This window comes from Magnolia sinica, chromosome 16 (assembly GCF_029962835.1).
Source record: "Magnolia sinica isolate HGM2019 chromosome 16, MsV1, whole genome shotgun sequence".
Lineage (NCBI taxonomy): Eukaryota > Viridiplantae > Streptophyta > Magnoliopsida > Magnoliales > Magnoliaceae > Magnolia > Magnolia sinica.
In genome coordinates this window covers 64973656-65030510 of record NC_080588.1, presented here as the reverse complement: position 1 = coordinate 65030510, position 56855 = coordinate 64973656, and the positions used below count along the sequence as shown (strand labels likewise).

General features: G+C 38.9%; 2 protein-coding genes and 1 long non-coding RNA gene across 3 annotated transcripts; 1 reads left to right on the top strand and 2 right to left on the bottom strand.

Moving 5' to 3' along the window:
- Window positions 1-4002: 4002 nt before the first annotated feature.
- LOC131229413 (protein DETOXIFICATION 48) lies at window positions 4003-6059 on the bottom strand. Its single transcript, XM_058225371.1, has 2 exons — window positions 5823-6059; window positions 4003-5669 (listed from the first exon to the last, which is right to left on the bottom strand). The coding sequence occupies exons 1-2, from the start codon at window positions 5943-5945 to the stop codon at window positions 4191-4193; spliced, it is 1602 nt and encodes a 533-aa protein (XP_058081354.1). The 5' UTR covers window positions 5946-6059; the 3' UTR covers window positions 4003-4190.
- A 6600-nt stretch (window positions 6060-12659) lies between these two features.
- Window positions 12660-21284, bottom strand: LOC131229374 (uncharacterized). Its single transcript, XR_009163298.1, has 2 exons — window positions 18165-21284; window positions 12660-17076 (listed from the first exon to the last, which is right to left on the bottom strand). It is a non-coding gene; the product is annotated as an uncharacterized LOC131229374 (long non-coding RNA).
- Window positions 21285-41038: 19754 nt separating this feature from the next.
- LOC131228704 (COMPASS-like H3K4 histone methylase component WDR5A) lies at window positions 41039-55853 on the top strand. Its single transcript, XM_058224551.1, has 2 exons — window positions 41039-41788; window positions 55175-55853. Exons 1-2 carry the CDS (start codon window positions 41129-41131, stop codon window positions 55466-55468), a joined length of 954 nt encoding a protein of 317 aa, XP_058080534.1. The 5' UTR covers window positions 41039-41128; the 3' UTR covers window positions 55469-55853.
- Window positions 55854-56855: the final 1002 nt, after the last annotated feature.

Below are 56855 nucleotides of genomic sequence, written 5' to 3'. Positions count from 1 at the left end.
CCTCACTAGTCATCTATTAATTGAAAGATACTAAATAAGACCAGTACTATAATGCTTTTAAAGTATATATTAAATCATCCATCCAAGGTTTAATAGATTTTAAAACCTTCATATTCCTATTTAAACACCAATGCCGCAATTCTGACAGCATCTACCCAGGTCTCTCTAGATAAGTTAATATTTTATTTCATTCAGATGACAAATATATAAGCAATGTGAAAATATTTCACCTGATAAACAAAAATGAATAAATGTATCTAGAGAAATGGAAAGGTAGAGCGCATAACAGGCATGGAGATTTAATAAGTTATATAAAAGTATACTATCTATCTAACAATAAATTGTTCAAAATGGGACAATTTAAGTGATTTTTATGCCACCAAAAATACACTATATCTATGCGTATCTACATATAAATCTTCAAATGGACAACTAATTGTTTAATTCACAAAAATAAACCACATTAGGCCAACTGTGTCTAATGCACGATAATAAGCTAAGTAATATTAAGCAATGTAATCCATAATTCAAAAAAATAAACTACTAATTGTATAATTTACAAAAATAAATTATATTAGGCTAATTATCTAATGTATAATAATAAGCTAAGCAATAAGGAATGTAATTCATAATTCACAAAAATAAACCATTAATTGTCTAATGCACAATAAGTTAAGCAATGTAAACTATAATAGTCTAATTGTCAAAGCTATGCAATGTAATCCATAATAGGCTAACTGTCTAAGCAATGTAATCCATAATAGGGTTTAGGGTTAGGGTTAGGGTTTAGGGTTTAAATTTAGGTTTAGCTGTATAGGGTTTATGGTTTAGGGTTAGGTTTAGGGTTTAGGGTTTAGGTTTAAGGTTTAGGGTTTAGGGTAAGGATTTAGTGTCTAGAAATGGTTCAGCCCAAGCCATCCCAGCTGCACCCGAGTCAGCTTAGATCAAATACAAGCACCCAATTCACTCCAATTTGTCCATTCAACCCTACCTGACCCCAATTTCACAAAACTCTGAGATTATAATACCTTAGCATGATGTATTTCACAAGAATAGATGACAATGATAAAATAGAAGTCTTCTCAAACAACAAAGTACCTTAATTAGTTGATTTGAAAAACTAGGTGGCTATTGAGAGTTGGCGACGAGCGGGTGAGCCAAGTGGGTGCAAAACAAGTTGCTCAGTCAAGACGAGCAACCGAGCTGGTAGCCGTCAGGTCAAGACCATCTGGTGCGGGAGATGAGGGAGGGAATGAAGGAGAGAGAGAGAGGGTGGTTGTCGGGCATGAGAGAGGAGGAGGGAGGGAGAGAGGTCGGGTCGGGTGTGGCAGGTAGGTTAGATTAGATTTAGGTTCCACACACACACACACACACACTACTTGAACCCGAGTTAAGTTGGGTTTCGAAACAAGCTGAGTCAATATTGAGTCGAATTTTGGGTCGAGTTAAGTCGAGTTACTAGGTGACCTAGACTTAACTCAGTTAGAGTTCAAATTGGGCGAAGTCTACTCAGTTCGGGTCAAGTCGGACGAGTTAAGTTTGTTGAGTTGAGTTTGCCGAGTCGATTCATCCCGTGCCCATCTCTTACTTTGAGTGACCCTTGGTTTCCTAACTTCATGAATTGAGGAATTTTAACTCTTTTTTAATTGAGTAGATGATGATTGATGCCATTTTCTTAATTTAATAAATAATAGACTTAAAGCTAAGAAAATGAACTAGTTATATAATTCGTTAATTTGGAACACATTGGATCTTGGTCTGTGTGAAAATAACTGATTCTAAAGTTGGCCTCCTTTGCATCCCCAACCCTTCGACCGTTATGGGATATAGTCTCAAACACTGGAAGGATTGGACCTCTAGATAAATGCCTTTAATCCCTATTTCAAGGTATCTCTAAACTTTTCTCTGCTAATCTTATAGGTACTAGCATCTATGTCCACAATAAAGAGAGCCTCGGGGCCTTATTGGATCCTCCTTGTCTTTTCCCCATGGAGCTCATGCCTTCTTTACTCATTCTAGTAGCCATGCTAGTGTTATTTTTAACCATCTTAAGCAGTCTAGCTATGTCTAAGCTGGTTGTGGCTCCTCTCAACTCTACCCACCCTATTATATTAGGTCTTGAGCTAGCTACCTTGTTGTGATGCCTGGTATGAGTTGTGGGTTCCCCCTACCTCTCATAGGGATGATCTTTTTTTTTTCTTTTGTTTTGTTCTCTTTTTCCTTCCCTCCCCTTGATCTTGAGGTGTGGGCTCTCTCTCTCTCTCTCTCTCTCTCTCTCTCTCTCTCTCTCTCTCTCTCTCTCTTTTGGGGCTTGCCCCCTTTTGTTGTACTTTTTCAGACTTCTACCCTAGGTTAGTGAATAAGACAGTCGTGCCTCCCTTGCTTTTAAAAAAAAAAAAATCATTAATTTGGAAATTACGAAATTTGCTAAGGGCGTGTTTGGAGGGCTAGATTCCACCATAATATTATGTAAACGGGTAATTATTATCACTATCACAGTAGTCTGAAGTAAAGTTGTATGTAATTCAATACTACTCTCGCAACTTCAAATTTTTTTTTATATGCATGTAATGTACTCCCGTGATTACATACATATGGATGTAACTTGCCTAATGTGTATTACATCCACACCATCCATTCATTTTGCAATTTCATTTTAGGGCATGACCCTAAATATTAGCTTCATCCAACACTTTTGTGGGCCACATGAAGTTTTTAATGGCAAGCATTAATCCCAACTGCTTTTTGTGGTGTGGTTAATTTTCGTTCTGGATGTGCCTCATTTTTTGTCTTTTTCCATAAAATGATCTCATAGGATGAACTATGCCACCTCAACGCACATCCGCCAGTCCAAGTCTGTGTCCGACGGATGACTATGATTTGACAGCTTAATTTATCCAATCGACTACAAGGAATAATGATGAGTTTTACATCATATTACCATGGAATTCAACCATCCAAACACGTCCCAAATTTATGAATTTGATGGGTATCTAAATACACCCTTAAGGGTTTGTTTGTTTCACCAATTACCATTATAATATAAAAGAAATGTGTAATAATTATAAATTATTTATCCCAAAACAATATCTACATTACACTATTAATTCCTGTGTTAGTTTATCAATAGTAAAATCGTAATAATGACATTTTTACAAAACTTTGATGCCAAAGTACCACCAAAATATACTTATGTTTTTATAGTAATTATATGAAAAAATGCAATGATTAGAAAAGTCTTTACTTCATTTAATATATCGTCATTTAATGGATGATTCTTATGTTGGTTTAGCTATGCTGACATAATAATAATGATTTATTTCTCTAACATTACTATAAATTTTGTGAAACAAAAAAGCCCTTGGCATTTTGTGGATAGAAAATATTAAAATGGAGGCATACAACTCGATTGACGACTTGGGGTTGTGGGACCCAACGAAGACTTGGGATGGAGTCTCACTCTTTAGGTTTCAAGTAGAAATATCACGGAATAGAGACCTCCTTCCGTGACCGACCGAGTTCAAATATCCTTTGACGGTTCCGATGGTGGGAACCTGAACAAAAAAGTGGAAGGAGAATAATAATAATAATTATTATTATTATTATTATTTGATGTGAAAGTTTCATGAATAATGTGCGCTCCCATATTTTAAAGTGATAGGTATTATGTTAATTTTCCCTTTGTAGGCACTGTAGTGCAATGGGCTAAAAAAGAAAAGAACAAGAATACGAGCACACATGGAAGATCCCCTCTCCACCCATTAAACAATCCAGAATTGCAATTTCTTTCATATTCTTCTGTTTCTCTATCTCTCCCTCGTTAAAAAAGAAAAGAATACCAAACAACCAACATAAAGTGAACGGAATTAGATAATTACCTATAGTGCGTACACTATCTTTTAATATCATGAAACAAGAAAAAGAAGAACAAGAATATAAGCGACCTCTCTCTCTCTCTCTCTCTCACACACACACACAATTAGAAAAGAAAACCAAAAAAGCAATACAAAGAGAACTAAATAGATATATTGTTACTATCTTTTTAATATCATGAAACAAAGCAAAAGAAGAAGGAAAAAACAAAGTAAGACAACTCCCGTCAATACAACTCATGGAGTCCAATTAATAGTATATTAACATCAGCTCTTTTAAATAGAAGAAAGGAAGAAAGAAAGAAAGAGAAAATAATGTCATTCATTTACAATAGGAGATGGAATTAAGGGATCTGTTTCTAGTGAAATTGGCTTCACTGATCCATCATTAATGCACAAAATCTCCTCCAAATTAGCTACCTTGTTAGCTTCCTTAGGTGTAGAAGAACCATTTGAAGTTTGTGTAAGTTCTTTAGCTCTCTCTACCTGGGCCATCCAATCTGTCTGGCCTAGCACATACAACATGAGGATGGCGCACGATGCCTGGGCTGCAAGTAGACCCAACCACAGCCCAGCAAAGCCCATTCTAGCGATGAAGCCTGTGAGAATCGCCACAGGCATTCCCACCAAGTAAAATGATCCCAAATTGATGTTGGCTCCTATGGTGGGCCGCGCGCTGCCACGCAGCACTCCGCAGCCTGTTGTCTGTGGGCAGTTCCCTAGCTCGCAGAGCCCCACGATGGGCAGCGCCACAGCCGTGAGCTCCAGTATCTCAGAGTCCATCGTGAAAAACCGTCCCCACCTGTGCCGCATCAGCACAGCGAACAACATTGCGACCAGGCCCAGCGCAATGGCACACGCCATGGATACAATCGTAGCAATGCGGGCCTTAGCAGGGCGGTTCGCACCCAGCTCATTGCCAACCCTTGTTGACACGCCCAAGCTCAAGGCCGATGGGAAGACGTAGACGAGTGAAGTTGTTTGGATCAAGATTCCCATCGAAGCGATTGTGGCCTTTGGATTCGCAAGTAGGCCACACAACATTATCATGAATTCATACCACCACCATTCTAAGCACACAGACACACATGTTGGCACAGCAAGCCCAAGCAAAGACGACCACCCTCTGAGGCATTCCATGCTCGGCGACACCCATGATTGCTTGTACACGCCAGAGAAGTACACGAAGATGAACAAGCATAGGACCAGATTGAGGTTAGTCCACACCATTGCGATGGCCACACCAGCAATTCCCATCTTGAAATGCACCACCAGGAGGAAATTCAGTGGGACATGGAAGACCACCGAGACCGCCGAGCAGTATGTCACTGGCAATGTTATGTTTTGGGTCCTTAGATAGATCCGTAGCGGATGGAGGATCGATAAGAATAACAAGTCGGGGATGGAAAACATGATGAACACGTGGGCCACCGACAAGATCTGCTCATCTTGGCCACACCATGTGAGAATTCTCTTCATGTTGAGCCACATGATTGATATAGGCACTGAAGCAGACAGTAGAAGAAGCACTGTTCTTTGTAGTGTTAGGCCAAGGAGCTTCCACTGCTTTGCGCCGAATGCCTGACCGCATATGGGTTCCATCCCCATCGCCAGGCCGGAGATGACGGAATATCCGGTAATGTTGGCGAAGCCGATTGAGAGCGACCCACCTGCAAGCTCGAGCTCGCCAAGGTACCCGAGGAAGAGCATGGAGATCATGGCCCTTGAATATATAAGTAGGCCAGTTAGAGCTGTGGGGCCAGAGATCTTACCAATGGCTCTTATTTCCTCAATGACCTGAATGCAAAGACGATATACCAATGAGATATGAAACTAAATAAAAAGCTAAAGCAAAGGCAATTGAGTGACTACACATATCCACAGTGTATGTTCTTGGATAATGGCTATTTGGGTGATGTATGCGTGCATGCATTCATGCATGGTATTTACCTCAGAGGGAGTGGGCCATCTATGGAGCTCATGGGGGTCATGATCCATGGTCTTGTTAGAATTTAGGATGTGAGTTTTCTTCGGAGGGAGGAAAGGGGAGGAAGATGGTGTTGGGTTGCACATGTCTGCTACAACTAACTAAACTTGAATTTTCATAAGCTTGAAGGTGTCCTTGTTTTGGAGATGTGTTTGGGTGTTTTTACCTTGCTTTTCTTTCAATGTAGGAAGGGTAGGGAAGGAGCCTCTATATATATACAAGGAGGGATAGGGTCCCTTTTGTTGGAACAGGTGTCAAAAACCCAAGGAGTGCATGTATACAAAAGTGGGCTAATGGGTTGCTCCCCTTGTAGGCCCCACTCTCTCTCTCTCTCGTATGTTTAGCTTGCCCATCTTTGATTCTCCTTCTTTGTTCAACCCGACTGTCAGAGACATGGATAGATTTGGACAGGTTTTTGGCATTGATGACCCTAAAAAGAAAGGGCATCAGCTGTGCTAGTGAAGCTCTCAGATCCTTATCTGATAAGGCATGTGAAAAAAACTCCTCGCATGATTGGTGGGCTTAATGTTTTTAGCTGCCAAAAACCATTTTTGTCTTGGAAGGATCATGTTGGTCTTTTGGGGCACTTCTCTTGAGCGACCCTTGTCTTCCGAGCTTGTTTGGATGCACCCCAATTTGAGAATGATATGGAATGAAATCGCGTCGGACGCGTTTGGCATGTCCCGTGCAGGAATATGGACGGTGGAATGGGCCCAAAATGGGAATGGGATAGTAATAGGGCAGCCCGGAAATCGTTTCTAGCCGTTGATGATCAGTTTGGCCCACATTCCTATAGTGATCCAAAAATCAAATCCATGGTCATGACCACCCAGCTCGCCGCCTGGATTTTGATAGCGCATACGGCAATTCGACCTTGTGGAATGAACCTGTCACAGTGAGCTTGTCAATGTGGGTGTCTACCATGCTAGTCCGCCCACGCCCACGCCCACGCCCACGCGCAAGCATGTTCTCATGCCTAAAAGTATGTAGCTTGCAATTCATGATGTCAGGCCCATTTGTGTATAGATCCGTAAGGGATCCAAAGACGGCTTCAGCGGGCATTGTAGGGTGGGTCCCACAGGTAGATAATCTTGTTTTAGGCCCCATCTAGCCCTCTTTTGTTTTTTCCTGGATTGCCACAAAATGGTCTCATGGGGCTCTCTATGGTGGGCCATTTCTTTTTATTTTTTATTTTTATTTTTTAAGACAAAAGGAGGCTTGATTTGTGCTCCATCAATGGGGTTGTGTTATCATGTCTAAATGGCTACAAAACCCACGTTTTCATAGCTTCTCTTTGGTGGGGTTTTTGCTAGGTTTGGTGGGACTACTCTTCCTTTAGAGTCCACCTTGTCATTTCCTCTTCATTTTCAAAAGCTTGGCTTTTCAGTCCTTCCATAATGCAATCTGATTTGGAAAGAGTTTTAGGCGTCAAGCTACATCTTTGCTCATGTGGGTTTTTGACCCCATGTCATCAGTGTTTATCGTGTCACAAAAGTCATGTATTTCTCTATGGGCCCGCCTCACGTGAATTGGGTAGTTTTGTAAGGGTTTAAGGTGTCAAAAACAAGCAATTTTTCCTGCTGTTGAAAGTGTCAAGATTGGATATTTTTATGCAGGGTTTAAAGTGTCCAGATTGGGTTTTCCTCTACTACTTCCCTTCATGAATTGGGTATTTTTGGAAGGGTTTTGAAGTATCAAAAAACAAGCTTTTTTTGTGTAGGATTTAAAGTGTCAATGATGTTGGATTTTTCTCTACAAGCCCCTCTCATATGAACTGAGCATTTTAGCAATTGTTTTAAGTGTCATAAACAAGCATTCTTTATGTAGGGTTTAAAGCGTCAAAATTAGTTTTCCTCCGCAACCTCTTCTCTTATGAAATGGGTGTGTTTTTGCAAGGGTTTAACAAAACAAGCATTTTTAAAATATATATATATATATATTGTGTAGGGTTTAAAGTGTCAAGACTGGATACTTTTCTGTATTGTCTAGAGTATCAAGCTTGCATACTTTTATCTAGGGTTTAAAGTGTCAAGATTGGATTTTTTTATCCCCCCTCAAAACCACCCCCAATATGAATTGGGTATTTTCACATGGGCTTAAAGTGCCAAAAACAAACATTTTATTTTCTGCAGGGTTTAAAGTGTCAAGACTAGATATTGTATAGGGTTTAAAGTGTCAAAATTGAATTTTTCTTGACAAACCCCCTCCCACTTGAATTGGGTATTTTTTCAATAGTATGAACCGTAAAAAATATGAATGTTTTGTGTAGGGTTTAAAGTGTCAAGACTGGATATTGTGTAAGGCTTAAAGTGTCAAAATTGGATTTTTCTTGACAAACCCCCTCCTACATGAATTGGGTATTTTTGCAAGGGTATGAACTGTCAAAAATAGGAATGTTTTGTCTAAGGGTTTAAAGTGTCGAGATTGGATTTTGTGGAGTGGGTGGTTGTACGGTACCATATCTTAAATAAGGTGGAGTTAGTGGTAGTGTGTAGAGCCGGCAGTTGGACGAGAGGGAACACTAAAAGACATACGTGCATCAATTGCAGCCATTGGATTTTTGTAACCCTTTCCACACAACATTGTAAAAAAAGGAGGTCAGTGGCTGTGAACAGAAGCCCCACCAAGAAGTTGCCAGACTCTTTTGCCTTTCCAATTCCTAATCTCCCCACCTCTGCACTGTCCATCACAGTCTAGTGGGCCATCTTTACAAAAATCCATTCCCCCTTTTGTTTCTATGCGTATGGGAAAATTATCATTCTGGAAATCCACCAACATGTCAGAATGCACGTGTCCCAGCAGGATGGATAGATCATGTGATCCTCTCTGAGATATGTTTACACTATCCTCCGCCCTTGAGTTCTCACTAGCGAGGGCGTGGATCAGTGATCTGGGCCGTCAGTTTGAGATATTGTGGTGTGGATGTGGGGTTCCTTGAGAAATTTCCTAATTGGTAGATCAGAACCGTTCAATTTTTAGCCTTTTTCTGCTGAGTAGAAGGGACCGTTATTCTATTTTCTTATTAACAATATTTGCAGTACGCTGGTTGAAGGGTTATGATTGCTCCATACAGCAAATTCTTGGGGGATTTTATTAGATCAATGGTTTGATCATGAAGACATGGACCCCACCTGTACAAACTCAAGGGTCGAGGATACTGTGCAGATCCTCCGGTCCAGTGTCCTTATCAATCCCAATGGGAAATGAGAGATTTACAAGAAATACTCTTTTTTATTCCTCTTCTGGGGCAAAGCAAAATCATTACTGTGTATAGGCTACACACCAGAGTTCGGTGTATACAACTCCCATCTTTCCATTTTCTAATTGGTGGGCCACCTTCTAAACGAGGAAACAAACCGCACCGATGTTCCTATGCAACCAATTAAAAGGCTATTTTCAGAAATGGGGCCCACAATCATCATCATCCTCGTCATCTAAGCCTTATCCCAACTAATTGGGGTCCGCCACATGAATCATTTCCCACCATTCCACTCTATCAAGGCTCACAAAAAGAAATCAATCAATCTGATGGTTGGGATTGCCCAATTAGTGTGAATAAGATGACCCATCAATTGGACGGTGCAGATCAATGGGAATGTACACCAATGGAACGGCACCACCAGTATATACGGGCTTTGTAAAACTCGTACGCATCGGCATTTTTTCTTTTACCTTCTAGAAAAAGAATCATCAATTTTTATTTTTATTTTTATTCGTTGTGAGTTTTCTACACAGTAAAAGCCAGTAATTTGTGAAAATTAAAGAAGCTTCCCAGGAGGTCAAGCGTGTGGCCCCACCGTGATATGTGATAGACATATCCACTCCATCAATCAGATACATCCTTTAATGGTGGATCAGAGGCCTAAAAATCAAGCATCCACGACTTAGGTAGGCCATACCATATAGACAACAATTGAGAGTGGATATTCACCCAATGAAATTTTCTTGATAACTTATAAGGCCCACTAATATGTCTCCCACTTGAATGAGGGGTCGTACCAAGTTTCAGATGTATCCAAAACTCAAGTGGGATTCAATAGGTGCCTTTATGATTTCTCATCAGTTTCAGATGGTGTGGCCCACTTGAGGCCCAGATATGGCTGATTTTTTGAATATCTTGTAATCTAGAGGGACCACCAAATCCACGTGTGAATTTCATATATATATATATAACACGTGTGGGAAATGGTACCATGAGTCGACCTCATGGGAGATTCCCATGAGGTGGAGCTGTGTGGGCCCCACCGTGATGTGTGTTAAATATCAACAGTGTGCATTTGATGGGTCCCCTTTAGGTTAGGGTGTGAACAACTTCTCATTGGGCTCAATAATTTTATTTTATTTTATTTTATTTTATTTTTATGTTTCTTTTTACACACACACCCACGCTGGTGGAATTTCACCACCTATGGGTACTCGAACCCTTGACCGTGAGTTGAAACTCCTGAGAGTCTACCACCCAAGCAAGAGTAAGGTCCCCTCTCAATCATTGGCCCAATAAATGATTAGGGATGTTCTGATGGGAGGATAACCCCTCTCAACCGTTATATGTGATGTGGCCCATAGCTCGATTGGGAAGTTCACATGAGGTCATATGTATATATATGGAAAAGGTACTATGTGCTCGACCTCACGATAAGCTCCCGTGAGGTCGAGCTATGTGGGCCCCATCGTGATGCGTGTCGACCATCAATATCGTGCATTTGATGGGTCCCCTCTAAATTATGGGATATCCCAAAAATCAGCCGTATACGGAACTCAGGTGGGTCATACCATCTAAAATCATGTGAAGACACTGTTAAAACATATAAAAGCACTTGGTGGGGCCCACTTGAGTTTTGAATGCTGCTGAGACTTGGTCTGAACCCTCCTCCAAGTGGGACACACATAATGGATGGGCTGGATTTGCAAACCACATGTCGGTGGGCCCAAAAAATGATTATGAATGTTTTAATGGTGTACGGCCCCTCCCCACTTCCGTATGTGGTGTGGCCTACACAAGTCACGAATTGACTTAATTTTTGAGACCTAGGCCCACGATGGAATGGTACATCTGACTGATGGGGTAGATGTTCGAAACACATCACGGTGGGGCCCACATAGCTCGACCTCATGAGACCTACTCATGAGGTCGAGCGCATAGTACCTCCCCCCCCCCCCCCCCCCACCCCACACACACACATATATATGTATATGGAAAAGGTTCTATGCCGTCGGGCTCATGGGAACTTCCCATGAGGTTGAGTTGTGTGGGCTCCACCGTGATGTGTGTCGAACATCTACCCTATCAGCTAGATGCAACATTCCTTAGTGGGCCTAGGTCTTAAAAATCAAGTCAATTCGTGACTTGTGTGGGCCACACCACATATAAAAGTTGAGAGGGTTACCCTCCATTAAAACACTCATAATCATTTTGTTGGGCCCACCGAGATATGGTTCACGAATCTAGCCCATCCATTATGTATGTCCTAATTGGATGAGGGGTTAGACCAAGTTTCAGATGCATCCAAATTTCAGGTGGGCCCCACCAAGTGTTTTTATATGTTTTAGGCATGTCTTCACATTATTTTAAGTGGTATGGCCCACCTGAGTTCCGTATACGGCTGTTTTTTGGGGTATCCCATAATTTAAAGGGGACCCATCAAATGCACAGTGTTGATGTTCGACATGCCTCACGGTGGGGCCCACACAGCTCGATCGCATGGAACCTTTTATATATATATATATATATATATATATATATATATATATATATGTTAATGACATTCAAATGTTTTAAAAAGTAGTGGCCTCATACGTGCATGCGCCCATGAATACGCGCATTGTAGTCCAACTCACAGTATTCAAAACAAATATAATAATTATACACTGCGTAATCACGAGATCTTCATCTGCTGCGGATCGGTTGGTGGGACCAAATACCTTGTACGGAAGCGGTGGGCCCACCTACACATCATGATCTCATGTGATCGAGCGCAGCTTCAATGGATCCCCGGATCCATTTAAGTGCGTGGACCCCTGACTGTGGGGCCTACCTTGATGTATGTGACGACATCCACACCATCCATCCGTATTGAAAACTCATTTTAGGGTATGATCAAAAAAATGAAGCTGATCCAAATTTGAAATGGACCATAGTCCATGAAATGAAACAGTAGTAATTGACCATTAAAATTTTCTCGTGGGCCACAAAAGCTTTGGATCAAGATGATATTCGTGTGGCCTCTTCATATAGGTCTTTGTGACCTTATCAACATGTGGACGGACTCCATGAAGTTTTTAATGGTGGGGATTCAATCAGACTGTTTCCTGTGGTGTGGTCCACCTAAGATTTGGGCATGGTTCATTTTTGGGATGATGCCCTAAAATTAGCTCTGAAAATGGTTGGACAGTGTGGATTTAAGGCACATACATCACTGTGAGCCCCACAGTCAGGGGTCCCACCCACGATCCGGGGTCTCACCTAATACACTGTAGATGGTGTTCATGTTTAAAAAATAAAAAATTAAAAAATTAAAATAAAATTTAGAAGATTGTAAATGTGCATTTCAAAGCATGAAAAATATTTACCAAAAGTATCCTCTTTAACTATTTAATTTTGAATAATAACAAATTATTATGAGGAGATTTCCTATTCATGATGTGGGCCATCATATCAATGGCTTGGATGGACCAACCATGGCCCCAAAATCTACAAACTGAGACAAATACAAAAATCCGCTGCCTCCTATTATTATTATTAGAAGTACTAGTAGTAATAGTAGTTGCAGCAGCAGCAGCATTAGTATAAAGGCAGAGTATAGTTAAAAAGGTAGAGAAAGGGAGCTTTAGTAGCAAGAGGTTAAGGTGCCATGCATGGGCAGTGGAAGAAATCAGACATTCTCAGATACTGATGGTGGCCATAAATACAGGAATTTATTCCAATATTCTGATGCAAGAAGAACAATAAAGGGAAGCCCATAAACATCAATCTCAGCAACCAAAGCATTATAAGACATGTCCCCATCAAGGCATCCATCTACATAATCCATTTATATGTTGGCCACCCACCACTCAATCCATCCACCCACAAGATGCACCATCACAGTTGATATTCTGCACGTAACCATCGAACCCGCAACTGGAATCAACGAAGAAAGAACGGTGTGTAAATCACGCCTACCTGATAATCCTTACAAGAGAATAAAACTGTAGAAAAGATATTGATTAGACGCGAGTGTTCTCAGAAAAAAGAAGAAAGAAAAAACATTGATAAGATGCAAATATGATATGGGTTATCTTTGTCGGTATTGGTTGTCACATGTCATTCCAAAGTTCATACACTTGGGTGCTGATTTATGCGAGAAAATTCTATTTGGGCGGTCATCATCGTCGAATCATTACAGGTTGCACCTGCTATTCCATATGATTAGCCATAAAGTGGCCTTTGTGGGGGATTGGAATGTTCCATCTTCTATAAATTCCATGTTCCAATGTCTAACGTAACTTCCAACAGCTTTCCATAATAGTCATGGAACCTTAGAATCATGACACTGTTGTGTATATATAGAGACTGTTCTGGTGGAAGTTGTGAGCCAAAGAGTCTAAACCGTTTGAGTCTTCTACCTCACATAGACTTCATTGGCTTATGATTTACTGGGAGAGTTGTTTTAGTGTAGAATTCAACAGTTCTGACATTGACTGATGCAGATAACTATCTACTCTTTATCTCCCTCAATGTCGATTAATGTCTGTGGTTGTCTGAGATATGATACTGTTCTTCTTGATTTCTCATTTTCAACCAATGGATATATATCATTTCATTTTCTTCCCGTGTTTGACGTGGTTTTGAAAATAGAACCCAAACATATACTTAGGCTGCCGTTTGGATGCACAAGTGAATTGAATTGCGATCATAATGTTTAATTGAAAAGGAAATGATCAAATATACAGATGTTTCCTGGCATCTGTAAGGTAGCAGTTATGTTTCTTTAGGTATGACTTGAAAGTTGAAACTAACATGGTTGCAATTTGGAATTCAGGCAGTTGACATGTACATTGCCAGGGAAGTTATGATTTGGTCATTTCCACTTTATTCAAATCATGATTGCAATTCAATTTTTGATAGTGCATCCAAATGCAACCCTTGCCACCTAGAAGAAAATTTGGGGCTGTTTGGATTGGAGGAATTTGAAAAAATAAAATAAAATAAAATAAAAATTACCAAGGAAATGCAATTTCCAACAGTTTCCCTCATTCATGTAAAGAGAGGATTGAGGAAATTGATTTCCTTTCTTCAAATTTCCTCTGCAACGAGCAATTTCCTTTTCTCTCATACCTAAAGCAAGGGAAACATTTTTCATTTCCATAGTTTTCCTCAGATGTGACATTTTCCTTTCCTCATCACTTCTTAGTTTATGTTGGATCTCAAAGGTGGCACCTTGGCTTCTCGACGTATGATCAAGGGCCAAGGATGGCTATGATGAAGTTCCGGACCCAAGTGGCTAATCCATGGTCCACTTACCTGGGACACTGTAGCCTGATCTCAAATAACAAATTCCATCACCTGAAGTGCTAGATATCTAGCATTAGTCAATCATTCAATCCAAGTATAAAAATTTCTCTTCTGTTCTCTTTAACGTCTTGAGTGTTTAGATCATAATTACCAGAAGCAAGAAATGGATACAAGTCTCATATGAATTCCAAAGCGGTCATAATGAGGAAACAGTTACAGATAGTAAATTTACTTCTAAGGCCTAAATTACAAGGGAAAAAAAAATACTTAGATGGATACCACTAAAAGAATCATACAACGAATGCATAATAACAGTTAAGCGAGAATTTGCAGCATCATATTATTATGAGATCTATTGTCACAAACAGCCATGACTTATTCACATCTTGAACAAACATTATAGAATAATCAAACTGGTCTAGTATTTCCTAAGCACATCTTCTTAATAAAGTTTGAATTAGTTCCATCCCCTTTAGTTTAATCAAATTTTAGAGTATCTTCTTTAAAAAAATGTGCTACAAACTTCAGATCCTATGCGAAAATCCTATATAAAAAAAAAAAAGGCACAAGATAATAGGAAGCAGTTTCCTAATTTTTGGAATCTTTGTGCAGCTTTCCTGAAAGTATGGCTGGCAATGGGACGGGCCAGTCCGCAAGCCCGAGCAAGTGGATTGGGCCTTGGCCTAATTAATTGTTTATGGTGGCTTGAATTTGAGACATGTTCAGTAAACAAGTTGGGCTCAGGGCACAGTTCATCATTGCTTGCAGGTCGGCCTTCGGTTTTAATTCTTGGTGTATCTAATAAATGGCTTGGGCCCAGGCCAAACCTGATCGAAACGAACCTGGCCCATTTAAAACCCTATCTGTAAGTAGGACATGTTTCCTGCATTCATTTAGACAATGCGTTGCGAAATGGGTTCTACAAAGTCCCAAAAGGAGACTCCTGGTACCCATACTGGGTAGTCGCATGTAGGCCATGATGATATATCACAAACACTAATATTAGTAGCATCGGGAACGTCCAATATGGAACCCACCATTGATTTATTATGTACTTATCAATGAAAAGGTACTAGCTTTGAAAAACCAGAAAATCAGCAACTACGACCAAAAAATGAAAGCCCACTAAATAGAGTTGTGCAGATAACAGAAAATCCTTACACAAGGAGTTTCAAAAAAAAATAAAAAATCTACAAAGGCATCTGTGATAGTGAAATATCTTGAAGTTCTACTCTAAGAGATTCATATGCTATGCACATTTCTTTTGTTCAAGGATATTCTCTCAAGTGGGCATCTTTAGTAATTGCAGAAAGGATACAAAAGGAAAACTGCACAAGAAATCAACAGGATGATGCCTAGGAAAAAAAGAGTGACTCAAAGAAGAATCCTATATTAATGCAGGGGCATTTTCACACCTGGCTGGAGTGGGTTGGCCTGTGGGATGCAGGAGCACACTCGGGATGGGTGGCCTGTGTGAGGCGGGCCCCATCCGTGTGAGGCACGTGGCTCATGTGAGGCAGAACCCATGTGATGTGGGGCCTATGAGGGTGATTCAGACGAGGTCCTAACCCATGGGATGTGAGGCCTAGGCTATGAGATAAAGGGATTGATTCACCATGCTCTATCAGTTCAAGCTTTTAGAGCAAGTGGTTAGTTGTCCTGCGTCACCTATCTATTTTTTTCTAACTGCTTATTGCTTCTGATTTTTGGAAACGGTTTTAAGTGTATTTTTAGCTTTGCTACTATGTTAATGACCAAAATGAAATCATGGATTTCCTGATTTCCTCTAGAATTAAGCAGCTACACTGTTTAGGGAGCATTTGGGTGTGCCACCAAATGATAGCGAGTCTTCTTTGGGAGAGTTAGTACGCTTGGTGTTTGGGGAGGTGCAGAAAATGGGACCTGAATTCTGTGGGCTTCTGTTTACCCACTTTTTCTGCCTCAAATCACAAGATAAGAACAGGAAGGCCATTCTGTTTAATTTGTGGTTTGGATGTTCTTCATCCTCTCCGCCTTGGGAGCAGGAAGACTAAAATGTACCTTGATATTGCACAAACAAGAAATAGAAACAAGCAGCTTGGTTACATATAAGATTTTCTTTTTTACGGAGCAAGATCATCTGCATACGAACGGATGTGACCATCTCTCATCCACACCGGAAAAGTAAAAAACATCGTTTCTTCTTAATCGAAAAATGAATATCATCAAACGGAAGATTAAAATGAAACAACTGAGAAATACTCACCACCCAAATCCTAAAGACTGCAAAATCAAAATCACAGTATACAGAACACAATACAAAATCTGCAAGAAAATATTGGAAAAGATGCAAACATAGCCACTGAAAGTGGAAGTCAGTTACAGATAAGAACAAGAGAACAGAATTAACTTACTGCCAGAAGGACTTGAAGAATGTAAAAACAAGATGTGAATCAATTAGAATTCTGTCAGGAAGACACAAAAGATGCCATTTAGTGAACCATTAGAGGATATTATTTTATTTTTACAGAGCATGAAAGACATGAAAATTTCTGAAATCTCCCAGATGTAACAAGCCCATTTCCTGCACATCTTCTTCGTCACCAGACCAACTGGCCCCCTTCTCAACCCAGTGTTTTTGTTCTGCCTTCATCTGACTTCTCAATGTGAAGCTGCCGTGCCACCGAATTTTTATTGAAGAGGAAAAATGGGAACCATCTGATCCATGTCAATGAGGTAACAAACTGAAATATCCAAATTAGCAATTAGATGTATCTAAAAGAGCCCAACAATCCCCAAAAGAAAGCTTCCTGGTCTGTTTTGACTTCTGTTGCCTTTCTTCTGCAAAGTGCACTAATCTGCTGCCTAAATTTAGAGAAACTGTTAGGCTGTTGAGATGTTTGGATATGCATTAAATGTGAGAAGGGCAAATCAAGAAGGATGGTGGAATTGAATTGGTGCGGTTAATGTTTCCAGAGAGGTGATGGTGATTTGGAATGTTGATGTGCCGACCACTCATTGCAGGATCGATGAAGCGAAGGACGTGGCCCATATTATGATTGGTGAAAACTGAACTCGCTATTGGATTCTTGATGGCTTTGATTCTTTAGATGTAGGAACAAAACGATGCTTCTTTCCAGTATTTTTGTTTTCTAGGAAAACCATGAAAAACAATGCTTGATGTGATCCTTCAGGTATTTATTAAAACGAAATCATGGACTAACAAATGCTATCATCTTGTTTGTGTTTACTAGAAGAGGATGTAATCCTTGTGAGTGCGCTTTCTCATGGCATACAGGGATGATAGCCAAACATCCCCTATAGAAACTAACCATCCACATAAAACAACATAATGGTTCAACCATTAGATGATGTAGAAACAAACACATCATTGTTACGGCAGTCATGGTTATTTCATCGTGACGAACAAAGATGTTCTCACACAAGAAAAAGGAGACGATTACAAAGTGTGAATGAAGTTTATCTTTGCTATAGGGGCAAAAGGTCTCCTAACAAATAACAATCAATGCCAAATTCATAAAATGTTAGGACTCTTAGACCTAATTTAAGGAATTAGGATAAATTAGAGAGGGTATTTTGGGGATGAATTGTTGGAGGTATTTTTAGACTAAAATATTGGCTAAATTGTAGGTTTTTGATATGTCAGTAAGTATGGGATGAATGAGAAAATAGTAATAGATTTTTTTGCTGAAGGCTAAGGTTTCTCAAACTAGCCCAACTATTTTCTTCTCCTTCTCTCTTTTCTTTTCAATTATTTTGTTCTTGATTCCATTGTTAGAAGGGATCTATCAAGTTGTCATCAGAGCATCACCTTAAGGTAAGTGTCAACCTGTTCTCAATTGGAATGTCTTCAGCAACAACCACAATAAACACTATTGGCCCTCATGGCTGCACCTACTTCAACTCAATCAAGACCTCCATTCCCTGCAACGATGATTGGATCATCAAATCAACAAACCACAAACATAATCTCGACAGACTTTCAAGGCTTTGCTTCCAGATTACATGACCAAACAGGCCAAGATTCTATAGGAGATGATATAATGCATATCCATGTCACTTCAAAGACTGTAGAAAATGAGGAGAATGTTAATGTAGTAATTGTTGGCCCATGATCATCTGGCAGTGTCCAAAATTCAACAGCAAGATGTGCAGGATTGGAGCATTTTGCGTGGTTCCAACAACGGGTTGATCACAATAGGGAGTGCCCGCGTTTGAAAGTGGAATTTCCTTGACTTGAGGAGGTTCTTCATAGCAGATCTCAAGGGAAGAACGATATTTCTGATTTCATAGGAGATGGACAATCTTAGGGTGGAGAATGGATCCATCATTCATGATGGCGACGCAATCCGGTGATAAGATTGGCATCCAGTGACATGAAAAGTGGGCTAAATGCCTCATGGATTAAACATTAGGTGCCTTTACTTGGAGTTTTAATTGAAAAATTGGCTAAATGCCTTTAGAATTGGCAGTTATGTTCCTACCTATACAACAGCTATAAATTGAAATGTGGAATAAATGCCTTGAGGATAGGCATTGAAGTGCCTTTACTAGAGTTTTCATATGAAAAGTGGGCTAAAAGGCTTAAGGATAGCCATTTAGGTACCTATACATAGAGTTTGAGTTAGAAAAGTGGGCAAAATCCCTTGAGGCATTTAGGTGCCTTTACCTAGAGTTTTAGCTTTAGAGTCAGCTAAATGCATTTAGGATTGGCATTTAGGTGCCTTCATAACAGTTTCAACATGAAAAGTGTGCTAACTGCCCTAGGGATAGATTGAGATGCCTTTACTTGTAGTTTTAACTTGAAAAGTGGTCTAAATCCCATAGGGATACACATTAGGTGCCTTTACATGCCACTTTAACTTTACAAGTGCGCCGCATGCCTTAAGATAGGCATTTAAGTTCCTTTACTTAAAAAGTGGGCTCCAAGAAATTTAAATGTTTCATATATAAGCATTTAGGTCTTGTGGGCTCCAAGAAATTTAGGGAACCCGTTACAGTTCCAAGGGAGGAATCACACTATGGTGAAACAAACACCCTGGTTTGATTATTCGAAGTGGGTTCTTACAAGAATCTGTTTCAACCCTACTGCTCAATCCTGCACTAACCTTACATTTAACTATTTTAATGGCCGAAATTAAATAAATAAATAAAATAAGAGGAAACAGAGAGAGAAAATGCAACAAGGGGAAATCAGAACGTTAGTCCTCTCCAAGCTATCTTCCTCGGTGTTTGGTGATCTCAAATAGCAATATGGGGCTTCTCTTGAACTCCCTCTCTTTGCACACTTTCTTGAACATTAAGTTCCCCCTTTTGCTTTGATTTTTGTCCTCCTGCTGTAGATCTTGAAGTGTAATGGTGGTGGTGGTGGCATTAAAAAAATGGTGGAGAACGTAAACGTAGTCACATTCTCCTCAACTCCCTGAGGAAGAAGAAACCACATTGCAGCTACATTGACCACATCAAAACCAGGTCATGGCAGGCTGCAAACATCTGGGTCCCTACTATCCCTCACATTGTATCCACAGTTACAAGGATTAAACAACATCAAATTTTCATGAAGTTGGTCTAATTGGAGAGCTTATCGAATTAGCTTTCCAACAATGTAGCTCTAGCACATTAATGACTTTGGAGCTTCTTTGGATCAATCTAACAACTGGGGCCCACTGGGCCACCTCATGATGTGTAATCTCCATCGATTCTTTTTCTCATGATTTTGAAATTGGATTGCCTTTCAAATTTCATGGATGCCCTTCACACATCTAGATCTTCATTCCAGCATGCTTCCTGGAGCACTCCTGATGCATATGGATGAATGGCTACATTAACTTGATCTGGCTTAATCTTCCATTGGAACATCATCAAACTTAGTGCATAACTCTGGTGAGCTGATATCTTCATTCAAGTAGACTAAAGTAAAAATGTGACTGCTGGGATATAAAAGCATGTGGGTCTACAAATGCTACTCATGTAGAAAAAGATTTGACAAAGGCAGGTGACTAGATCACATAAGCGCATGTTGTTATAGATTTTAGTCATGTTAAAACATCAGATCAACCATATGCAGGTAATTTGGTTAGGTCGTAGTAAAATGCCGACTCAACCCTATGCTATTAAAAATGGGTTTGGATCGTATACAAATATCAGCTCTATCCTATACCATAAAAAACATGCATTTGGATCATATTAAGAAATCGGTTCAAACATCAGGTCATAAAAAACATGGGTTTGGATCGTATTTAAAAGATCAGGTTGAACCTGTGCCATCAAAAACATGGTTTGGACCATATTCAAACATTGACTCAACCATATGCCGAAAAAAAAAAAAAAAAAAAATGGGGTTCGATCGTATTCAAACATGGGTTCAATCGTATTCAAACATGGCTCGACCCTATGCCATTAAAACATGAGTTAGGTTGGTTTAAAACAATGAGTTGACCCTACACCATTGAGAAAAGGGTTAGGTCGTATTAAAATATTGGCTCGACCCTATGCCATTGAAAAATGGGCTAGTTGTATTAAAGCATTGGCTCAAACCTATACTGTTAGAAATTCCTGCAGGATCTAGTTTTCTCAATCAGAACTTATGTGGAAATGTGGATGTCCTTTATAAATATCCTATTGTTCCTTTCTTGCCAGCAAACGACACCAAACTCCACAGAATCTTGCACTTGCCATGGACTGGACTGCTCACCAACTAATAAATCCTCAACCAGGGACACACTTCTGACCCAGGGAGTTTTAAACTCCCTAAGAAATTCCATACCGATTCCACCGTTGCATAATGAAAAAGCAAGTGAACACAAGGAGTCTGTATAGGCTTTGATGCAGGGATGGACATGATGAGATCGACCACCATCTTCCTCAGGGAATAACTACTCCAAATCCACGGAGCTCTCTGGACTCCCTTAAAAACGCGACTTACTATAAATAGTAAACTTACTATTCATAGACTGTCACCATTCCTACTAGACTTCATGGTTTTCAGCCAAAAATGGTAAGTGTCTAATTTGGCCTAACCACGTTATTCTCCTAATTTTCCTAAGCCCCTTTCATGTTGGACACAACTCCTACAACTCAAAAGTATCAAAAGTTATGATCGAACTAAAACTTACTATTTATAGTAAAAACAAAAATAAGATGGACTTTCAACCGCCAATCTGATGGAATCTCTCAAATCCAGCATGGGCAACCCAGCGTAGCAGGTTGGTTGGCTAAAGTAGCTTATCCGCCCCGAAATCATATATAATATGTCCAAAAACTCATTCCGGTTTGCGAGATACAACTGTTTTAAGGTTCTGATGATCTTGATCATCTCCACCTCCGATGGGGCCTTCTCTGGTCCTTCTTTGCCATGAAAGTGTCCGCAACCTGCTCTACATCAGATTTTACACCTAACACATTGGTTTGGAAGGAGGCAGACCACACTCTTGCAGATTATCAACCGTCAATTTTTTTTTGCTAGATCACTGTCCGCATGAAAACTGAGACTCTCAGAATGGCAGATGATTTCCACAAATGGGCAGCATGGTGGGATTTAGCTTCATTGTATGAACAGAGAAAGTAAGGATTTCACTGAAAATTTTCCAGACTTCTCCCATTTCCATATTCTTTCATATGCTAATGAAGGCAAGAGAAGAACCCCATTCAGCATCCTTAACAGAGCTGAGAGGTCTACCATTTCCTCATACTTCAAAATTCTTTTAGGACTATGATCATATAACCAGCAAAAAGCATATGAATATACAAAATCCTAGTCACAAAACCATGGGCCCATTTTGATTTCTGTGTTGTAGGAATGGAAGGGAAAATACAAAATATCAGCCTGATCCAAAATTTCTGTGACCCAAAAGAATTTTTTAATTATCAGCATTCGGTCAAAAATGTTTCATGTGGTATGGTCCGCCTGAGATTTGGATCGGCTTCATATTTCAGCCCTTAGATTTGGATCAAGCTGATAATTGTGTTTTCCCTTCATCCAGGTCTTTATGACCTTATCAATAGGTTAGATGGCAAATAAACATTACAGTGGGGCCCGGGAAGCTTTTAATGGTAAGCATTAAATCACCATTGTTTTTTGTGTCCACCTGAGATAACTTATCTTCCTCATTTTTGGGCTCATGCCCTGTGATATTTTTGCATCTTTTGCCTGTAAGAATGTTACAGGTTGAAACAAAGTTACAACTTTCCTCTCCCAAACACCATCTGTAACTTCCATACATTTTACACAACTTACAGGCCTCCAAACGCCCTGAAAGCAGCTCGTTATAAGTAATGGAAATTTTTCCCTGCGATCATTGTTGGGATTTTGAGTGAGGAGAGATAATAGATTGGTAGATTGGCTAATATCAATTTAATAAGTGTGAATCGTGATAACCACTCTTCCACATTGCCAACTTTTTTTCATATCTTTTTAAAGACCGGATCCCATATGAACAATGAGAATTCACATAGATTGGTAAGCTGATATTGAATATGTGAAATCCAATCCATCTATCAAGTGGGAACCATTGTATTCACCATACACAGGGAAATCATATGGGCTACAACAATGTGAACAATGTCAAATTGCCTCTAAAATCTCTGAAGGGTGGCCCACCGGAGTTTTGAATCAGGCTACTTTTCAAGTGAGTCACACCTAATGAATGGGTTTGATGAAAGATTAACAGCATATTTATTTGATAGTTAAAAATGCATCCAATGGTCTTATTTCACCAAACAAGTGTGCAAGAATCAGAGGTTAGGATTGTTCAACCATTCTAATTTTGTGACTCAACAACCGTGGGTTCCACAATTTAGCTTGTTTTATTTGAGTTAACATACGCCGCATGTTCAATTTATATGTGCTATGGCTGGAAAAGAACATTCCATTGTAATTTTTTTTCTAAACGTGTTTTTTTAGAGTTGTTTTGTATGTTGATTAATGGAGAATTATTTTTAAAACTTTTAATGGCTATTTATTTTATGGTAGTTTATAGTTAACTCTCAATATTTTGTAGTTTCTCCTCATAAAACAGCATTTGAATTAGTAGGCCCACTTTTGTGGGCCTCTTAATGCTTAGTTTAGCGTATGGATCAGCCTTGGGCTTTAGTGAGATGTGCTTAACTTAATGACCCATCTAAAATGTGTTTACGCCTGATCTAACTACATCAAATTCAACAAGTCAGATGATGCTTCGTAGCAGCGAAATCTCAACAAGAGATGAGCAAAAGATTTCTTTGGTTGTCTTAATGACCGAAGAAAATCAGAATCCATAAAGTCATAAGTTTCCCAAAAGGTATAGGCCCAATTGACTATAATGACGATACACATGTCATGTATTCCGCTTACATGGTGAAGCCAGCTAATCATTATAGCGGCCTCATGACTGAAGTTGGGTTTCAACCGAAATACGATTGCAACAAATGATGTATTTGGCATTTGTACCTTGGCATCATATAGAAGCCCCATGGCCAAAAATGCTTGAGCAAAGTAACAACTACGCCATGTTGGTTGAGTTTCACAGTGCATTATTTACGTTCGCGCAAAGAAAGGCATAACAAATAGCATGCATGTGTGAGAATATTGTGTATATGAGTTGTTGAAATTTCTTGTTGCAGATGATTGTCGGAAACGATAGCGGATTAGGAGGTTGCCGGCGACAGGTACGCCTACAGCAGCAGCGACAGTGACGCCGGATCGGAATAGCAGCGACGCCGGATCTGAACGGAGAAACAGTGGCAGCAGGGATGCCAAATCTTGAACGGTTCTGGCAGGGGACTGCTGGACGGTCGAGGCGGGCAGCGATCCGTGCTGGATGGGTAATATGATCAGTGTGACAGGGTTTTGCAGGTGGAGGGTTGGGGAAGATGATGTGCGCGACAGGGAGTTTTAGGCGCAACGATCAAGACAACCAGCTGCCATTCGACACAAGTAAGTGGATGGCAGAGCTAGGGTTTGATGCTGATGATGAAGGCTGATCGATTTAGGCATGGGAAGATGGAATGGGCTGTTGCAGCGGAAGAGCAAAAGCGACGTGGGCACGACCACGAGCGACCTCTGGACTAGCGGCGATGATAAGGACCGTGATAACAAAGGACTAAAGGATCGATGGTTCAGATGTGTGGATCTGATACGATGATAACTCAAGAATTTTTTGGAGAATTCTCCGTAAGTTTTTCTGTATTACCTAAACCTAGAGTTGGGTTTAAATAACCACCCTACGAGTCTATACAAAGAAGCCAATAATTTAGAGCTCCTCATTACAACTAATGATAACTCATACGCACAATATTCTCACAAAATTCTTGAATTATCAACAAGGTTTTTTTTTTTTTTAACACACGCACACACACTCCACACACTCACGCTAGTGGAATGTCACCACCTATGGGTACTCGAACCCTTGATTGAAACTCCCAAGAGTCTACCACCCGGGCAAGAGTAAGGACCCGACATGGTGTTGTTTGATAGGCCACAACACTCATCGTGCCCTACAATTATTACATTAGCATATATAAGTGGCTATAAAAATTTCTATCTAACTATTGCACTAAAATTTTATAAATAGGAGGAAGATCAGGGAAGCTTCAAGCCCTTGCCAACCCAACACATACCAAATCAAATCTATAGTGCAATGCGGCTTATCATTTTATTTCATCTTAACATAACTGATCTTAGACTAGTACAACCTACCTATGCTACTACGCTGGGAGGAAATGAATCTCAATTCTTTTTCTTTATTAATGATCCGCTTGTGTTGAGAGGATATGGTTTTATTCAACATCATTGATGAAAAGACAGCAAAAGTTTATGGGTAAAATTAGAAAACTTGTATCAAACCAAATTTCTTACGAATCTTTTTTTAAAGATAAAAGTATATTCTTTAATAATGAAATAAGGTATGAAGATTATTCCTTTTTCTAAATTATGGAGGAGGATCGAAACATGCACTACTGATAGACTGCTGAGATAAAGATTATATTCAACAATCTTATTTGTCAACTTAAAAGCATTGATGTAAGAATAGAAAAGGAAGATAAAATAATGACTTTGTTATCTACATTGTTGAAATCATATGACAACTTAGTCACAACTTTTTGTATAAGAAAGATTCTCTTGATTTGAATGTGGTTTGTAGTGCATTACCTATGATAAACTTTACAAGAAGGCATCTTTAGGAAGTTTAGATGATAAGGAGTGGGAGCTCTTATGACAAGAGGGTAATTCAAAGATTGTGATAGAAGATTAAAAAACTCCTCAAGAAGCAAGTTTCGAGGCTAATCGAAATCAATGATTGACAAAAGTGCATGTTAGATTATGGTAAAATTAGTTATTTGAATAAGTATTGTTTAGAAAGGAAAGATAACTATTGTGGGTAAAAATGGACTGACCTAAGGTAACCAGCATAATAGAACAACATTGCTGGGCCAACTGTCAGGGTCAGATGACCGAGCACAACCTCTACGGCAGCTCAGCGACCTGGGCACAATCGAAAGCACAATTACTGCTGAGGTCGCATTCCTACAACCAACTATTATATGAATCAATTTGACCTACACATCGAAAGCAAGCTGGACCTTAGGATGGCATCGGACCACAGATCGAGAGCTCAGCCTCAGTTAGTCAAGCTAAGTTACCTACTCATGTATTCTCAGATCTCAACCTCTCAACCTTATCGTAAAGGTTGTTCCAAGATCTCAACCTAGGATCTCAGAAGGCATTTGTAATGAGAGGTTGTCCTATAGAGAATTTTCTATCTATGTAACATGCACTAGGGCTATAAATAGGGCCCACAATCTATAGAAAAAGGGATGCACTAGAACCATAATACACCTAGACCCGAATTCCCTGTCTAACTTTAGCATCGGAGAGTCCCTTGCCTTAGCCAGAATCTCCATTGTCGTTTTACTTGTATAGAGATTTAGAGGCCTCGTCACGACAACTAGAAAACTGCATCAATAGTAACAATTCAAAAGGTTCTGATTCAAATACCTAGACGCAAGTTTTTGGGCCCAAGAATCAAGTTAATTAAGTAGGAGAGTCATCGATAGAATTCACTTAAGATAAGGTATTGATGGCAAGCGATTATGCCACACTTACTAGAATTGGATACTTAATAGTTGTGTAACTCATCACATGTATCCTTTAGCACATACAAACCTAATATAAGTGTCTTAGTATTGATGGAGAATAACTCAACTAGCAAAAAGGTTAGGGTTCGCTTAATTGCATTGTGGCTATTGAATGAAATAACTATAAAATTTTAAAAATTGAAATACTTTTCAAAATTAAAGAGACGTTTGACTTCATTCTTTGAATTAAATTAAAATTAATTTATTGGGACTAGGTGAAGTGCTCAATGTCTCTAAAGGGGCTTATGTAATTATGAACGGATTGGATGGGATATAATTATCACGTGGGCCCAAAAACGTAGTCGCCATTGCTAGTTTTGCCTATGGTGTGGCTGAGTTTTGGATCGGCAGCTTACATCCTCAGCTAGCGCAAACGATGGATGGAGTGGACCCCACATATCAAAGGTGAACACCTTTTCATGGGTGTTGTAGGAAATTAGTATCCAGACTCAACGGACCAACCATCTGGATTACCTTATACTGGCCCCCGTCAGAAGTGAAAAACAATTTGTATCGTGCAAAAGCCTCGGATTTCCTTACCTTGGGGCCGACCTTGATTTATATATTCTATATCTAGACCGTCCATCCGTTTTTCCAGATATTTTAGGGCGTGAACGCAAAAATGAAGAAGATCTAATTCTCAGGTGGACCATATCATAGGAAACAGGTGATTGACCATTAATGGGCCATAAAAGCTTTGGATCAAGCTGATATTTGTTCTACCCTTTCACCTAGGTCTATGCGACCTTATTAACAGGTTAATGGCAAATAAACACTATGGAAACCATACGGTGGGTCCTGGGAAGTTTTTAATGGTAGGGCATTCGATTATCATTGTTTCTTATAGTATGGTCAACTTGAGATTTGGGTCTTCTTTATTTTTGGGCTCTTGTCCTAAAATGATGTAGAAAAACAGATGAACGACTTGGATATAGAATCCATACATCAAGGTGGGCCCCATGATATGCACACCGTTTTGGGTGAGACCGAGCCCACACCTATTCCGCTCGCATGAATCTTTGTGAATTTCATATGCGTCCGAACCTAGTAATTTTCATACGCTTGCGCTGTGTGGAGCTCACACATAGTGTGTATGTGGAATCCAAACCGTCCAATGGATGAGCCCCAACATTAGGTATAGCTCTCACAATGTATCTGATTCATAACTGAGGTGGGTCGCACAAAAGGAACAATGGGACATTATGAAGGACACCCACCACAGAAACTTCTAGATGGAGCTTGGGGTTCATCCAACCCGTTCATCAGGTGTACTTCGTAAGGATAAATCTACACACAAAAATTTAAGTTATTCTAAAGTTTAGGTGGGCCATGAGAAGAGAATATATATAGGTTATAATAGTGAATTTACATTTCTCCCAGTGGTGTGTCCTACCTTAGTTTTTTAATAAGGATGATGATCATTGATATGTACGGCTCCCATGAGGCACACAAGATGCACGGTTCAGATTCCACATACAGATCACCAGTTGGCCCCAGTGATCATTCCCCAAATGTCACCCCATCCAGAGCTTGGCATGGAGTTACCTGATTCTCTAGTACAGGGCCATGTTGTTCTAGGATTCACTGTAGATTGGTTATCACCCAAAAATCAGATTGATTGAATGAATCCAAATGTCTGATTGAATACGAACAAGCTACTACTTTTCATGTCCACCGTCCATCAAGTGTCCACCAAACATCCAGTTAAGAAATCAAATCAGAGGTGAATTCCTTCACTTTCCCACTTTCCATTGGACGCGGATTGCGTATTGAGTAACTCAGTATGCTATAGTGTACCAGGTAAACTCTGTGGGACTCACCCTGATATATGTGTCTTATCCCCAGCGCCCATGCATTTTATCAGCTCATCTTATGTCATGAGCCCAAATTTGAAGCATGTCCAAAGCTGAAGTGGACCACGCCATAAAAAATAGCAGGGATAATGACATTGACCATTGAAACCTTCCCAGGGCTTGCGGTGATGTTTATTTGTTATCCAAATCCTTTATAAGGCAACACAGACGAGGATGAAGTTTTCAAGGCATTCAATTTCCACTGCTTCATGTGGTTGGTCTACTTAAGCTAAGCATCTCTTTCCATCAAAGTTGGACACAAACTAAGCTAGCTGGTGTGAACGCTAGGAATCGGCGCCCACGCTGATTAGCGTGTTTTTGTTTGATTTGTAGGGGTGACTAGGCTGATATATGGATGTTGGAGTCGCCACTAGCCAATTAATCTCAAAATCCCGCAGTCGACTAGAACCCGAGGAATATATAAGGTTGGAGAAATCCAAAGACTCTCCTACCTTAGAATGACTCCTGATTTGCGATCTAGGATTCTAGGTAAGGGACCTTGATTACAAAAAGGGAAGGTGTTAGGCACCTTCTCTGCCCGTACAAAGATACGGTCTCTACTTGGTGTGGTAAAACAATTTCAAGGGATGATGGATGCTGTGGTCGAGATGGGACTAGGCACACACGCAGATTTCTGATGTAGCAAGATCCGAGATTTCGGCAAGCCACAGAGCATACGTCCAACGGCGTGTCTAGAAGGCGGATGAAATGATGCTTATGTAAACAAGGTAAGAAAAGTGGACTAGACTAATAGGAATTTCTAATATGACAGGATCCGATGTACGGCAAGTCACAGAGCATACGTTCACTAGAAATCTAAATGAGCAGGGGGGTTGAGAAGGAAATAAATGTCATGATGAATGCTTGTGTATGAGATGAATAGATCTTTGGCTTAAACTTGAATAGGCTAAAATATAGACCGAACCATGACCAATTTGGGTTAGGTTTATGGGTTGGAAAGGTTAAGAAGAAAGGCTAGGGGGTAGCTAAAAAATCAGAACTTGAAGGCTTGGGAGCTTCTTCCCTCCTTCACTCTCTCTCTCTCTCTCTCTCTCTCTCTCTCTCTCTCCCTCTCTTGTTAGTGTGTTGGGTTGTTGTGTGTGAAAATGAGAAGAGGAGAGGGTTATTTATAGCCTTCTCCAATGATATTGTGGTAATTTTTGGGAGGGTGAATGGTGAAAGCTGACATGACAGCTTGGGAGTAGTTGAGGAGAGAAAAATACCATGTGGCGCACTCTCATTAGCTCTTGGGGTTGGTAAAATGGTAAATAGTGCTGGCTGGAGGGGTAATTTCAAAAGAAAGTTGACTTTCGAGCACAGAGACAGCTGTTGCTCGGAGGACACATGCGTCCCGCTAGCGAAGATAATCGGAGTACCGCCGGCGGTAGTCAAACTACCGCCTGGGCCGGGCTCGGGCCAAGCTTTATCCGTTGGGCTTTATCCGATGTTCCGCTTCGCACAGTAGTCCACTTCTTGGTTTTTTATGCTCACATAGGTGTATTTCGGGTTTGGGGTGATGGCTGAGGTTAAGTTTAGGGTTTTTGGGATTGAGATTAGGTTTTGGGGTTTGGATCAAGGTTTCGGGTTCGAATTATGATTTCGGGGTTCGGATTAGGCTTTCGGGGTGCGGGTTAGGGTTATGGTTCTCGGATTGTCTCAGCTTTCTCAAGATATTAGCCTGGGTGGGGTGTCTACACTCGGTTAACTTCCTCAATTTAACTCGAAAAAACTCGACTCGACTCACTTGAAACTAGGTTCGAGCCAAATCAAGCTGAATATTTAAGATTGAATATTTAAGATCGAAAAAAATTTGAGCCGAGCTCGACTCGACTCGAATTGGTCTATAACTCAAACTCGGCTTGGATCAGTCTAACTCAGCTCACTCGGTCAGTTGATATACATATCAACTTTAAATTTTTTTTTTAAAAAAAATAAAATAAAATAAACCCTACCTCCATTTCTCTTCTCAGCCCGAACGATTGCCCACCTCTCTCTCTCTCTCTCTCTCTCTCTCTCTCTCTCTCTCTCTCTCTCTGCCCAAGCCACTCGTCCACCCGTCCTAAGACCCGGCCTCTGGTCAAAGTCTGACTTTCAAGCCCGTTCTCGTCTATCACTACTCGGCTCACCCTTGTCCATCCGTCATTGCCCTGCTTGCTCCCGTCTGGTCGTCCATCACTGTCCTGCTCGCCCCCGTCCGTCACTGCCCTGCCCATCTGTCTAGTAAACAATCGAAACCGAACCCCCTTCTCATCTTTCATGGAATCATGGTTTTTTGGCGGACGGTTCGACGTTGCCCATCGTTGACTGCCCAATTAACAATATTTATATATAAATATATTTTTATATATTATAATATATTATATATATTTAAAAATAAAAATTGGACAATTGCCCCACTGTCCATGGCAACTCGGTGGCCGGTTAGTGCAAAAAAAAATGTTAATATATATTATATATTTATATTGTCATAGATATTATATATTATAATATGTGTAAATATATGTATTATATATTTTTTTAAAAAATTATGTATTAATTATTAAATAAAACCCTAAACCACATATATGATACATAAAAAATCCTAATATATATATTATCATATATTTAAATATTTAAAATGTATAGATGAGAAGTATGATGGGATGGATGAGAGGGATGGTTGGATATATGGATGGATGTATGAGATGATTGTATAATCTAAATTATATATTTTTATAATAAATATATTAATATTATATTGCTAATGTTAGTTTTGTCATATGCGAATATTAATGTTAGAATTTAGATTGTTAATAACTTAATGTTATTGTTGTTGACATATTGTTGTTATTGTTAGTTATTAATTATGTGATTTTAAATATTAAATTGTTAAATTAATGTTAATATTAATGTTAAGTTTTTGTTTTTATTTTTGTTAACGTCAATGTTAGATGGTTAATATTAATATTAATGTTAAATTGATGTTATCGTTATTGTCAATTTGTCATTGTTCAATTAATTAGATTTATTTTCTATTTTATTGTTAAGGTATAAGATAATCAATTGTCCATTTGAGTATTTATATGTTGTTAGGCATAGATTCAATATGTCTTTGGAAGCATAAAAATTCTCAAATTGTTTTATTTTTTTAACAATTTAAGGTTGGATAGATAAAAATATTTTTATTTATTCTAATTAAAATGCATATGCTTGTTTCGATTTGTCTCCTCTCTTCTGTTTAGATATATTTTTTACATTTATTTCCGTCATCAAATATCTATACTTTGTGTGGATAGTTGATGTGAGAATCAAATTTATTATTAATATATCTGGAAAGATTAAAGGGAGATCCTGACAAAATTTTGATGTAATATTTAAATTGAAAAATGAAAACATTATAAATTTATAATATATTCAAACTAAAATAAGTGACTGATTTAGACACTTATGAAATTTTAAAAAATTTATAAGAACATTTAAGTTGATACCACCTTTGTGTTGATAAATGCCTACAAGTTAGTTTCCTATCTTTATATTTATAAATGGCGAGTGAGGAAGTCTCAAATACCCTCGATGCTGGTGTATCGATCACACCTCCTTTTGTTGTGGATGAAAAATGGTCTTCAGTTGCAACCAAACGAAAGAAAAGATTAACTGTATGGGATGACTTTGTAAAAATTATAGTTAATAGAGTTGTGAAAATTAGATGTATGCACTGCAAATCATTATACAGTAAGAATCCTATAGGTAAACTTAGAGCTGGGCATCAGTCCGGATTGGATCGGATTGAGTCCAACTCGACCCGATCCGAAGTCTCAACGGCCTGACCTGAACTCGATCCAATCCAGTACCGAGTTCGGGTCACCTGACTCGGACCAATCCGATGGATGGTTGACCTGACCCGAACCGAGTTCGACTCAGTTAGTGAAACTGAGTCGGATCGGGTTCGGTAAAATTCGGATCGTATGAATTTAATCTAACTATTTTATGTGGTGTAGTCTACTTCAACTTGTAATATATCGTCTTTTTGTGCTCAATGCCTAAAATGATATGTCAAAATGGATGAACGGCTTAGATAAAACATATACATCAAGGTGGGCCCCACATGGATATGAAAGAACTTTCTTTCACTGTATATAAGCTTTTATCGGACATATGTTACGTGTACTGCACGAAAGTACAGTTAATACTTTTCACGCAAGTTCCTTGCTGTAAACATGTAACAAAGTTAGCAAGTTATGTAGGTCTGATCATGGGGTATGTGTTATATCCAATCCATCCTTTTGGCGAGCTCATTATAAGACTTGAGACGAAAAATAAGACAGATCTAATTATCAAGTGGACCACACGAAATGTTTAACGGTGAAAATCATTCTATGCTACTATTTGTGGTGTGGTCCATATGATATTTGGATATTATTCATTTTTTGGATAATGCTCTACAATGACCTCTAAAAATATACGAATGGTGTAGATATAATAAATACATCACTGTAGGGCCCATATAACTTTGATCTCCTTTGAACTGTTCGTACAACTCGGAGCTCAAGGAGCATCAGTCTCCTCTTTGCGTCCGTCTGGATGCAGATTGCGTACTACCCCTGCCCGTCTCTGGCTCCGAACAGGCATGTCTGTGGGCAGGCCCACCGTGATGTATCTGTACATCCAAACCGTCAATCCCTTTTCTCATATTATTTTAAAGCATGAACACAAAAATAAGGCATATCCAATGCTCAAGTGGACCACACCAAATAATAATCTTGGTTGCATTAAAATGTACACAGGATTAAATGTCAGTTGCATTAAATGCAAGATTCATCGGTGGTGTGCTCCATTTGATCGTTGGATCTGCCTCATTTTTGTTATGATGCCTTAAAATAATCTGAGAAAAGGGATAAACGGTTTGGATGTACAGATACATCACGGTGGGCCCACCCACAGAACTGCCCGTTCGAAGCTAGGGACAGGCTAGGGTAGTACGCAATCCGCGTCCCATCTTTGGACACCATGTACCTAGCTAGCCTAGGCTAGGGCAACAGCTGATGTTAGTGGTGTGGTATGATGCCTACGGAAAGTAGTAGGGGTGTCGGTGATCTGTGGGCCCCACCATGATGTATGTATTTCATTAATGCCGCTCATCCATTTTTACAGATCATTTAAAAGCTAGATACAAAATATTAGAGGGATAAAAATCTCGAGTGGACCACACCACAGGAAAATAATAATGATTATATATCCTCCATTAAAATCCTCCTAAGGCTCCGGATCGAGTTAGATCCATTCGGATCGGATCGGTCCGGATTGACGATGACCCGATCCTAATCCGAAAATCATTCGGATTTGAAATATCCAAATCGATCCGCACCGATCCAAACCGTCGGTTCGGTTAGGATCGGGTCGGATCCACCGCATTGGATCTGTTTTGCCCAGCTCTAGGTAAACTACTCATGTAAATAGACATAGGCAGAATTATTCAAAAAGATAAAAAATTTAAATTTCAGGTCAATAGTTGCTTTTATTTAGTAATTCTGAATGGGACGAATCCCATGGTAAACTTTCTACTCATAAAATTGATAAAGAAAAATATAAAGAGTAGTATGCAAAACTCGTGATCGTTAGAAAAAAAAAAACCATTTAAACTGATAGAGAGCAAAGTTTTCATAAGATACAATAAATTCCTTAATTATCAGGTCGAAAAGACCTCCCGCGCCATTGTGAAGAGGGAATGCATGAATATGTATACAAACGAGAAAATAAAACTGAAAGCAATTTTAGAATTAGTCTCAAGAATAAGTTTGACTTCTGATTTATGGATACATTTGATCAAAGAAATGAATATATTTCATTTACCGCACACTATATTAATAAAGATTGAAAACTTTGTAATATAATTTAAAAATTCTGCTATATTCTTCATTCTCATACTAGTTTGGTTGTTTCATATTGCATCTATAACTGTCTAAATGATTGAGGCATTGAAAATAAATTCTCTTTAATAACTTTAGATAATATTTCAATAAATAACAATGTAATTTCATTCTTATGCAAACAATCGAGAATTTATTTTTTGAGGAGAAAATATTCCAAGTTAGGTATTGTGCGCACGTAGTAAACCTAATTGTATAAAAATGACAAAAAACAATTGACTATACTATAGAGAACATAAGAGGGAGTATAAAATATATAAGGGAGTCACCTTCAAGATTTAGTATATGGAGTGATATAATCCAATGTTTGAATGTAAAAACTAAAAAAATGTTGAAATTAGATGTATGCACACGTTATAATTTAACTTTTAAAATGTTAGATTCAGCCGTGTAATTGGAACTTACATTTTATGAATATGTGCTGCATAATAAAATATATTCCTAATTACCTACTAAGGACAATTAAAACAAAGCAAAACAAATTCACAAATTTCTAAAAAAAATTTATAACTGCAAAAGGATTTTATTTTTTTAAAAAAATAAGTATCCCACAATAAATATGTTTGTGAGTTGAGTTATTGCTGTATGATTTTTTTTTTTGGGGGAATAGGACTAAAACAATTTTGATAATTAATTGTAAAAAATAAATTCACAAGAACAATTAATATTAAAATATTGATTTCAATTGAGTGGTATGACAACATTCACCTAAAATATTTCGTAGGACAACCTTATTTCATGACTTCTTTGATTTTAGTATTTCAAGAGGATAAATATAAGATTATCAATCATCACAATACACACAGAGTTATAATGGTTTGGTGTTTAAGACACACCTACTCCACTCCCAAAATTACTTCTCCACTTAATTTTGACTTTTCACTATATTTAAGGCTTTCGCAGGCTAACATCGACAACCTCTTATAGTTTTTGTGATTTTTACAGACTATCACAGCTAGCCTTAAATGATTTTCACGGGCTTTTCACCCCTCAACTTGTTGAGATTTACTAAACTGAAAGTTATTTACCGAAATTAAAGATTTATCTTCTTGAAGACGTAAGTCGAAGTGAAGATGTCAATTAAGCCTTTAAAGTTGAAGTTTCAATAAATGCAATGATCCTTTCTTTTCATAGATGATGATGGACCAATGTATTATAATGCCTCGGTTTTCAGAACCCGAGTACATGACTCATATCCCGAAAAGCCAGGAGTTAACAGAATATTAATGACAATCAATAATGATCAAAGTGCAAATAGAAAAAATTAAGCATGACATAAAGTTAACCAAGATGGGAATAATATTGTGGGCTACTCAGCTTGGGCCCAATTACAAAACTTCAAATTTCAATATGTTTCAAGAGTTACTTACTAGGAAGGAAATAAAAGCAACTATTGGTTTAGCCGGTAAAACTCCGTTGCGTCCTGACGGGGCTCCTCTTCATAATAGTCTCCTCCCAATCCCCGGGATCTGCATCCAAATCCGCCCCATTCGCACCCTCAATTATGCCTGCATTATCTGTACGGTTATATATTCAAAGGATGAGTGGCCAGCTTAGTGGGCACTCCCCTCAAGATTTCACACCACCGCATTAACCAAGCATTGTTCCAGATAGTAAAACATACAAAACATTTCATGATGATCTTGTTTAAGTGCATGGATGCGTGAGTGCACGTCAACTAGGGATGCACATCCAGTTGGTCAAATGAATGAACCTTTCAAACAGTCGGTCCGATAAACAAGAGAATGGGCCTTTCAAACAGTCGGCTCATTCATGCATGGGGATGAGCCTTTCAAAAAAGTCAACTCATCCTAACAAAGGAATGGAGCTTTTAAACAGTCAAGGGAACGGGTCTTTCAAACAGTCGACCCACTCAAGTAAGGTAGTCGGCCTTTCAAACAATTGGCTTACCTAAGCAATGAATGAGCTTTTCAAACAGTCGACTTATTCACGCTAGGGGATGGACTGTAACGCCCTGAAAATCGGGGGTCGAGCAGGAGCCCAACTCTCGAGTTCCAACACATCACTTATGCAACATAGATAATGATGATTAAATGTTGTCTATATTAGTACCTTAAACATGAATGAGATTATACTAAATCAACATATCATATTCCAGAGATAATTAAATTACGCAAGCGAAAGATTGTGATAGATATATAAAATATATAGAATGTCGTAAGTCTCCAAAGTGTGAACATGATACCGGGTTAAATATATACATGTATACTCCAAAACTGAACAAAATGAATATACATGGGTGTTCCAAAGTGCAAAATGACAAGTGCAATGACGTCTAATCAGCATCCCTGTAATCCCGTCGATTAGAACATGGTCTACATAGACCCGCCTGATAGCTGCATATAGGAGAACTCCTCATCATCATAAAAGTCAGGCTCCGCCACGTAGGCATCACCATCATCTGCAACTACAACAGGGTTTGGTTGGTATTTAAAACACCGTCCCAGAACGTGGGAGTGAGTGATCAACTCAGTGGAGCTATAAAGCAAAGGTTAACATGTTATCAATTCAGCCAAGCGGTAATAATAAAACAATACAACACTCATGCCCTAAGTACTCTTGTTAATGCAATGATGATATGTGATAATGATGTATGCCCTCGCCTGCACTCCCTCTGTGACATCATCTCACGATCGCGGCATGCAACACTCCCGTTTTACTTAACACCAACGCCAAAGGCACATGCAATGCGATGCATGCGCGTGATTAACCAAGTTCTTAATTAAGTATATTCATACAGCAGGATTGGAAAGCTAAGGCACCTCCTTTTATATCATTGACCCAGGCAATGATCCATCTAGGGTCGTCAATTCTATTTAATCACATACAATAGCAGTTCTAGGTCGCTATGGAGAGGCTCGTCACCATCAGCGTAGGCCTAGTTTATACTCAAGGTTCCTATGGAAAGGCTCATCGCCTTAATTTAGTCCTAGTGTATACTCGAGGTCACTACGGGCTCGTCACCTGATCGTAGGCCGACAGCTCGAATACAGTGTCCCATACACTACTATATTCGACTCATGAGTTTGTATTGCTCATTGGTCACTACGGGGAGGCTCGTCGCCCCAAAGTAAGCCGACAGCTCGACCACGGTATCCCATACACTACCATGTCTGGCTCATGAGTTTTAGCGGATCGAGGTACTAAGGTTAAACAGGATTGTCACTAGTAAGTCGGTACCTTAGATTCAAGCAGTAACGTCCATACATGGTGAACATTCATCGGGCCATGATTTTGTTTCAATGGCTAGCAAATTTTGCGGGATCTTATTTTGAAACAAACTTAAGATGGCCTGAGCCAAACTTTGGCTGGCCAAAGACAAGGTACGACTGACTTAAGTTTCTGGGTATTAAGAATTATATATTACTATAAACTTGACCTAAGTAGCTCTTGGGTTGACTTGAGTTGGTTCGGCTAGTCGAAGACAGGGTTTGGTTGGCCCAAGTTCCATAGGAATCAAAATCATTTATTGCTGGAAACTTGACCTAGGTTGATCTCGGGCTGACCTAAGATGGTTTGGCTGACCGAAGGTAGGGTTGGGATAGTCGAACACCCTGATATTTTTTTTTTAATTATGTAAAATTGCAATTAGTTAAATCGTAGAAAGCCACTAAGATGTACGTTAACCTAAGGTCTTCTTTACCTATAGGTTCACATACAAATAATTCTTCTCTTGAATTCTTCTGAGCCTTCTAATCTTGAGATGTTGAGTCACGCTATATTCTTAAAATATTGAAGTGAGTTGAAGTGTGTTGAAGTTCAATATACTATACATTTTTCTGCGAAATTTGACAATCTACTTGTGTGTTTAAAGCATTAGCACTTACAATATTTCTGTTTGTTTTGAAGATTAATGAATCCTTAAGAAAAACTGTCGATAAGGGTCAAGATTTTCCACAACTAATGGTACTTGGTATGCAAATGAAATTCGATAAGTACTGGGACAAATGTCATTTATTAATGGCTTTAGCGGTTGTTCTTAATACTCGGTGTAAGATGAGCTATTTTAAGTTTATTTTTATGAAGATTTATTTTAATTAAATGACGATAATCGAAACCTCCAAAGATCATGTCGCAATTGAAGAATTATACTTCGTATGTTTATACTTTACACAAAACCACACTAGGTGATAAAGAAGTTAAAGTTACATGGTATTTCTACAAGAAATGACAATACGCTCAACGATGAATACATGTCTCTCTTAATAAAAAAGATACAGATAATGAGATAAATGAACCAGAGCTAGACTTATATATTAAAGAGCCGCTCATAAGATATCCGAACTCAGACTTCGATGTTTTAGAGTGGTGGAAAATAAAATTTAGTAAAGCAAAATATCTTATACTATCGGCGATGACATGGGACATATCGTCAATTTCAATTTCAACAATGGCATCGGAATTTGCTTTTAGCATGGGAAGTAAGGTTGTAAGCAAACATCAAACTTCTCTTTCATAAAACCAGTCGAAGCATTAATTTGTACACAAAATTAGTTGTATTCGATTTGGAACGTTGGGGCGGTAATAATTTTGATATTGAGGATGATGGTGAAAATGATAATGACTCTTAACATAAGATTGCACATGCAATAACAATGCAAATGAATTTATGTTAAAAATTATTGTTAATTTGTTGAAACTTGAAATTGATATAATGTATTACGTGTACTTGGATGTAATGTTGATGGATGTTATACGTAAAATATAGCAATGACTTTTATTTCATTTTTCGTATTATACTTTTGTTTATGTTATAATTCTTATTATATTTCATTTTTACTTTTGTTTTTTATATTTCATTATTATTAAAATACTAATTTCTCTAATACATATAGTGTATATATGTCGTCAACTGAACCATCGACCATCGTTTGGGACTACAATTCCTTAGTTCACTCTTGAAAGTTTGGAAATTTGAAGATTTTGTGTCATTTATGTGGGGCCAAATTTGTTAACAAAATTAATCAGTTCAGGTACACTTATCTTGTCAAGATGAAAATGCAAAACTGTATCCTAAAGTCCCAAAGGAGGTCCAACTTCTTTTTCAAACACTTATTGATTCGAACAAAAAACCTTCCACCTCATTCAAACTTTTCATGACAGATGAAAAAGGTAAATTATTAGCATTGAAAGAATAACAATTATAACTTATTTTAAAACATATTATGTAAGAGGCTTCTAGACATCAGCGATGTCATCCAAGACAGCATGATGCTAATTAAAGTAGGATCAAGTTGCTCCAGCAAAAAGAAAAATAGTAACAAATCATTCAAGTTTTTCTTTAGTCTTGATGTATTTTACAAGGTGTTGAAACTACATATAAATCTACTCACAAATAAATATTGAATAATATATGTTGTTGATAAAATCTGGACGACTCCCCGCTTCGACTCGCGAACTCCGAATCGCTTCAGCCCCTTGGACCTGCACACTTGTAATGAGCAAAGGAGACCCTGGTCTAAGCAGGGGACCCTCTGATGCCTAAGTCAGGTCAAAGGAATCTGGGTCTAAGTTCAAAAGTAGAGGGAGAGTGCAAGTTGTTGCGCACCTGTAGCAATGGTATCTTAATGTAGTTATACCTGACCATCGGACGGACGGGGTCTGATAATCTTGGCACGATTCGTTCAATCAGTGGGATTTTCGGATCGTGGAGATATTGTCCGTAATCCAGGGATCGTGTATCGTATCATGCGTATCTGTGGGTGAGGTAATCAGTCATGTCTACTTAAGGTAGATTCTTATTTTAGCGCGTGAAGCGTCCACATTCCTCCCTGGCCTCAGCTCGGGACTTCTGGCCGAAGAGGCCCTGATTAGCGTGCACACGGGCCTTCACTGTTGGTCTGTTAAACGTGGATTGTGTCACGAGTCTGAGCCGAACACTGGTCTGATCCGAGCGCCGGTCTGGACGGAATGTGGACTTGGTTTTATTCATCTGTTGAGCATTCTAGAGGTCTTTCCTTCGAGCTCCGAGGCGGGTCGGTGGATCTGTCCTGTCAAGTTTAATTTTTCCGCAACTAATGCAAGTGGTTGAATTATTCGTCTCTGGTTGGGCACTAGAGGAACGGTCTGGAGTATTTGGTCTGAGCTCCACACCGACTATTCTGGTCTCAAATCAATTTGAGTCGACTGCCAACCTCGGAGTGGGAGTACCACTGTAACCTAGCTACGAATCTTCCTTCCCCTTCGTAGCATCGTATCATATCAGATTGGCTCTTGTGAGTCTGATCGGATCAAAGCGATGTTCGTCCTCGGAATTGTAAGTGGCTCGGATCATTCCATAATAATATAATTCAAACATTACAAGAATACAATTAAAAACTCTCTCCACTTTTTGATTCAGAAGAGGTGAATGAGTACGTATATAAAGAATTGAATAGTATTCTGAGTTCGGCAAACGAATATATTCTCCTATAATAAATAAGGAAAGAAAGAAACACATAATATTATTGTAGTTTGTAATTGTAATATTTTTAATTTTCGTTAAGTTATTTTTAATTTTTATATTTATTGGATGTTACGTACAATATTAAACTCAAAAGCTTGACCTCAAACTCATATTAGGTTCGAAAACTTAAAACTCAAATTCAGCACGAAAGTTTGAACTTGAACTCGGCTCAATCTAACCCAAGCTGATGTTCGAGCTGAGTTAAGCTGACCAATCGATCAACGAGCTAATCCAAACTCGAGCTGGACTTGGCTGCTGGCCGAACCGATCCGACTTGGGCCAAGCTCGACTCGGTTGACTCCGTGTCCTGCTGTTCCCATGAATAAAACAGAGAGAGAGAGAGAGAGGTTACGAGAGGATAGAAGAGGAAAGAGAAATTCCCTCCAAAAACCCCAACTGTGAGAGAGAGAGAGAGAGCCCTCAAAACCCCAACACAATGGCCACTGACCCGATCCCACCGTACACCGTCCATCACACCCTCACTGGCCACAAGCGCGCAATCTCAGCCGTGAAATTCTCCCCCAACGGCTCCCTCCTGGCATCCTCCTCGGCGGACAAGACCCTCCGCATCTACTCCTCCACCTCCTCTTCCTCCTCCTCCGACGCCCCTTCCCTCCTCGCCGACCTCCACGGCCACACCGAAGGCGTCTCGGACTTCGCCTTCTCCTCCGACTCCCGCTACGTCTGCTCCGCCTCCGATGACAAGACCCTCCGCATCTGGGACGTTCAAGCCGGTGGGGCCCACGTCAAGACCCTCCAGGGCCACACCAACTACGTCTTCTGTGTCAATTTCAACCCCCAGTCTAACATGATTGTCTCCGGCTCCTTCGACGAGACCGTCCGCATCTGGGACGTCAAGTCCGGCAAGTGCCTCAAGGTCCTTCCAGCTCACTCCGACCCCGTCACTGCTGTCGACTTCAACCGTGACGGCTCCCTCATTGTCTCCAGCTCCTACGATGGGCTCTGCCGGATCTGGGACGCATCCACTGGGCACTGCATGAAGACGCTGATCGACGATGAGAACCCGCCTGTCTCATTCGTGAAGTTCTCGCCGAATGGGAAGTTCATTCTTGCTGGGACATTGGATAATACGTTGGTATGTGTGGTTCTTCTTAACTTCTCATTCTTGTTACACAATAAAGAATTTTGATTGGGTTTTGTTGCTGGAGGCCGTGTTTGGATTCTCAATTGAACTGAATCACAATAAATCAGTTAATTGGAAAGACCAAATTGGGTTTAGCCCCTGAAGATTAATTCTGATTTTTTTTTTTTCCCTTTTCCAATCTGAAGTTGGAATTCATGGAATTTTAAATAGGGGTTGTTTGTCATTATGAATTAAATTAATACCATCTCCAAACTAGTTGTCTCCTTTATAATTTAATTGAATTATTACAATGAAGTCCAATTGAGCATCCAAACACACCATGAATTGGCGGAGTGTGATACTACCAGTGTCTATTTTACAGTTAACGCTATGAGCCTTTACATTGTTAAGTAACTGTAAGTTTGGATGTACAGTTAACTTAGATTGTGGTAGTTGAGTTGCAACCAATAGAAACTTCGAAAGATTTGATAGTTGGACTTTATTTGGAGTGAACAGCCAGTTGTATGTTGCGATCAGGTTTCATTGTGGGCCAAACTTGCAAAAAAGAAAAAGAAAAAAAAGGACAAAAAGGAAGGATATCAAGAGAAAATAACATCTCTAATTGAAAATTTTAAAACATTGTGCTCATCGATTCCCACTGTGTTGCAACTCAATGATTGGTGTCACAGTTAAAATGGAAACTTCAAACCTGGTCTTCGTAGCACTTCAAGGCTCATGCCAAGTCATGTTTAGCTGCAACACTCTTGTTACTGGAAAAATCTCTCCTTGCTATGTTTTACACTGGAAAACTCAATGTGCTAGCTCAATAGTCTCTTTACAATCTTCTTGAAGGAAACATTTGTAATGATGGCAAACCTACTAAAACTGCTTAGATGAAAATTACAAGACAAATCCTAAAATGGCTACACACTTCACTTACATAAACTACCCATGAGAAAATATGGAACACCTATCCACCAGTCGCCCCATCATTAACAACTTTCAAAAGAAATATCAAGATGGTACATTTATGTGAAACAGTCAAACAGGTCCTGCTAGATGGTTCATCCCTGGACTCATCAACAGGGAAATATTCAATGGCAGCTATACCCTCTGGAAAGTCACAGTGTCCATTTACTTGCATCACTACTATACTAGCGAGCAGATTGGTTGTGTTCCATGCATGTTTTTCTGCATGTTGGTATGAGGTTTTTGCATTAGGGTTTGGGTTTTTTTCTTCCTCTTCTTCTTCTTTTTTTTTTTTTCTCCTTAGATAGAAGGATGCTCATATTGCCTATGGGTTATCTAAGTCGTGTTCGTCAATTTACATGAACCTATTCTCTTTGTATGAAGTATGAAAAATCATTCAATAACAGGGGCCGTATTCTTTCCTCACTTGTGTGAGTCTTCTAATAAAATTTCAGTTCTCTCTCAAAAAGAAAAAGAGAAGTCATAAATAGCAGGAAATGATTGCAAATTTGCAATATGTGGAGAAGAAATACAGCATTTGTTAATGCATATAAATACATTCAATTCTAGAAGAATACAAGGAATATTCAACCATAAATGGCTTATGAGTTAATTTAATCGATTTCAACGGTGGGGAAATTATTATTTGAACAGTTGCCACGTTGTAGGGATCCAGGGTTTTGGAAGTCTCTCTCTCTCTCTCTCTCCCTGTCTTTCTGAACTGTGGTAATGATGTTGTTAGACAAAACAAAAGAAAGTTGGCCATTGTTTATTGTTTTCGATGACAGACTAATAGGAAGGGATGTGAAAGACCAAAAAGATCTGGGATTGAAGTGGCGAGAAGAGATATGAAAGCTTTTCTACTGCTGGAAAAAAAAAAAGAAAAAAAGAAGAAGAAAGAAACAGTGGGAGGGAGGGAGGGAGGGAGGGAGGGTTGACCTGTGAATTGATGTTCCCAGATAGTTGGGGAAAGTCTTTGATGATGATGATATTGCATTTCTCCGTTTATTGCAGCATCCTGTTTGCCTTTTCTTTGTCTATATCTTATTTTGAAATAATAACTAGTTTTAATGAATGTTGTATTGATAAAATTAATTTGTGAAGTTCTTACAAATTGAATATGAAATTGGTAAAAGAATACAACTTCTATGGATGCATGATCTGCATATTTAACATATTGCCAACTATTACTGCTATGGTTTTACATGACATGACCCATGATATAATTGTCATCATATTGAATTGCAAATTGCATCATAAAAAACATGTTATATTTTCTCAAAGAAATGGAAAAAAAAACTGGAAAAATTATAAATAAATCAGAAAAAAAGAAAACACATCAATGATCCATTTTTCTTTAATATGCAAAAACAAAAGTATCACATGCTGACATTATCAATTGAGAACCTATAAAAGTTTAAACCAGTCCACTCATTCCCATTTCTATACATTCAAAAAGAAAATAAAAAGCATAAAAATGTATCCCTTCATCAGTCTTCATGCATCCTCGCCTCCCTCTTGTAATCTATGGTGCTGCAACTTCGTCATTATTACTGCCATCCTGATTTGCAATATTTTCTTCTTCTTCTTCTTCTAGAGAATCAGATGAAACAAATTCTTTTTCCTCTTGGGGTTCCTCTCCTTGCTTTTACCATTATCTCTGCTTCTCATGGGAAGCTTCTATGACCTACAATACAAGATAATTGTTGTCTTATGATCTCATAAATTTACCAAAATTAAATTACTACACATTCTACCATGTTGCTTATCTAGTAATTGTGTAGGCCCAACCCCTTTATCATCTTTTATGGCTCCACGAGCATTCACCCAAATTCATTCATGTATTGCCTTGTGGAACAGCATGGCCCTCTTTCTCAGTGTTTCCTTCATCATTGGACTCCATATCCGATAAACAAATGGGATCAAGCCTTAATGCACTTCAAATTGCAGATTATACAAATACAAGCATTTAAGGAATTTTACTAAAATGAACTTGTGATGTCATAAGTATGGAGTTACTGAATGATTATAGCTTGTGTAGATGCATGATTTGCACATTTAGCACATGTTTTGCCAACTGTTGCTTCCATGATTTTACATGACATGCCTAGCATAACTACCTTGCTAATGTCCTACTTACCTGCTTTCTCATTTAAATGAATTATACTTTGGGTAGATTGTGAATTTTTGAAGAATTGACATGAAGTCGATAAATGAATATTTATGGCAATGCACACACAGATGTAGTACGTGCTACAAGCATTACTGCCATGCTTTTATAAGGAATGATTGGTACAGGCACCTTTGTGATACCCTAGTTAGCCAATCCCCTATCTGACAAAGGTATCATAATGTTTTCTGATGAGTCGTGCAATTTACTGAGAAGGGAGAGAGCATTAAATAAGAGATATAAATTGGAAGTCTAGAAATACCTAAATTCACAAAACTATCTCTATCACCTTAACCTCCTGAGGATTATAGTGAAAATATATATCAAGATCTCAATCTAAATCCCTAGATTCCCCAATGATATTAGCAGATCAATGTGGAACTAACATTTCCTTGATGCCCATTCTATTGCTCTAAAAGAGTCTACATAAAAGATATTTGTATATCCTTATTTTCAGTTGAAATTGAGCAGTCACATAATCATAGTCAGATTTGTTGTTGGTGCTTGGAAGCCTCCTACTTTTGATTAGCTCATGTTGGAGTTTGTTAGTGTAACATTTGCTCACCGTGGTTCAGTGATTCTGATCATCCAACCACCATCTCGTGGTGCTTTCTTCTAGGTTAAAAAGGTATCGCAAAAGCAAATCTTTAAGTTGCTAAGGAGGGGAAGACTTGAGCTAAAACATAGACAGAATTGCAGTAGCAGCAACTACAAAGTAGTTAGAGCGAGAGGAAAGATTGAGTGAAGGAACTTAAGAAATCTCTTACTGGGTTAAATACAAACTTCCAGTTTGGTATTTTTGTAGTGTTAGTTTCTTGAGTTGCATGGTTCTCATGTGCACTACCTTGAGTTGGATCAACTCAATGTATCACCAAGCAAGCTTTCTTGTACATCAATGCCCGTCACCCACACTGTTCTACATGAGAGCCACAATTCCAAAATTTGTTGAGTCAACTCTACTATGTCCAGAATTAAGTTTTGCCTGCAGCTTGGTTTCAACTAGGCTTAGAAATACTTGGTGAAGCACTCAAAAGGTTCAGGCAAGTAATGAATACTCAGTTTAGTCAACTTACTTTTTTCAATTTTATGGCTTTTTATTTTTTATTTTTTTTAATGGCTATTTTAGTTCTGAAAGACTTGAAAGGCTCCCTTGAGATTTTGTTTAGAACAACCGAAAGAAACTTTGGCCATATTGACTCAAGCGTTGATCAACTTGAACTACTTGGAGATATGTTCTTGTCCAAGTTGAGGCTAGGGCTCGTCATGGATATCCATTTACCCATTTACTTGACATATCCAACCCGAGAAAATCGAATTCGAATATGAGATTTTTTTTCTTCCGATTCAAAATATTTACTCCATTACCTGATTACTCAACTTCTAAGTTGGTCAGATACGGATATTATCATATCCATTCTGCTAAGGTGCTAACTTGATTACTTGAGGACATTTTCATAATTTTCCAAATATTAATATTTTTAACTAAAATATTAAATAATAATAGTGATAAATCAGATGGATAGAATCATCCAACCTAGAAAGTGTTTGGCCAATACTACATCTACAGGAAGGCCCATCATGTCAAGTCTAGATCACATGCTATAGGCCTTGGAATCCCGGGTAACACTTGTATAAAACGGATGTATTAGGCCATGGTGCATTAGGACCTCATAAGGCCTCCAGGGGCAACAAACTATGTGGCAACTGTGCATGCCGAGACCCTTGAAGTTCTTGGATTTTGGATGGAGTCCTAAAATCACATTGATAGGATTGTTCTAATTATCCACCTAGTGGCTACAAAATGGGGAGCTATGGTCCACATTCTACTTGTGTAAATCAAACAGACAAATGATACAATAATAGGAATGATAGATGCTTCAATGACAAGCAATACTCAGTTCAAGTTGTGTGGGCTAGTGCTAAAAAGTTGGTCATAGAATGGGTGGCTATTGTTAATGGTCTTAAGGACTACGATCTTTTTAATATATTCTCGTTATCTTTATAATTTATTTTTTTTCTAAAAAAAGAAAGATACAATGATAGGGCCGAAAGGTTCCATATAGGGGGGGCAATTGATATCCGTTACCTGATTACCCATATCCGACCTAAGAAAATCAGATTAGGATATTCGATGATCTGGTTATTATTATTATTTTTTACCGGATTACCTGGTTACCTAATTGCTCAACTTCTAAGCGGGTAGGATATGGCAATTCCCATATCCAATTTGTATCCAACCCATTTACAGCCTTAGTTGAGGCTCAACTTCTCAAACCTTTAGTTTTATCATGATAGTTGGATCCTGCTCAAAACTAAACTACCCAAGACTGATACTAGGGTACTCAAATCAGAGCTAGGATGGGGTATTCCTCTTCTCTAGTGTTTGAAATCTCTCTTCTTTGGGGTTTCGAACTTGAGACCAATGAATTAAGTTGAACTTAGACCGAATGGTACTGTTTGGGCTACGAGCCAAACCTTACAAATATTTTTGTTTTTGAGCGGAAAAACTAATGCTTTTTTTTGTAAAACTATTTAAAACATAATTGGACTTGTGAGTTGTAACCAGTAGTTTCTTTATTAGCAATAATTTATTAAAAACAAAAAGAAGGATACAAAATCCATAATGCAATGGCTAGGGAGTCCCTTATATAAAGAGGTCGATGGGCACTATTGCCGATCAAATAAAAAACACACACACATCTCCAGTCTAGTCTTGGGCAGCCCAGTGAAGCCCAATCAATTTTACATAGAATGAAAAAGGTCGGCTCATATCCTCCAAGCCATATTGCGATGATTGAATATGTGGTGCAGTGATTCATCTTCCTTCTGACACAAATTGCACATATTTGGGAGACTATAATTTCTCTTATAAAGAGAATGCCACACTTTGATACTGTCTTTGATAAGGGTATTGCACCTGGCAAGGGAGTATGCCTCGATAATCTATATGCGAGCTGTAACCTATGCTTACTGTTCCCGTATCCTAAAAATCTGGATATATGAGGATTCACCATTCCCAATCCTTTGCCACGCTTGATGCTCTGCCCATTCTTGGGTGACAGAGGTTTATAGACTACTTTTCCTGATGTCTTAATTTTTATGTACCCTTTTTGCTAATTACGTCATTATCTTTTTATTTGTTTTGTAAGCAAATAAGAGGCTTCTAATCCATAAAAAGAAAATCATATAAGAGGTCTTTGGACCATCTTTTTCACATGTTATTATTGCCACAAGCATCATTTAGTATCTACTGGGTCTCTTTCTCACATTATGAGAGAGAGAGAGAGAGAGAGAGAGAGAGAGAGAGAGAGAGAGAGAGAGAGAGAGTAAATCAATGATTAAGCCTTCCTGCTCTATTTCACAAGGCCCCAAACCACATATGTATCCATTAGCGCATTAACTGCTTCATTCACCAGTTAGCATTTGGGTTCAAGTTTTGTAAGGTGAATTTAGCTGGGAAACTCCCGTTTCAAAATCAACTGATTTTAAAGGGTTCCAAAGAGACTTCCACTTTGGGAAGGGAGAGAAGTGGCAAGTTCCACCATATTAGTTGGGAGAAGGTCCAGAAATGCAAAGCTGAAGGCAGTATTAACATCGACAGAATTCACAAAAAATATTGGGCTCCTATTCAAGTGGTGGCAACGGTTTGGGCATGAAGAAGGGCTTTATGGAGGAATGTTATTGCTAGTAAATATGGAATTTCAGTGAAAGAATCTCAAAATTTTGGTGGCTTTTTGAACTATATTGAAAAGGCCATGGGAGGCATCACATTTACTTGTGGGCAATGGAGAAAGAATTAAGGCTTTGGGAGGACAAATGGGTGGGGGAAATCTCGCTAGCTCAAAGATTTCCTCATTTATACGTGCTTACCACCAAATTTATGAAGACTGAATGGTCTGAACTATGAAATCATGGGATGCAAGCTGTTTTGATTGTTGAGATTCAGAAGGAACTTGTGGGACCAGGAAATCCGAATGCTTCAGGTACTTGTAGTTGTTATCAACAGGGTGTTTCTTTCAATAAACAAGCCTGACAAGTGGATTTGGACCCACTCAACAGGCGGGGCTTACTCGTCTATCTTGTTTAGAAGGTACTTGTGGGACCTGGAAATCCAGATGCTTCAGGTACTTGTTATCGACAGGGTGTTTCTTTCAATAAACAAGCTTGGCAAGTGGATCTGGCCCACTCAACAAGTGGGGCTTTCTTTAATCACTTCATCCAAAGAATCCCGACCCTCCTAGAGTTGAAGCCTTTTGTCGGACGGCCTTGACAAATAAAATTTTGGTTTTAGAAAAATTGAATAAAGGAAATTGCCTTGACAAATAAAATTTTAACTTTAGAAAAATTGAATAAAGGAAATTGGGTGCTCTTGAACATATGCATTCTCAGCAAGAATGTCAAAGAGACCGTTGACCACCTCTTCATGCATTGCAAGTTGGCTCAAAGCATATGGCACACAGTCTTAGATCTCATCGGTATATTTATTGGACAATGCCAAGGTGTGTGGAAGACCCAGTCATGGTTGGGGAGCTGGCCTTTTCAGAAGTTGTGGTAAAATGTCATGGAGAATGCTTCCTCATGCTATTTTATGGGGCATTTGGAAGGAGAGAAGTAAAAGAATTTGAAGAGAAGTGCTTGCCCTTAAGGATTCTTGAGAAAATTAAATTATTTCTTACCAAAGAACAAATGCTTTCGAGGGAGTTGCTATTTCGATTATGCTAAGGTGTTGGAAGGAGGGTATGAATGACTACAATTGACTGACGCTGAAAAATACTTTATGGTCTCCACCTCCAACGGGTTAGTGGAAATTGAATGTGGATGGTGGCTGCTTTGGTCCTCTCAGGCCTCTCCAGGTAGGCGACTCCAATCAAGTGGAGTTGGAAGTTGTGAAGACAGTTCTAAATCTTATAAAAAAGAAGGCAGATAACCCAGATCATCATAGAGGACGACTCAGAGAGTGCTATTGCTTGGGTTTTTGGGTCTAAGATGGTTCCATGGAGTCAATTCCTTGTAAATGAGATAAATGGATTAATTTCTTCTTTTTTTGCTTTCTTTTAACCTTGTACCTAGAAAAGCCAATGTCCTTGTCGATTGTTTGGTGGAGGAGGGCGTGTCGAGAGGATCATTGTATCTTGGGGACTCTTACCACTGATAGATAAGGTCCTCCCTGTCTTCTTTTAATGAAATCTCATTCTTAATAAAAGAACATGAGTAATTCAAGAATCTATTAATGTTGTAATTGATGATCACCTGATCATACCCACACCAAGTCAAGATGATGATGAAGTCAACATTATCAACAAATCTGACTCTTCATCTAAATCAGATAATTCTGAATTAAGATCAGTCAAAGATTATCTGACTGATCAGATATCAGGTAACCCTTGTACTGGTGTTCAGACAAGAAAACAGTTAGAAAACATTTGTAATTACGTTTGCTTCACACTTGCCGATGAAAGTTGGATTCAAAAAGGTGGGGTGTACTTTAGTCCTAAGTGTGTTACCATTTGTTTCCTAGAATCATAGGAAACTTGAGGGATAGCTTATCTGCTTATCTGTCTTTTTTCTTGGGGAAAGTTATTAGGGTATAGATTTTGTAGAAGCTTGAGGGTTTTGAGTTTCCCGTGCGTGCGTGCGTGCATTTCTTTCATTGTTTCTCCCATTTCTTGTGTCCGGAAATACCATAAGAGAGGCACTTCTACTCATGTGATGCGATTCTATTTGAACCCTTGACATGGAGTGAATTCAAGCTTTGCATCCCTTCCATTAACAACCATCTAAAAAATAAAAAAATAAATAAAATTTCAATCCATCTTTGAGTTGTTGGCATTAGTTTAACCAGTAAGATATTCTTAAGTGTATGATACATGCATTGGATACTGAAATTTACAGTTTTAGCAACTTTTTTTTTATTTAAAAAAAATAAAAAAAATGTTATTTAATTTAATTTTTTTAATTTTTAAAATCGAGCTCTAGCAAACACATACTTTAAAAATAGAGATGAATATTTAATAACCTTCAAAGTGGATCACATACAAGTCAAATAGACTTCTTTTTACTTAGGAAGACAAAAAGATCAAATACGCGAAGACTGTAAGGTTATGCCAAGAGAGAGTGACGACACAACTTAGGTTAATGGTAATGGATGTTTACATTAAGATATGGAAAAGAGAGTGAAATTAATAGGTGTAAAAAATGAAGTGGTGGAATTTAAAGGAGAGATTATTATTTAATAATAAATTGATGGAAGAAGGTAAGAGATTATTTTTTAGTAATATATTGATGGAAGAAGGTAAGTGTAATGTTGATGAAGAAGTTAATGTTATGTGAAAGGAGATGGCTGTGATGCCGAGTCCATTAGAAAGGTGGTGAGAGAAAATTTGGGAGTATTTAGAGCGAAAAAGCCACTCATATAAGGAACTGTGGTGGTGGAATGATGAGGTCCAAAGTCCTATTAGTGAGAAACGTTCATGTTTCAAGGCGTAGCAAGGGACTGGAAATGAGGACAATTTAGAAAAACATAGAACCGCCAAAAAGAAGGTTAAGAAAGTAGTGAGGCTAGACATAAGGCATATGATGATTTGTACAATTGTTGGAGACAAGAGAAGGTGAGAAAGATGTCTTCACACGCAAAAATGAGAGAGATTTAAGTGCATTAAGAGCAAGGGTATTGGTTAAGGATGATGAGATTAATGAAGGATGGGGAAGCTATTTCTAGAACTTGCTAAATTATGAGCATTATGAGAGCTTAGACATGGAAGGAATTACAAACTCAAATGAGGCCGAAAACCATAAATACTTTCGTAGGATTGTAATTTGAAGTAAAAGAAGCTTTGGGAAAGATGAAGACATGGAAGGCCATAAGACCAAATGGTATACTTATAGACATTTGGAAATGCGCGGGAGATATTGGCTTATTTTGTTTGACAAAGATGTTCAATAAGATTGTACGATGGAACTAAATGCCAAACGAATGGAGGAAAGGTACATTGGTACTTATTACACGAATAAAGGAGACGTACAGAGTTGCATCAACTATTGTGGGATTAAACACACGAGTCATACTATGAAACTTTGGGAGAGAATGATTGAGCAAAGATTTAGGCATGAGACAAATGTATTAGAAAATCATTTTAGATTTATGCCAGGAAGCTCAACCATTGAGGTTATTTTTCTGCTTAAACAGCTGGTGGAAAATATAGGGAGAGGAGGAAGGATCTTCACATGTTCTTTATTGACTTAGAGAAAGCATATGATAGGGTCCCTAGAGAGATACTTTGGTTGTTGTAGGGAAAGAAAAGAGTTTTAAGAGGATATATTGACATGATTATGGATTTGAATGAGGGAGTGTTATCAAATGTGAGGACCACTCATGGAGAGAGGAGTTTCCAGTCATTGTAGGCTTACGCCAGGGTCGACAACTCGGCATTGAGTCTGTATCCGTTGCATTGGCTATTAGTGAGTTAACAAAGCATTTATAGGAAGAGTTCCTGTGATGCATATTGTTTGCAAGTTACATGGTTTTGATTGATGCAATGAGGGAGGGGGCTAGAACTGAGGGATGCTTTAGAATCTAAAGGTTTTTAATCAATTGAACTGAAACAGTGAAAGTACTCAAGAACTTAATTAAAACTGTTGATTGTTGACCTGAAATGAGCGTACTGAGTAACTCAGTACGCAAACCCATTTCATTATCTACATGGCACACATGTACCTCAATTCAAACTGTCCAAATCGAAGGGCCCTTCTTTGGACGTGTTTTATCTCAAAATCAAATTGATTGGGCCATCCTGACCTCTTATTAATGATCCTTTGCTGTGATTTTTGGGTTATGATGGATTTAAGTGGACCCTTAGTTGAACGGTTTGGATTGGATTGTGGATGTGCTAGTGTGTATTGATTGCCGTGCAGAGTTAGTGCAGCGGCATGTTGAAGAGGATATTGGCAGCACACGTGTGTGAGATCAGGCCATTCATCAGGTGGGACACACAATGAACATGCCTCCGCAATCAGCCCATTAGGTGTTCCACATGCGTCCGTTGAATGTTTCTTGCATACCACAGAAAATTAATACCCAAACTATTATATTGACTACCGCTGTAATTTCCAATATTATTTATTAAAAGTCTTGAGTCTGCATGGATAGAAGTCTGTGTACCCGAAACTTCTATTGACAAATGGTGGGCCCTCATCAAGCCTGTAGTTATATAGTAAGAGGGGAAATAAAAAATGAAAGGTGGGTGACTAGACCATTCCATACTTTTAACTCTTTCTCCTCTTTTTGGTATGAAAAGTCATTGAGAAGACTCTGTCTTCTGAAAACAGTATCCTCGAGAGAAGGGTGGCCATCAGCTGGGTAGCTGGCCCACCTGATGAGCCCCACCCGGATGTGGGCATAGCTTGGACCTACTGGTTTGGCCTTTGAGCCAGGCTTGGGCCTTGCCTGCATGGCCTGATTAATTTCTGGGTTCAAGTTATTTTGGCCTGATCTGATCCGGCCCAACCTGACCAGACCTGACCCACTATACATACCTGTGTTTTATATATATATATATATATATATATATATATATATATATATATATATCCTCGATTAACCAATCCGTTCATCTTGAATATGGACCATTTGTTTCGTTCCTGTGTTAGGTTCTGGTGAAACAAATGTATGTCGAGTTAAGATGGGTTGAGAATAACCACATGTATTTGGGTCGGGTTGGCTTCAGCCTGTTTGATTGGTTTAGTATATATAGAGGAATTTGGGTTGGGCATATCTGGTTTTTTATTTTTTTATTTTTGGGGGTTTGTTCACTACAAGAAAGTATGCCTTTAGCCTCAATTTTTTAGCCTTGGTTCAAAAAAATAAGACTGTTGACCAAGAAGTACTCAAAAGACCATTTTTGATATCTTTGGTTGATAATTCATGAGAGTAGAGAGATGAGAAGGATGTTGCTCAGTGGAATTGGAGCTGAGTGGATGAAGTGGAGATGTGCCGTTGGAGTTTTATGTGATCATTGCATATCAATCAAACCGGGGAGATTTTATAAGATGGTTATAAAATCAACCGTGCTTTATTGGACAAGGTTGGGCAATCAAGGAATAACATGTTCATAGGATGAGCGTAGCTGAAATGAGGAAGTTGAGATAGATTAATGGCAAGATGAGGAAGGATAGAATTAGAAATGAATGCATTCGAGGGAACTTAGGAGTAGAACCAACAGGTCATGAGGGTAACTGGGCTAATGGTTCCGCCATTACAATGGAGACCAAGAACTGCACCCGGTTAGGAGTGAGTGGGTCAAGTTGAAGGCTCTAAGAGGGCAAGGTGAAGGCTCAAAAGGACATGAGTGGAGATAGTAAGAAATGGTTAAACTGAGATATGGTTGTTGATATAGTTTACTGGCAGAGCAGGATTCATTGAGCCGAGCCCGATTGGTTGGGTAAGGCTTAGATGATGATGATGATGGTATTGATGGAAGTTAGACAATATGGGAACCATATTCAAATATATGAGTAATAGATGCTTTGCATGCAAGTAGTGAACTTTTGAAATGTTGGGTTATATGTGCTAACTTTAGATGAGGGAAGTTAAATTTGCTACGTCCATACCAATCTGCAATTTTTTCTCTATGTTGGTCTATTACTTCCAACGTCAGATGAGAGTATTAATCTGGTTTCTAACTTAACTACTAACAAAGTAATTTCATCCTATGTTGTTCATGCTGGTTTTCGGGATAAAGGAATTGTTGGATTGTGATGCATTGAAGCATGTATTCCTGATGCATCAGGGCATGTATCATGCATGCCTTCATGAATGCCAGCCCCATGGTTCAGTGATCCAGATTTTTTATCTTTTTGCCCTCATTGTGGACGGAAGAAGATGCCTCAAAAAGTCCTCCAGATTGGAAGATCTTAGCTAACCTTCGGCTTTATTTATCTGGAAACCATTGATCAAGGGGTTAGGATCTTCCAATCTGTGATAGTTTGGGCCGTCCTGCATGCACGGTGGGGCCCATCAGATTATTGATCTTGATAATTGAACTGCGGGCCCCACTTGTAAGGACTGGGTGCATGGTGACATTAATTCCTTTTACATGCCCTGATTCATCAGGGCCCTATAATTCCTCTTACAAATAGTAAATTATATACAGCAAGGGAAACATCATTGTTTGTTCTGATTTACTCAATAGTGTCCCCAGATTATCATCAAACATGCAATGATCTTACAAGATACAACGAATGGTTTATTATGATATTTGCAGAGGCTATGGAACTTCTCAACCGGGAAGTTTTTGAAGACATACACTGGCCACGTTAATTCGAAATACTGCATTTCATCTACATTTTCAATAACAAATGGGAAATATATTGCGAGTGGTTCGGAGGATAACTGTGTCTACTTGTGGGACCTTCAGAGCAGAAAAATAGTGCAGAAGTTGGAAGGTCACACTGATACCGTCATCTCTGTTTCATGTCATCCTACCGAGAACAAGATTGCATCAGGTGCGCTGGGCAATGACAAGACGGTGAAGATCTGGGTTCAGGACACAGACTGATTTGTTTTGCCGGGAACGCTTCTCGCCTTTGCAATGTGGTCAGTCTGCTTGGTACTTCTCTTCTATCTTTCAAGCTTTTTGCACTCCGGAAATTTCTTACATGAAGAAGCATGTCTTGGACAGATTGTAGGAACGTTCAAGTAGAAATGCTTCTGATTTTTGTAACTCTCTCACTCACTGTTCTGAAGAGGTGTAGGTGTGGGATGGTATGCAGCAAGTGGGCCGTACGACTTCTGCTACTTTTTTAAAGTTTTAACATATTGAGATGTTGCCTCATCTGTACTGTTCGACAATTATTATACTACATGATAGGTCTACGGTCCTGCCAATGGGCCATTCAACCAGAACCGGCCGTTGGGTTTAATCCAAAAGCCATTTGTGTGGATCTTTTGTTGTCCAATGGGTTTCAAGACCTAGTTTTACTGCTGACCAGTTTTTATCTGGTTTACTGCATTGCCTTGTTGCCTTGAGGGACTCGACCTGGGTCTGTTCTCAAACAAAGAAGAAAGGATGCTAAACAACTGTTATGAAAATCTGAAAATAAACAATCAAAATTATTCTTACTTTCGAAGGCCATACTAAAAATTGTAGCTCAGAAATGCATTTTGTTTTTACATTTTACTAGTGTTGTTATAAAAAATTACTAAAAGTTGCTACATAGGTGTGGTCCCTATTTGAACATGTATTGTCTTTTGAAGAAATGGTTCATATGCATCTGATATTGTTTGATCATGATCAGACTATTGAATGGTATCTACACCAATAACACTTCTGTAATTCCAAAGAAACTTCCCCTTACAAGAGGGACTTCATGTCCTGATGGGGTAGTGTAGAGCTATGTCTGAATTATCACACACATTTGCCATGGGAGGTCTTGATGTGATGAACTGAAAATCTGTGGTATCTGATTCATATACTGAAAGATGGATTGACCAATGTACCCATTCATTGTCCTGAGAATTCGATAAGCTGTGTTTAGATGCTCAGGTGAACTGGATTGTGAATGGCAGAACACGCCTCCTTCTGCTTCCACTGGCAAAGCACCTGCCGAAAACTTCAATGGATTGGACCTGTTATCATCTGATTCACGTATCATACAGGGGAAGCTGGTCTGCACACGTACCGCTGTGATCAGATCCCATTCAGAATAATCACATTCCCAGCTGCGGATGATGAATCTGTACCATTTACTACTCCCAAAACATACCATCTGCAAATGTACTTATATGGCATATTTCTTGGTATTGCCCATGTTTTCATTTTGATCTTTCATTTGCACCAGCCATCTTGTTTCTATGTAGGAGGAAAAGGTAGGTTGCATTTTAACATGCAGACTCTTCCTTGCAATTTCTCCTTTCTTCCCTATTGAAAATGCTACAATGTGGTT

Coding starts and splice junctions, on each gene's coding strand:
- LOC131229413 (XM_058225371.1), bottom strand. CDS start 5,945: ATGTGCAACCCAACACCATCTTCCTCCCCTTTCCTCCCTCCGAAGAAA. Junction 5,670..5,822: donor GATGGCCCACTCCCTCTGAG/GTAAATACCATG, acceptor CTTTGCATTCAG/GTCATTGAGGAAATAAGAGC.
- LOC131228704 (XM_058224551.1), top strand. CDS start 41,129: ATGGCCACTGACCCGATCCCACCGTACACCGTCCATCACACCCTCACT. Junction 41,789..55,174: donor GGACATTGGATAATACGTTG/GTATGTGTGGTT, acceptor TGATATTTGCAG/AGGCTATGGAACTTCTCAAC.